A 72,089-nucleotide genomic window follows, 5' to 3' on the forward strand; every position below is an offset into this window, starting at 1 on the left:
GCGAGAATGGGGGTTGGGGGGAGAGTACCAAGCAGGCTCTGTACCACCAGCACAGAGCCCCATAATGACCTGAGCTGAAACCTAGAGTCAGAAGCCTAACCAACTGAGCCACCCAGGTGGCCCGCCTTTTTTTTTTCTTTAGTTTTCTTACAACAAAAAAAGATGACCTTAAAGTCTTCATAATCTTCTCATCAATGAAGTCATTAAACAAGCCACATTAATAATAAAGACATCAATATGTGCTCAAGTACAGTAACAGAGACTAAATCTCAGTAGTTGTGAAATATTTATTTACAAAGCAGGGACAAAAAGCTATTTTAACACTACCAGCAGGTTTTCTATTAGTGGTCATATATAGCTCTTCTATAGAGGGGGGGAGAAAAATTGGCCCTTCAGTGAAACGTTGGATTATGCGAAGGCAAAACCTTCCTGGAGTGGCCGGGTGTTAATCTGAGAGCAAGAGAATTTAGTTGCTCTGTGTAACACGGCAAAAGACTATCTTCACTCTGTGTTGAGTTTTCCCTGTAAAGTTTTTTTGAATTGAGAAGTGAGCACAGAATATGGAGGAGGGGACGGAGAGGGAGCAAAGTTGGTTTCTCTTTCCTATGGGGCTGGACCAGGGGTGGTAGGGTAGTTGTCTCAGAGGCTGGGGGACACCTAGATGCTAAGTTTGCAGAACCCAAACAAAAGCAGGATCAGTCAGCAAGACGACCAGAAACTTTCTTGTAAAGCCTTGACTTTCCCCCTTCCAGAGCTTCCGAATCATTCTGAAAATTAAGCAACATAATAACCACAAACCAGGATGCGCTCCTTGTCAGGGAATATTAATGAGCTAAGGTTGATGATACAGAAATAACTTGGAGGATTAATATTCACTTGGAGTTAGAGGGCAGGACAGGAAATGTTTGTGTCTGTCTCTTTCATCATCTGACATTATGTCCTCTATCAGGAATGCAGTTGGCTCCAAGTAATAAATAGAAAATCCAACTAAGTGTGACTTAGCCAGTACAGACATGTATTATTCCATGGAATGACAGGGAAGTTGCTGTCACTGGTTTAGCGATTCAGTGAGGTCACCAGAGACTCAGTCTCTCCTTTCTTCCCTTTCTGTCATTCACAGCACACTGGGTTTTGTCCTTGCGTTTGCTGTCTCATGATTAGAAGGTGGCTGCCAGATCATGACATTATCTTTGCATTCCAAGACAGAAGAAAAGGAAAAGAGCTAAAATGGTGAAAAACGTCCCCAGAACTTCCATCCTCACCACCAGCAACTTTCTATTGTATTTGTCACCTGGATACTTCTGGCTGAAAGAATGGCTGAGAAAGTGACTATTTCATTTCTTCCCAGCCCTTGAGGGAGGTGGCTCAGGGACAGTGGGCATAGATGTGACTCTCCAGGCAGACAAGGTCTCTCTCCCACTCCTCCTTGTGGTTCTCACATTTACAGGACAGTTTTTCTATCATTTCTCGTTGCTCCTTTGGCTGCTCCCCCACAATTGTGGCAGAACGTCTCTATTTTTCCATTTTGTTTGATGTGTCCATAAATATAAACAAATAACAACAAAATTTGGTGAACGTGGAATCTTAAACACAATGAGAAACTTACGGATGGTTTTGTACTGTACACACGGGCAACAAAAGCTCTCAAAAATCAGTTCCTTCTGCCATGATGGAGGGAAGATGGTCCGTTAGACCCTGCCCGATTCCAAGAGAGTGGCCAACATTACCTCTTCTCCGCTTCTCTTGTCTTATGTACCTCAGGACACCAAGAGGGGACAGCTGCCAGGGACATGAATCTGGCTACCGCACACCTTGAATACTCAAAGAGTAGTTTCTATCAGTGTTTTCCAACTTTTTTTTGCTTTGTTGTTCCTCTCAGAGCCTTTTTTGGTATGTGTTTCCTAATTGCCTCCCTCATAAAATCTTGGTGGATAGATACACTAAATACCTGTTCATGTATCATGTGCCTAACTGTATTTTATATATAAAAAGAGTAAGATTTGGGGGCACCGGGTAACCCCGTTGGCTTAGCATCTGGCTCTTGATTTCAGCTCAGATCATGATGTCATGGTTTGTGAGATCAATCCCCGTGTTGGGCTCTGTGCTGACCATGCAGAGCCTGCTGGGGATTCTTTCTCCCTCTCTCTCTGCCCCTCCCCTACACACTCTCTCTCTCTCTCAAAATAAATAAACTTTAAAAAAAAAAGACTAAGATTTTTATACTTCCTTCCAACCACAAACCAAGTTTTGCTACCTTGGGATAATATTGCTACTACTGAGAATGCATGTCTGTATCATCAACTCTTCTTCTTAGGGAGGGGCGAATGGCGGTGGGGGGATTAAGGAAAGTATCTTAATGGACTGCTGGAGGACAGGACCAATCTTACATGCAGAGACAGAAGGAAAAGCATTGGATGTTGTGGGAATGCAGGAATAGAGCTGAAGAGGTAGGGGACTGTTAGGCATGTAGGGGGCATGAAGAATGTGCAACTCAGCTGGTGTCACAGGTATAGATGGGCAATAAAGAGATAATCCTCAAAGATATATTACCTTTCAGATGCTACAGCCAAGGGTCTCCATGCTGATACAGAGTATCACCTGTAACAAATGGGGGAACTCACTGAAGGGAAGTGAATTCATCAGCCATGGTGGTTTGGATGATGATTTCCAATTTGACTAGTCTCCACACCTTTATTTTTTAACTTTTCAAAACAACTGCTTCGAAATTATTATAAGAATGAGTCTACCTTAATAATCTTTACTAGTGCCGATAAGAACTCCTCAAGTTCCCACTGGACAAGAACAACTCTTTGTTCGGATAAACTATAATGGATACCTACCAAAGCAGCATTTGAGACTGTAAGAGAGTAGTAAAAAATGACTTAGGAAGAAATTGCACGAATTCTCAAATGATAAGCTCTCCCTTGAGCTTCTTACTGCAAAGAAAACACCTAGAAGCTTCAGCATGAATAAAAGTTGCTTTGTGTTCTACTTTTCTGCCAAAATGGTCATAATTAATTTTGTTGACACAAATACACAAGAGTTTAAAGAGAGACGGCCCATTGTTGATGAGACCAGCCCATTCTCGTCCTAATACACTGGAGAAATACGCCTGACCATTCACCCATGTGAAAGCAATCTTTCTAATGTCTCCAAGGTCAGTGAGACCTCTGTTAAAAACAAACCAAAAAGCTGTTGCTTGAATGCAAATGCACCAGGATCAGAGCATGCATTTAATTTAATCAGCATTTCGATGAAATTATGTAATAAAAGTAATTGTGAAACTTACAAAGACTTCTTTTGTGTGCTCTCTCTAGTATTATTGTATCCCCCTTAGAATAACTCTCACTTTGAGACACACACACACACACAGAATGGGATAATTTCAAGAGGTATGCATTAAAACTAAAAGAGAAATCTGTCTTGTGAGGGGTCAATTAGATGAACACATTACAACTGTAAATTCTTCATCTTTGAGATACTAGGTCAATAAATCAAAAAAAAAAAAAAAAAAGGAAATGCAGGCAGATTTTTCCCACTGAATTTATAACTCTTCTGCTCTCTTCAAGAAATTTAGAAGTTATCCTATAGGATTGATTGTTCCTTTTTTTCAGTCTGGGAAACAAATCTCTGTAAGGACCATGCCATTCAAAGCTCAGAGGCCTTCTTTCCAAACTGATCAAAGAAGCCAATAATTAGTAATTAGCACTATCTTTTTACCCAATGGTCAGAATGCAATACCTAAATAGTGACAGAAGTTAAAATTTCTAAAGTTTAAAGGCATTTCCTAAATAAAATTTGGTATCCTGAAAAGGATCCCTGATAAAGAATATTAGTGGAAAAACTGGTAAAACCCAAATCAAGTCTGTAGTTTAGTTAGTAATAACGTATCAGTATTAGTGTCTTAGTTTTAATAAATATACTTCCATTAGGTAAAACATTACTATTTTAGGGAAAGCTGGAGGAAAGCTATGTGGGAATGGTTGCACTAGCCTTACGATGTTTTTCTATAAATCTAAAATTATTCCCCAAAAAAGTTTATTTAAAATTTTTTTTCTCTCCAGTTTACCAGTCCTAGAGAATATCCTTAGCATTTCTTGGGAAGAACCATGTTTTCTGGTCACTCTAACACACCAAGAATTATTTTGCTCTTTTTGTAGATAGAATCAGTTAATAACGGTTTCCTGCATTAAATTCTACGAACAGTATAGCAAAACCGTTAGCTCTGGGGACTAAAGCTAACTTTGCTGGTAGCTTCCCCAAATGCTGGGGATCTTGCATTTGGATACATAGCCAGTAGTGAGATCTGTCCCTGTGGACAGCTCAATCTCTCCATTTACACCCCATCAGGACAGGACCCAATTACACTCATCTCTTCAGCTTGAGTAACAATTCTGCAAGGATTTCGATCAGCAGGAGGTTTCACAGTTAAGACCAGTTTAAACCTCCAGGTCCCCCGCTAACAGGCATGTTACTTTGGGCAAAATCTTTAGCCACTTCTGAGTCCCCTTTCCTCATCTATAAAACGTACTGCTAAGAAGATTCAGTGAGGTGACACAGGTAGAGCACCCAACAGTATGTGGAACACTGTGGAAGGTCAGCACACCTCCTCCATAGGACAGCACCATTCACGCGGGATGCTATTTATTTTTATTTTATTATTTTTTTTTAATTTTTTTTTTAACGTTTATTTATTTTTGGGACAGAGAGAGACAGAGCATGAACGGGGGAGGGTCAGAGAGAGAGGGAGACACAGAATCGGAAACAGGCTCCAGGCTCTGAGCCATCAGCCCAGAGCCCGACGCGGGGCTCGAACTCACGGACCGCGAGATCGTGACCTGGCTGAAGTCGGACGCTTAACTGACTGCGCCACCCAGGCGCCCCTTATTTTTAATTTTGAAACACTCTCCTAGTACTTATTATGTGTGAGACTCCACTCTAAATGTTTTTCACATAGTAACGTTTTATTGTCCACCTTATGAGGTAGGCATTATTATTACTCTCCTATTTTACAGATGAGGAAAATGGAGGCTCATAAGGTATCATAGAACATATTCTACTAAAGACACACTTGGGATCAGATATTGTGCTTGCCTTCTCGGCAGTACTCCTCACGGTGCCCAGTACTCAGTAGGTACTCAAACACGTGCGTGACCACATGCACTCCTATCTGCCACCCAGCATCCCCAGCATTGTAGAAAGGGACTAACGTTTGCCAAGGGCCTCCAACAATCTAGTCTACCAAGTTTCAAATGTTCGACTCTCATTCAAGTCTCAACACCGCCTTATAAAGGTGCACTGGAATATTTCTATTTCCACCTGGGGAAGTCAGAATACACAGACAGGTACTTAACTTCCGCACGTCCTACAATTAATTAGAAGCACAGCCAAGATCATAGTCTCAGGATTCCTTTCAAAGATCAGGCTCTTTCCAATGTACTCGGTAGCCTCCCAATTGAGATCATTACTGGGGATATATTTTGCCATAAAGATGGCTCTTGATCCAAGTCCCTGCTCAGCCACCATGTCAGAGAGACTTTCCCTTACCACCCCCATGTAAACTGTACACATTTCCCTTGTTATCCTTTTATTGTGCTTCTTTCCTCAATGTATTCATCATTATTTGACAGCATCTAGCTTTTGTTTACCTTCTGCCCCCGAGCTAATGGGTACATTCCAGGACAGGCAAGGAATTGTCTGCCTTGGTTACATTGTATCCCAAGACCCGGAACAATACCCGATACAGAGTAGGTATTCAACCAAATATTATGGGTGGGAATAAATGAACAGACATGTAGGAGATTCTAGCCACCGGTTGTTCTTAACCTTATTAATGTTACTCATGCCTTTTATCAGTTAGGTAAGTCATTTGGGACAAAGCTTTATTTACTAAGATAATACTGATAAGAAAACTGAATAAAGAATGTTGGTTTCAACTAGATCACAGCACAAAGACCAAGCAACACGGCCACCAACCAGGAGACCCCACAGGTGCGGTGAGGACCGCCTCCCAGCAGGCTGCACAGCTGACACCACTCTTAACCAAACAGAGCCCCACTTTTCCTGCCTGCTAAATCCTTGGGAGCTCAAAAATATCCCTCCACCCGCTGGTCATAAATTGTCTTAATTCACCTCGCATTTTCCCATCAGGAAACAATTGGCCTTGGTTTATTTTTTATCACTTTATTTACATGTCTCCTGCAAGACTGAAGCATCGATTTCCCCCAAGATAATGTTAACAGGATCAATTAACCACAAGGAGCACGCATGAAAGTGCTGTTGTTTCGCTCCTAACCCCGGGGAAAGAAAGAGGCGCTGTAAGCAGCCAGTCTCTGCTGAAATCCGCCCAGCTCCGGTGATTTTGAAGGTGGCAGGAAGGCACCTTTGCTGATAAATTACAAGTGAGCTCAAGCACTTGGATGACCCAGATAACATACCAAATACAGCACAACTGAGAACCCCGTGGGGAGTCCGGAAGCCTGAAGTCATATTTGAAAGCTATCTTTCAATACAGTCTATATGAGGGACAGAAGATGCGGAAGAGGTAGCTAGGGGCAAGGGTCACGCAAAGGATTAGCTCTTCCTCGGAATCCTAGTTGGAGCGTGGCGGGGGGGGAGGGGGGGGCTGGTAAACTGGAACAAGGTAGTCTTACCTTTCATGGGCTTTCAGAAGTTTCTAGTTCTAGCGTGTCCAATGCAGACCAAGAAAGGGAGCTGGAGGCTTCCTGCTTAGTGGCCGCGCTGGCTGGGCCTTGCAGGCGGGTTTATGTGAAGACACAAAGGCAGCCTCAATCCCGCCTGTGTCTAGATTCCGCTCCCACCCAGGCAACCAGGCTTGCAGTCCTGAAAACACACAGGCCAGAGTAGAGCCTCCCACTTCAAACACCAAGTGGTGTCGCCGCGGGACAGCAGAAAGCACTGAGTCTTCAGCTCTCTGGCAGAATCAAGCAGGGACTCTCCCAAAAGCACGCACCTTGGAGCAAGAGAGACCCCTCCCCCGCCACCACTAAGCCGATAATTACTCCACTCACCTGTGGTTCCAGAGTTTCCGTGGTCTCAGCTGGACAGCTTCTGGACCTGGTAGATTCTCCCTTCCCACTTCAGACCTGCCGGGGAAAAGGCTGGGGACGGGAAGGGTGTTCATTAGGGAATGAGAATGCATATTTTAATTTTTGTTTATTTATTTTTTTGTTTGAGAGAGTGACAGAGAGAACACGAGCAGAGCGAGAGGGAGCAGGGGAGGGGCAGAGAGAGAGGGAGAATGCCAAGCAGGCTCTGGCCGTCAACGCAGAGACTGACACAGGGCTCGAACTCATGACCTGTGAGGTCATGATTTGAGCTGAAATCCAGAGTCAGACACTTAACCGACTCAGTCACCCAGGTGCTCCAAGAATCCATGTTTTTTAAATACTCTCAAGGGATTTTATAGGACCCTTCAACGAATGTATCTCTGAGAACCAATTCTCCAAAATTTCAAAGGTTCTCAATCATGGTTGCGGATTATGTGAGTTACTTAAGAAGCTTTTAAATAATACTGATGCCTGTGTCTCACTCTAAACCAGGGTTTCTGTGTTGGGGCTGGGGGAGTCCCTGGTCCCTACCCAAAGAGATGGCCTAGCACTTTTCCCTCCCAAACAAAAATGTCTGCAGGCATTCCCTGAAAGGGCGAGCCTACGCAGGCGGACTCCATCTTGTTCCGTGTCCTTCACCTTGAGCACGCCTCCTCCCCTTGAGTAACGCCTGGCGACCTGCATAACAGGACTCCGACCCTTCCCCAGCCAATCGGCTGAGGCCACAGCCATTACCTCACCAACTGCCCCTAGACCCCAATAAAACTTTTGTGCTTTTGAAACTCGCTCTCTCTCCCCGGTATCTCACCGCTGCGTCGGTGCAGGTAGGGGATTGAGCTCGAGCTAGCTCGAATAAAGGCTCTTTTGCTTTTGCATCGGACTCGGCTCCCTGGTGGTCTTTGGGGATCACGAATTCTGGGCAGAACACCCAAAGGCATCTTGGGAGACAAAATCCTCTGCTCTTCCTCCCCCTGGTGGTAGTGATTAGTCATCTCATGTTTTCAAGCTCATTTGGATGTGCAACCTTTTCTTCCTTCTTTTCCACTGCATCCATCCGTGGCCTCATAATCCCTGGTCACTTTGATTAATATGCATATCTTCAATATTCACAGGCACATGTGTTTCAGGAAGATAACAAGCCCACATTCTGAGCTACGGTCCAGCTAGCGTGTATATCTGAAGTTACATGTTCATGGCCAGATTTGCATTTGGATTGACTTAAACAGTTCACAAAAGGGATCTGACAACTAACAGTAAATTACTAATGATGTTAGCAACTTTTTAAAAGGCAAATTAAAAAGGCCAAGAATATTGGTTTTTCCCCCACCGGTTTGGCAAAATGGATTCACACATTAAATGTCTCATGAGTGTCTACAATGCGCCAGCCAGGAAGCACCACACGCGAGGTGGTTGCCATTATGGAGCCTATCCTTTGAATGAGAGAGACCAATAACATGTGAGATTACACACCAAGTAAGGCAATTATAGAAGTCTTCAGTGTCATAAACCAAGGGAAGGAGAATCTGGGGTGGCACTACTTTAGGGCACCAGAAGAGGACATAGTAGAAATGACATCTGAGCATAAAACTGGTGGTGTCACCTGCTGGGGGTGACGTGAAAACAGGTGCAGTCTTTTCGGAAGACAATCAGTAAACCACAATGAGCGTGCAATTGTCAATTGTCAGTAAACGTCAGGGTGAAAATAATGTGCATCTTATGCAATCATTTAGCAAATATAAGACATCTCTGAAAATATGCCCTGTCAACACCACAACTGAAACAGTATGCCAAGGAAATTTCCAACACACTGTAAAATATCTCAATACTGCAAAAACTTCATAACATTTTGTAAAACTACAAGCTACTGAACTGCCAACAAAAGGAAGTAGTTGGATAAATTGTGATGGATCCACTGAAGTGTGGAGAATGCTTAAGACATCGTGTAAAAATTTATGTGAGATCACAGAACATGTGCATATTGGTCTCTGCTCTGGTTCTTGGCACAGTGCTTCTAAAATCTTCATAATTTCCAAAGTGGTAAGAGCACTAAAGAGCACTAAAAGCTCTTCTAACGTTTGTCTTGCATCCTCAACCTCTTATAAACTCCTGCTTACAGCACCAGGAGCATATTTTGTTCCACTGAGGTGACTCTCGGTGGCCTCCTCGGGGCTCTTGGATGGGGACTGGTCACCAGAAAGACCAAGCCATGGTTAGGAGCTTGGAACGTTCAGCCTCTCCCCTCTCCGTCCTCCAGTGAGGGGAGCAGGGCTGAAAATCAACTTGGTTATCCATCATGCCTACGTGAGGAAGCCTCCATAGAATTCCAGGAGCTCGGTGAGCTTCCAGGTGGGCAAATATACCCACATGGGGAGGATGATGCATCCCCATTCCCCTGGGTCAGAAGCTCCAGTTGGGACTGTCCCAGATCCCACCCTATGTATCTCTTCATCTGGCTGTTCATCTGTATCCTTTACCATATCCTGTAATAAACTAGTAATAATGATTGTAGTTAGGATTACTGTATTATAAACTTAAAATTTGCTAAGAGAAGAGATCTTAAACATTCTCTTCACACAAAAAAAGAAAGTAGTGATGTGACATGATGTCATTTTGCAACATACGTCTATCAAGTCAACACACTGCCTCGAACTTACACAATTTTTTGATAATTATATTTCACTAATGCTGGGGGAAAAAGAATTTTAAAGGAGCCGAAAGACTACGCGAGAAAAAAGTCTGCTTGGAGGGGAAACTTGAAGGTATGTGACAAGGAAACAAAACAACCACAAATGATCAGTTGGTAGAGATTCTCTACAGTTTATTAGTATAATCAGTAGTTATTTCTACTCCAAAATAAGCACATGTCATATACTTCAAAAATGAGGTCGCTGTGCGGTCCATTAAAAGTTTTGTATCGAGTTTTGGGAGTATCAAATTCTCTTTTCAATGTTCTGTATTCACACATAATAGATGCACTTTCAAAGGGATAATTTGGCAAATAATCTGCTCTACTTTCCATCTGTACAAAACTCACTTTGGAATATGTTCTAACTTCAGACATGAAGCTTCATTTACTATGTACACCTTTGTATTTTCCGAGCTCAATCCCAGTAATGGTATCTTTCAGATCAGTATTTTAAAATATTCTAAATCCTTGCATTTCAAAGTTTTGTCCATGAATCAAAAGTTTTGTCATCACTTGGACGTTTGTTAGAAATGCAGAATTTCAGTCCCTACCCTGACCTGCTGAATCATGATTTGCTTTTTAAGGAGATCTCCACGTGATAGCTATGCTCATTATAATCTGAGAAGCCCTATTCTAGAATATGGGCTCTCAAGATTAAATGGCTTGTTCATCCATTCCATCTTTTCTGTTTATCTGAAGGGATGAAAGTATTAGAATTTTCCATAGTTAGAACCAACGCTATTGTAAACTTATGGTCTTTGTTTTGTTGTTTTTTTTTTTTTTTTAATTTTTTTTTTTTCAACGTTTATTTATTTTTGGGACAGAGAGAGACAGAGCATGAACGGGGGAGGGGCAGAGAGAGAGGGAGACACAGAATCGGAAACAGGCTCCAGGCTCTGAGCCATCAGCCCAGAGCCCGACGCGGGGCTCGAACTCACGGACCGCGAGATCGTGACCTGGCTGAAGTCGGACGCTTAACCGACTGCGCCACCCAGGCGCCCCAACTTTGTTTTGTTTTTTAAGCAAATGGAAGGACAACCAGGCACAGCCAATTTGAATGTAGGCAGTACATCTAGTTTAGTTTTTCTGGATTGGACTGTAACTTGGAGACAGTGTCCTAGATAAGGGGATGAATGGTGTAAAAAATCCAGTGTTCTTTAAATAAATCACAAAGTCAATGAAGAAATGGATGAAGGTAGAAATAAAAAACTCTTCAGAATCTCCCTGAAATGACTTAAAGCCAACCTAAATATGACAGTCCAATTTTAAAACAATAGAAAAGTCCTGAGTTTCAAGGGTAACAACGAAGGTGATTACCAGAAGTCATTTTTTTTTCTTTAACCTGAGATTAGTCAAATGCCCTCAAAAAAGAGTTTGTACTCTATTAATAATTGCAAATAAATATTCAAATATATAGGAACAAACATCTCTATGATACATCAAGACCAAATATTGACTCTTCCTCTTCCCTACCTCCAGGCACTGATTTCACAGAAGAATTCAATTGTATTTATGGCTCACGAACAAACATGATGGTAGAAATGCTTTGTGGATATAAACACGTTTCTTCCCAGGGGCTCAAACTGCATTCTAGACATTATCTCATTAATTGCTCCCTTAAATCTTTCTCATTGATTTTTATATTTTTTTTGAGCCAACAAGTTCACTATTGTTTGCATATGAAGGAAAGAGTTAGCTTCAGTTAGAATTTGAGATCTTAAGCATTTTAAAAACTATGATATTATATCTCAACTGACAAGGGGTTACTGGAGTGGCTTCAAAAAAACACAAAGTGGCCTAACAGCATCATTTATTTATTTATGTATGAACTAGCCAAAAGCTTGGAGGATGTCTTGGGAAGATTGTATCAGGAATATAAATATTTGACTAATGTACCTTGGCTGTGTCAACCAGAAAAGATATGTCTGAATATGAGGGATGTGTCACAGTCTCATTTTGGAAAGGGAAAAACAAAATGCTAGTATACATTATTCAATAAGCTGTCTGACAGAATGATGTGGTGATCACAGGGACCCGTAGGGATTCGCCAAGAACAAGGTTATTCCAAACCAGCCACATACCTGATTGGGACGGTCACCAGTTTGGTAAAAGGGAATGCATAGATGCTACAAATTTCAACACATAATGATAACTGTTTTTCACCAAGTGCTTCCCATGTGCTGGAAACTATGGGGAACACTTTATATACAACATATTTCATTGCTTGGAATGCATGAGAAAGTATTATTACTGACAGTCAGTATATGAAGAAAAGTAACTAGTCCAGGGTGACAAGGCTGTTCCTGAAGATTATATTCCTGTGCAGCGCACGGTACTATTTTCAGGAAACTAAATTTGCTTGTGACAATTATATGGTCAATTGGTCTCCATCTGACTGATCTAACACTTTGTCCACAATTTCTGTTATAGTATTTCTCTGTGCAAGAAAAGATACTCAAACAAGGTAAGAAAAGAGTAAGAAGCAACCACAGCGAGATACCACCTCATACCCATTAGGATCAAAAAAGCAGAAATCAACAAGCGTTGACAAGGTTGTGGAGGAAAGGAAACACTTGTGCACGGTTGGTGAAGATGTAAAATGGCGCAGCCACAATGGAAAACAATGTGATGGTTCCTCAAAAAATTAAAAAGAGAATGACTATATGATCCAAAAATCCTATTTCTGGGTATATATCCAAAAGAATTGAAAGCATGGTCTCAAAGAGAGTGTGCACTTAAAAATGATTAAAATGGTCTTTTATGAGGATTCTACATTATGTGTGATTTTTTTAAAATCACAATGAAAAAAAAAAGACTAAGGAGCGTAAGAATGAAGAATTATGGCTAGAACATCTGAAAATAGTTCTTGTTGGTCTCCAGCAAGGTGAATGCAATATAAGAGAAGAATAAAGAGATGAAGGGTAATAGGTCTGTCGCTTAGTAGCTATAATTTATATATTATTTTTTGATATTACCGAGGTTCAACTTTCTCATCTTTAAAACAGGTTAATAATATCTCTCTTTGCTCCCTTGTAGGCTGTCATGAGGGTCCAAGCAGCTAGAAGTGCTTTGTAAACTTTAAAATCCTCTCGGAGCTGCCTTGTCCCCTTCCATTTCTTTTATTACAGTCTGTGTGCACTTCTGTCCCTTTAATCTAGAATTCAGCTCGTGTGCCTCTCACAGATCCATGCATTCAACGGCCTCTATTTGGATGTCTCTGGGTTACCTCAAATTTGAAATGTTCCAAACTGGACTCTGTATTCTCCTTTCAACCCCATTGCCCCTCTAAGTATCCTTATTTAATGACTGGCACCAGTCTCTATCAAGCTGGACTTCCTCCATCCCTCCGAACGATGCTCACATCTAATCAAAGATAAAGTCCTGTCCATTCTCTCACTCTCCTTTAAACTTATTATGTCTTGGGATCTTTTCCTAGCCAACTCCTATTCATCCTGCAGGGCTCAGCTCATAGTCCACCATCTCTAAGAAGCCTTCTTTGATACTCCAAACCTACATCAGGTAGGCCTGCCGCGTGCTCCCATTTCTATCCCTGTATCTCCCCCGATCACTGCGCTTATCACAATGTGTGGAAATTACCTGCTTGTCAGAATTCCCCACTGGCCCGAAAGCCCAGAGGGTAGCATATAGACTGTGTCAATTTCACCGCTCTGTCACATAAGCCTTCTGTTGTCCAATAATGGCCAGTCATTGAACAGTCATTGGAATCCCTGCCCTCATGGAGCCTGCTGCTTCGATGGGGAGACATACAATAGAAAGTTGAACCAAAAAGAAATTTTTTTAAATAGACAAATGCTACAGTGATAATGATCAGGGTCTGGATTAGACCACATTGGAGGAAAGAGACCTAATTTAGCTGGACCACCAGCAAAGGCCTCTCTGTAAAATGTCATGTGGCTAGGACCTAGTAGTTAAGAAGGAACCAACCATGTCTTGGACCAAAAGAAGCGTCCATACAGAAGGAACAGTTCGTGTTTACATGTAGAGGAAGGAAAGAGCTTGAGGAGTCTAGAGAACTGAAAGAAACCCAGTGTGGTTACTATGCAAAAGAAGGGAGGCTCTGATGAGGCAACACAGATAGGCAACGGGCCACGCGATTCATCTTGAACTTGATCTGCAGAACAATGGAGATCTCTGAAGGGTTTTAAGCAAGGATAGGATAGTCAAGACCCAACTTAACTTTTAAAAAAAGATCAGGCTGACCAACACCTGACTCTGAAAACCACCAATTAATTAAGGGGAAATATTCAAGCATTCATCTTGCTTTTCCTGCACAAACTATATTTTAGGGTAACCAAGTACCCCAAGTTTTTGAGGGAAAAACAGTTTTTCAATTATGAAATGTAGATGAGTGGAGATTTATAAAGAGCACCCTTTTACAACCCCTGCATGAAATAACTCATTCAGGTAACAATCATCAAGGGACAAAACTACTGAATGAAAGGTTGTGTGGGACCTTTACCAATGCAAGGATAATAAAGCAGCTACTTTCTGAACCCACAAATCAACCTTAGCAACAATGATCTGAGATAGTACGAAGCACAGAGAAACTACAAAAGAAAGCTTTTTGCCAAAAAATTGAATTAGAAATTATTCAAACTTTCAGAGTTAGCTTATGCTTGATATAGAAGGCAGAAGCAGAAGTTAAATACCACCATGTGAACGCAAACAGAAAAATACAGAAAACCATGTTGTTTCTAGGATATTATAGGACAACTGATCCAGCTTCTTCAGTAAGTCAATAGTATGGAAAAACAAATAAAAGGAGAGAGTACTCAACTGTTAGAGACCTAAGAAATACAACACAATGTGATTTGCAGAGCCTGTCTATGAATTTGAACAAGTCAACAATAACATTTCCTAAACAAGTGGGAAAATTTGAATATGGATAAGGTATTAGATGTTACCACACAGTGATTGTTAATTATGTAGGAGGCATAATAGCATTATACATATATAAAAAATAAAAATTAAAAATGCAAAATAAAAAACATACATGTGAAATAATATCTGGGATTTGTATTTAAATACTTCAAAGATTGAGGAGGGAAGTAGGGTAGGCAGATACACGAAGGCTTGATAAGTTCAGAATTTTAAAAGATCACCTAGCATGTGTGAGGAGAATGGTATAGGAAGGTATAATGGTGTACCTTGTCTGCATGGGAAGTGATGGCAGTCTGGACTGAGAGGGGCAGCACATAGTAGGGCCTCAAGGAAGATCTCAACTAAATCCATGGTGGTAAGTTTTACACACATGCACACAAACACAATTTAAAACAAAAATGTAAGAAAGTAGAATATGTTCTTTTTGAAGATCACATTAACTTCACAACAAAATTTATGGTCAGTATCTGCTCAAAGAAATCTCCTATCAGCTCGTCATGCCCAGAACTCAAACATTACGCATATTTGGGTTTTTTGATAAAAATTGTTATGGCTAAGAGTCCTTGGTTTGTAATGACTGTGGTGATTGTTTTCTCAAATTCTTAGGTGGGAGAAAAGTCAGTCATGTACATCACTGACCCTATTCTTACATGCTTTACCCGCCAAGGCATTCTCCTTGGAATACACAAGAGTAGAGCTGGTTCAGTGTGTGGAGGTACATATGTTTCTAGGCCTCTTATACAAAGCTTCAACATTTTCTTAAGACTTTGTGATTTGACTTAAATTAATATTTAATATTCTAGGTTTGTCCTTTGTGCACTTCACTCAGTGGGAATTCAGCTGAGTACTTTCAGCCTAATTTGGCCAAATTCTTGTGTAATGGTAACCACATTGTGAAACAAACCCAAGCACCATGGCCAGACGGAAAGGCACTGCCTCTCTCCTTCGTGAGAGATTTCCACTCATGTCAGACTCATCTCATGAAAGCAAATCTGGCCACTCTCTCAGAGGTCGGGTTTGATATTTTTACTTTATTGAACTGTTGATTCTGGGAAAAGTCTCCCTCCTTGTATCATGCTGTATTTTTTTTAAATTTTTTTTTCTTAATGTTTTTATTTATTTTTGAGACAGAGAGAGACAGAGCATGAGCAGGGAAGGGGCAGAGAGAGAGGGAGACACAGAATCGGAAGCAGGCTCCAGGCTCTGAGCCATCAGCACAGAGCTCGATATGGGGCTCGAACTCACAGACTGTAAGATCATGACCTGAGCCGAAGTCGGACGCTCAACTGACTGAGCCACCCAGGTGCCCCTATAATGCTGTATTTTTAAAAACCAGTTAAAGACCAAGTGGGAGAATCAGAAAAATATCATTTTTCAGTCCCCAAATGAAGTAACTGATTCAGGCAACAATCATCCTTAGACATAAAACTACTGAATGAAAGGTACGGGATCAAACTACTAGATGAACAAGGCTCAGGTTCCAGAAACTCTGTGACGAGAAGGTGATGTGAGGACTGAGGAGGCGCAGGTATACAAGATGGCATAAGGCAACTGCTAATCCCCAGGGAGTGGGGACAGAATGGTCGTCTGAGTCTCGCAGATTTTGAAGATGAAAGACTAACATTTATGGTTAATCACAGCGACTACAATGCCATCCCTTAGGAATTCATTCTGGCTGAATAAAGTTGGAGATATTCAATCACAGGGGACTGGCTTCAAAATGACTTTAGATCCATAACATGGATCACATTAAAAAGAAGATACAGAACTATATTTACTGACTTTAAATGATTTCATTATTTAAAAAAAAAAAAAAAAGGCAGGCTAACCAGCAGTATGCATGCTGAAATCCTATTTTTATGTGTTTTATATAAAATGCCGTATTTTCACATGGAACATTCTGAGAAAATTTATATTAAAAGGCCATAGGGGTTGCCAAGGGATAGTGTTGTTTGTGTTTCTTGTGTTTTATATTCTTTGCTTATTCAATTTTCTACTTGCCCAAATTTTTCCTAAAATTTCTTTCTACTTTAGGAAAAGTGCACACTTGACAATGTGTGACAAATCTACATATTTACAAAAGCAATAGGAGATCAGAGGGGCAACATAAAAGCCAGCCTTTGGGAAGTAAAGGAAAAAGTGGGTGGTAAAGTCTATTTTTTCTGTGTGTGTGTCTCTCTCTGCTCCTCCCCAGCTCAGACTCTGTCTCTCTTTTTCTCTCTCTCAACGATAAATAAACATTTTAAAAAAAGCAAGTTCTGTGATATAGCCCATCACTGTTCTCCAGACACACCATGCTGCCTGATCTCTTTGCCCTTCTTCCTCTCTTTTGTTTATCAAACCCTAAGCGTCCTTCAATCCAACTCAAATTCTCCCCTAAGAAATATTCATGGATTACCCAGTCCAAAGTGATTGTTTCCTTTTATGAATTCCTGAAGCGTGTACTCTTGCCACGGGTCATTTGTCACTTAACAGATACCATCCTTGGGTTGGGTTTCTTTTTTTCATTAAAAAAACATATTTACATATACATGTTTAATACATGCAATTGATTCTGGACATACGCCTAGTATTTGGGTCCTAGCAGTGAGAGTATCATTGTGGAAACACTATCAGTACCATCAAGGTAACAAACATATTCATCACCTCTAAAAGTTTCCTTGTGCCTTTGTGTGTGGGCGTGCATGTTAAGAACACTTAACCGTGTTAACTCTCTTAGCAAAATTTAAAGTGCACAGTACCATGTTGTTGGCTATAGGCACAATGCGCGACAGCAGATCTCCAGGAAATATTCGTGGCGCACAACTGAAGGCTATAGCTCACAATTCCCTTTGGCTCACAATTCCCCATTTCCCCCTCTCCCCCCCAGTCCCTGACAACCACCATGCCATTCTCTGCTTTTATGAGTTTGGCTATTTTAATTTTTTTTTTTCAACGTTTATTTATTTTGGGGACAGAGAGAGACAGAGCATGAACGGGGGAGGGGCAGAGAGAGAGGGAGACACAGAATCGGAAACAGGCTCCAGGCTCTGAGCCATCAGCCCAGAGCCTGACGCGGGGCTCGAACTCACGGACCGCGAGATCGTGACCTGGCTGAAGTCGGACGCTTAACCGACTGCGCCACCCAGGCGCCCCGAGTTTGGCTATTTTAGATATCACATATAAATGCAGTCATACAGTATTTGTCTTTCTGAGACTGGCTTTTTTCCCTTTGGCCTAATGTCTTCCAGATCCATCCACGTTGTCACAAACTGTATAGTTTCCTTCTCTTTGAAGGCTAAATAATACCCCACATTTTCCTCATCCACTTATGTGTCCATGAACATTTGAGTTGTTTCTATATTTTGGCTATTGTGAGTAATGCTCCAATGAACATGGGAGTGACCTATGGTTTTTACTGATAATGTCTTATCTTTAAGCTCTTAGAACACAGTGACAATCACTTTTATAATTGCATTCTTAAGATCTAGCGTATTGCCTGTGTCGTATGGTTGTTTCCTCAATAATTATTTTTTGGAAAGACACCTGGGTGGATGAATGGGCCACCCAAACTAACAAGATTGTAAAGGCCATGATTAAAAATAAATACAGAGTGATCGGGATGGTTACATTTACGTGTCAGCTTGAGTGAGCGAAGGGATACACAGAGGGCTGGGGAAACATTATTTCTGGGTGTGTCTGTGAGTGCTTCTGGAAGAGAGTAGCATTTGAACTCAGTAGACTGAGGAAAGAGATCTGCCCTGTCCACTTTAGGCATGCATCATCCAATCTGATGAGGGCCTGAATGGAACAAAAAGGTGAACAAATGGCAAATTCCTTCTCTCCTTGATCTTGGAGTCTCCGTCTTCTACATCTGCTCCCACCCTCAGATGTTAGAACTCTTGGTTCTTGGGCTTTCAGACTCTGGGATTCACACCAGACCACTCCTTGGTTCTCAGGCTGTTAGTCTCATACCGAGAGCTACACCATCAGCTCCCTTGATTCTCAGGCCCAGAGACTCAGACTGAAATATACCATCAGCTTTCCTTGTCCTCCAGTTTACAGGGGACTGATTGTGGGATTTCTTGGTCTCCATAACCACATGAGCCATTTTCTGTAATAAATCTATGTATCTAGAGATCTACCTATCATATTGGTTTGATTCTCTGAAGAACCCTAACTAATAGTGATTTAGTTGAGTTTTGGGCTTCTTAAATGATAGATGTTATGACTTTATATTCTAAAAACAAGTTTAAGACGTACACAAGGAATATCAATGAAAGGAGTATTCCAAATGAAAATTCCATCATTAGGGGTGGCTGGCTGGGCTGGCTCAGTTGGTGGAACATGTGACTCTTGATCTCAGGGTTGTAAGTTCAAGCCCCAGACAATTCCAACCTTTAGATAACTCACACTAAAAAAACTAACACTATGGAATAAGAATTTAAACAACTGATATTTATCCTAACACTTTAATTTCATAGAACACTAGAACCCTTCCAGTATAAAATTGTTAAAGATAGTGAAATTACACTACACAAAGTTTTGTGAGGATAATTATTAAAATTGGTTTAAAACTTTCAAATCTATGAATGAAAATCAACTGGAGGAGGTAAGCAGCTGTCCAGGTAACCTAGGTAAGAAAAGTTGCTGTCAAGGAGGAATTATGGGCAGTGACGGGGAGGATGGCAGGGGTGAGGATAGCGAAGGCTGCTGTGACCAATGGTGCACACCAGACAAGAATCACACTGCTTTCTATTTTATTTTCACCTCATCAGTATTCCAAAGTTGTCACCTGGATGAATTTGGTGGGGGGAAAACTGTACTTAGAAATACAACCTTGTAGCATAGGATTTTCCTTCTCCTAAAGGATGTATTTTTTAACCACAAGAAATTAAATTCAGTTCCTAGGCTTTCATTTAGTTTTACAATTGACCAGAGAGTTTTTCAGCACATTTCCATTTTTGTTCCTTATCAAAATGGATTAGAGACTTGGAGACAAGTTTTATCCTGCACCGAAATAACTTGCCATGCACGGGTTTTGCTTTTTGCTGAAGCCTTTCAAAGAACTACACCATCGTGTTATGGTTGAACGTATGCATCAGATGTTTTGTATGACCATAAACCACCACATTTGCTCAACTACTCATTTCAGTAGAGAGTTCTCCTGTGCTGCAAAAATGCACACATAAAAATAAAAGCAGCTAATTACAACATGAATACAAATGGAAGGATGGCAATCTTACAGGTAAGACTGTAGAGATCACCTTAAATTGGAGACACGTGTGTTGCTATTCAGAGGCTATATAATAAATAGACAAGACATATGTCCCTGTTTCTGAAAAAAAAAATCAAAATGAGAACCCTCAGAAATCGCACAGACTGAGGTGGGAAATACATGCTTGAGTCCACTGCCCTTCTCCATCAGGAGAGAAAGGCAAAAAAAAAAAAATAATAAATAAATAAATAAAAAATAAGGGAGAGAGAGAGAGAGAGAGAGAGAGACAAATGGAGTTTTTAAACAATTTTCTCCTTCCTAAACGAAAGGAAGTGCAGGATGGGCCAGAAACAACTATATGCTGTTTAATTTGCAAGCAACAGGCGAGCTCTGCCTGTCTCTCCATCTTGATGTCCTTTCCCCCAAAGATCCAAAAGCAAGTTAAAACATTGAAAAGGACAATGCAGTTGGAAACAGGCAGGCTGGCACAGTGATAATTAATAATTGAGTAATTTAAGCACGCTTTCCAAAGCTGAGTGCCTGACAGGGGGCCCGCGCTTCATTGGCATGGAGGGAGGTTAGAGCGAAGGAAGACATTCTGAGAAGTTGACAGAGTCCCTCTGGGAAAATTCTGATCAAAGGAATGATTGAGGGGGGTTGCCAAGGGTCAAACCAAAGCCTTTTATTCTTTGTACTTTAAAAAAATCACCCAATTTGGACATTTTTGTTGGAGTATGTGTTAGCAATTAAATATGTATTTGCCTAGCTGAATAGAGACTATAAGTCTCTCTTAACCTTCTAAACTCAGCTTTCTGGAAGGTTTAAATCATAGGATGTCACTAAATATAGGTGTAAGTTCCACAGAAGTGTCATGAATGAGTCTGCCCACATTGTCACGTCTTCCCCTAAGAGCTGATACAGGTCTTGGCATAGAATATGTCCTCATGTTGAATAGACACATTCATACATTCAAATACACTCATAAATAAGCCTTTAAAACTTGAGGCAACATTAGATGAAAATAATTAGGTCTAATTCCCCATAGTTTGCAAAATTGAGAAACTGAAGAGCATACTCATAAAAACTTGTGCAATATCAAACATGGATACGAGGAAAGGGAAAAATCAAAGTCAGGTTTTCTACTGCCAGGATTAGCGTTTTTCTACGATTTTATACTTCACAGTGACAAGGGTTTGAAAACGTCACTTTCGGTACCAAATGCCTATGTATGAAGCCTTCTGAAAAGCCCATATTCTCAAATAGGTGATATCCTTCACAAATAGTCAATGGGTTCGGGTTTCATGTCACGCCTTACCTCTCCAAAAGCAAGGTCAGATGATGAAGGTCAAAGACTCTCCAGCTTCACACGTGGACTTTTGAGTCTCCAGTCCAGACTCTGCCACTGTTAACGCCTGATCTTGCCCAATTCACTTCATTAGCTTATTTGAAGGAATGGAAAAGGATTCTCATCCTTAGTGTCACTATCAGAGTGCCAGGGGTAGTAATTTGTGGTTTTAGATGATGAGTTTTATATTTTATTTATTTATTTACTTATTTATTTATTTAATTCATCTATTCCCCTTCTCTTGTATATCTGGCACTAGATGTAGTAAGAAAGGCAAATACAAAACGCATACATAATAAAAAATTACAATCAAGTGATAGAAGTCTTTAGAGTCCAGTGAGAGTTTCAGGGAGGTGGCGTCCCTAAGGGCCAGGACTTTCAGCATGAAGGACTCATGGGAAGGTAACAAGCATATTCGGGCACATGTAGGTTATGGAGTCTAAGAGCTCCCCCAGAAGATGAACATGCCAAGGGAACTGCACCCTGCTCACGCTGGCTAGAAGAGGGATTAGGGCTGGTACAAGGGGCTAGATGGTACAGAATCTCCCATAACACACCAAGAAGTTAGGCTTTTTCCCTTTAACAGTCAACATAAAGCCACTGAATGTGGAAGCAAGGCCCTAGAGAGCTCATTCTGGCAACTGCTTGGAAGTTAAGATGGGACAGGAACAACCAGACAAAAAATTCAGGCCAAAAATGTCACCAAAATATGTTTATCCAACAAGACAGGAAGCACCTTGATGCCAGGGCTAATGTAATAATCAATCAATGTACCAAACATCTGACATATAGTCGGTGGTCTCTAAATATTTTATTAAATGACTGAGCACAGAACTATATTTTGGGTGACTCTAGAAGGAATATATTCCTTAATTAGGTCACACAGGTCCAATATTTTAACACATTCTTTTGAACTATAAATAATTAGACTTTTAATCATTAAAAAGGAAAAAAAAAAAAAAAAACAAGGGCCAAAATGAAAACACAAAGTGGATTTATTTTTCTAATGAAGCATAGCTGTTAGCAATAGTCCCTTAAATATGGTGCGTGAAATGGGGTGTCGAATTCTTCCAGCAAGGAAAGGGGCAACTAACTGGTTTTAGTCAGACAGGAAGGACAGTCCTACAAAGACTTAAATTACAAAGGTACTTAGACAATGAAGACCGTCGACTGGGTGACTCCAGTACAGGTGAGACTTTGCTCTCATGATGATTACAGCAAACCAGCCATTGCTCCTTGTCACTCTGGCCATCAAGACAGCCCGTGGGGGTCTCTGTCAATTCCCAGGCAGGCTACTCCACTGTCTAGAGATGTAATCAAAGGGGCTGTGGCCCATCAGCTGCTCAGAGACGGGTTTGGGAAACTCTAGCTCTTGTTTGTTTTTTTTTTTTTAAGTGTTTGTTTATTTTTGAGAGAGTGCAAGCAGGGAGTGGCAGAAAGAGGGGGGCAGAGGATCCAAGTGGGCTCTGTGCTGACAGGCTGATGCCCGAGATCAAGATGTGAGCAAGCCCAAGTCAGACGCTCAACCGGCTGAGCCACTCAGGTGCCCCTAGCTCTTGTTTTTTTTATTTTAATTTTTTTTAACGTTTATTTATTTTTGAGACAGAGAGAGACAGAGCATGAACAGGGGAGGGGCAGAGAGAGAGAGGGAGACACAGAATCTGAAACGGGCTCCAGGCTCTGAGCTGTCAGCACAGAGCCCGACGCGGGGCTCAAACTCACGGACCGTGAGATCACGACCTCAGCCGAAGTCGGACGCTCAACAGACCGAGCCACCCAGGCGCCCCTAGCTCTTGGTTTTTTTAAACCAGAGCCTAGCCACCACTTGGAGAGAACGAACTCATAGGGTCGGGAAAATAATACTAATAGAAGTTACTCATGCCTGAATGCTGCCCATGTCCAAGGCCCTGTGCTTACCACTATACTGGCATTATCTCATTTAAGCCTCAAAAAACCCCTATGAGGTAGGGACCATTATTATCCCCAGTTTACAAATGGGGTAAGTGAGGCTGAGGGAAGCTTAAGAATTTGCCCAAGGTCACATAGCTAGGAAGTGGCAGGACTAACACTTGAATCCATGCCCAGACATCTGCTCCGGAAGCCTACCCTCATTAACCATGATTATAGGCTGGATTTAGGAAGCTGCCCTTCCCCCTGACAGCACTTCGCTTCTTGCTTTCAGCCACACTCCTTCTTCTGTTGAACCTAGAAGTGCCCTTGTGAGGTGGGTAAGGCATGGATTATGGTCACCCATCGACACATGATGGGACCTGTGCTAGACAATATGGCATACTCTTGAAGAGGGCTAACAAAAGAATTGCCTGGGTCCAAATCACAGTTGTGTTACTTCCTGGCTATCTGACCCTGAAAAAAAAAAAATCGCTTAGCCTCTTCTGAGCCTCACTTTCCTTATTTACGAAATGGAAAAACACCGCACTGCCTGTCTCACAGTGGCTAAGGAGATTAAAAGGGACAATGCACACGCAAACCTAAACACATTTGCTGCATACTGACTACTCAGTTCAACGCCCCCCCCCCATCAAATTTATTTCAGCTACTGATTATTGGGTGTTCAGCAGGTGACGGTATTCTAGGTCCACGTATCTTGATTCCTAGTCCTGTGTGTTACTCATGACACTTGAATTTCTCCATCGCTGAAACCCATGGTCTTGTGCTGAGGTGAGGGGCTCCTGACATGAACACCTTATGTATCTCTGGAGAGCATGTACTATTCTCCAAATACATGTCTTCCTTCCTGTTGCTTCTCTCCACCACTGTATTCTTCTGGAACAGTATGGAACTTCTCATCCTTTCTCTGTCCTTTTGTCTTTGGAATCTATGTCTTGGGCACCAATGGCACTCAGGAGCCCATGGGGCATTGCCAAGTCCTGCTTGTAGCCCCTAAGTCAAGAAAGTGGTGAACCTAGTAATTTTCATTTCAAGGAAAGCAGTCATTTGAAAGTTCCATGATGAAATAAAGCTGAAATATGGCCATGTGCATATGAATAGGAGTGGATCACAGCCAGCACTCTGCCTGACGTGAGTGATGAAATACAACATTTGGAAACCATCGCAGAGATCCATAACTGGGCTCTCTTGTGGCCTCCTTCTGGATAAAAGGCTTCCACTGGAGTGCTTGGGTTCATGCAAGTTTGTTTAAGATGCATAATTCATAAAAAGTACATAGCACCACCCCTGGATAACTGTGTACTCCCCACTGGTTTAGGATTAGATGGACTGGCTGCCTCTCATGAGAGGCTCACTCTTGAAATCTGGCATGATCATTCTTCATGGCCCGGGATGGGCCACTGGCTACTCATTTCTGTATTCTCCTTACTCCTTGGTTGTCCCCATCAGCATCTACGCTACAGCATAGATTCTTGGGCAGGCGAAGTTCTTACCTCCCTGCATGTAGTTTCAAATAGAATCTAAAACAATGACAAGCATCTCTCTATCAGGCACCCACCTTGTCATCCACCACCATTATACCAGGACACAGGAACTAACTTTCCCTGACTGTTTATTGCATTAAAAAAAAAAATAAAAAAGAGGAGAGTGATTCAAAAGATGGGCATAAATTCAGCACTGCTCCTAAGTACTTTTGTTTGAGTTGACACGAGCCAGAAAACCATCTCCCTGGAATCCATGAGGTTGCCCAGATTATCTGTCATCCGATGCCCGATGATGACATAATAGTCAATTTAGAGGTGATTTATGGTGCTCCTGGCAGGACGGATAAGGAGTAGCTGCACAATAAGGGTTATGTGGGGGAGGCATTGCTTGTGCTCTAACCTGCCCCAAATATCCTTTTCTTAGCACACTCTGATGATTTTTTTTCCCCAGTGTGACAATACCAACCCCTTTAACACAATCCATCAAATTAAGCTAGAAGGCAAAGATAACTTTATGCCCTGAAAAACTTTATGTTCTGGCTCAGCCAACAGCCATTACTATTCACGAGGGCCCTGATAGTGGGAGTTTTCCACCTGATCCTTGTATTTCAACCTAGATACGGGCCCTGTCCTTTGTCCATTTGTCCAGGGCCAAATGTGTAAAAAATGGTATCAATGAGAAGGTCATATTAGCTATTGTTTACAATCGACGTTCCTTTAAGGAGCTCAACACAGTGCCCATCTAGAGAGTTCTTCAGAGTAACTGTAAATAGCGGATCTTATTATTATCCCCATTTTACCCATTTCTGCGTCTGTAAGAAAATCTAAATTGCATGGCAGCAGTAGCAGAAATAGCAATACCAATTAAAATACTAACAACGGTTGCCTTTTACAAAGTGTTTGCGAAGAGGTAGGCACTGTGAGAAATCTCCTATTTCTCGTTTTATTACTTCCGACAAGCCTGAGGGAGGGGCCATTATCACGATCTTCATTTTTGTGACAATAAAATTATGAGGGGAAGGTCAAGCGTCATGCCGCAGGGCACACAGCCAGTAAGTTGCCGATAGGACTTGAACACAGGTCTGAGAATTCCTTCCTTGTAAACACCAGACACTGGCTTGCCGAGAGGGCTCTAGAGAAAAACTCCCAACCGCAGTGTAGACAGCAGAAACCGCACCGAAGGGGATGCCGCAGCAAATGTGGATTTGGTTACTAAAAAAGACGAAACCTCCTGAATGGTTGTAATTCATTTAATTTATTTCATTAAACCCACTAAAATCTCAGGATCCCACCATTAAGGTGAGTGTCCTGGCACTTTTAATACCCTGCTGGTCAGCCCTTGAGTTAATGGCAGTCTGACCTCCATAAAACGGTGGGGACAGGCACCAGGGATTGCCCTGCAATCATACAGGGACACATAATGCATGCTGACTTTGCCTGTTTAAAAGAATTCCATCTGCTCAAGGAGAATGAAATAAGCTTTTTCTGAGAGACAAGGATATTTTTCTCTGGCTGCTCTGAACTGCTTTCTTCTACGGATAGCTACACATATTGACTCCTTACTAATTGCCAGTCACTGTACTTAGACACACTCTGGATACATTATCTCATTTAATCCTCAAGGGGGCTCTAGGAGACAGAGTCCCCTATTACTCCCATGTTTGCTTGTCTTTCGGGCCCCTCACCTGTTTTTCTAAGAGGTTTCAAAGGTTAGAGGAGAAACTTGAAAAATTATATTGCTGTGTGAGCCGAGCACAGGGACTCTTTATTGCTCTCAGGCTCCCAGGTGCACTGTGGCTCTCGGAAGGGGTTCACTGAGCAGCGGCTGGTGGGGACAAGAATTACATAAGAAGCAATGCTTTAAGCCAGACTCCTCTTTCGGCAGGTTCCCAAGTCAACAGTTGTTTTCACTGAATCAAATCACTTAGAAAATTCTTGAAAACTGAACTTAGCCATTCTTCTGGAGGTATGTCCCTCGTCTCCACCCTTCCTGATACAGCTTGCTCAATTTTCAAAGACTGTGGCATCATGAATCCTCACTTAAACCTCACTTCTGTCAATAGAACCTTCTTGACCAATCATCCCCTGATCTCCGTTTTCTCATTTGTGAATGGGAAGATTCTAGTTATTCAAATAGATGCTTTTTGAGTATCAATTATGATTATGTCCAAGATACTGTCTTTTTTTTTTTTTTTTTTTTGAGAGAGAGAGAGAGAGTAATAGAAGGACAGAGAGAGAATCTTAAGCAGACTCTATGCCCATCATGGAGCCCCCATCACAGGGCTTGATCTTAGGACCCTGGGATCATGACCTGAGCTAAAATCAGGAGTTGGATGCTTAACCAACTAAGCCACCCAGGCACCCTGAAGATACTGTTCTAAGTGCTTCACATTTATTATCTCATTTAAATGTCACAAGAATCTGATGAAAAGGAACTATTATTGTCCCTGTTTTATAAATGAAGGCGCAAAGACATGGTGTTCACACAGTTAATGAATGATAGCATTGGGATTCAAAACCTACTGGACTGACTCTCAAGTTCACCCCATTGTCCATTATCCCTGGGGTTCTCGCACCTGAGTGAGCATCAGAATCACCCAGACGGCAGATGCCCCAGAAACTACACGCTGCCCTGCCCGGGGCTCTGCCCCCAGTGTCAGGATCAGAATCAGAATCATAAAAATAAATGTGAATTCAATTCACAACAGGCAGACAGGCTAGTAATTAAAGTTATGGCTTGCTTAATGCATGAAAATAGACATCTCTGAATGAGTGATTCTCATACCACCTCTGACCAGTAAACCTGGGCTGAAATATATATTCATGAATATGTTCACCTGAAATATTTTATACTGAAGTAGCAAATTTGGCCTAGGCCCAGTGGCCTCATATTCAGAGCAGGCTTATTTTTGCCTTGAGGAAGAAATACGATTTGTGACACTAAGCTTCACTACTAACAACTGGAATGTTTATCAAATTCTATTGGGATATCCTTGTGGCTGAGATAGGGCCAGGGTCACATCACATGTGAATCAAAAGCAACTATATGCATTTCTATAAAGATCACCATCTCACCTGCAGCCCAGAGAGCAGATTTCCCACAAGCACATTGCCCACAACTGTGAGTACTGATCATACTAACATAAACGCTGGCTCTTGTGTGCTGAGTTCTGCTTCCTTTGTGCCAGGCATTGTCCTGAACTCTTCTCATCTAATCCTAACTATAAGAGATAGCGAATGTGATGACTGATTCCCATTTTACAGATCAGAAAATTGAGGCAGAGAGAAGCTGACACACAGCTAATAAATGTCTGAACTAGAATCTGACCCAGTCACTGAAACTCTAGAACTCATGATTTTAACCACTTTACTTACCCCCATCTGGGTTTGCACTGATTGTAGCTAATGAGAAACGGGCCACGGATAGTGAATTAATAACAACAACAACATCGGAAGTTAACATGTGCTGCACCCATATTATAACCCCCCTTCCAATGTGCTGGGCCTTTTTCCATTAACGCTTTATCAATTTATATCTATATGTATAACAATTTATATCTATATGTATAACAATTTATATCTATATCTATATCTATATCTATATCTATATCTATATCTATATCTAAGGTTTTCAGAGGTTAAATAGCTAGCAAGTAGCAGAGTTGGCATTCTACCCAGGTTGCTTGAAGTAAAAAATAATACATATTATAAATTCAACCCCCAAGGTCATCCAAAGTGGGGCAGCATTCCTGCCCTCTATACACAGGCACTGGGCATTGGAGATGGAATGTTTGCGGGTCCAATGACAGGCAACAGATAAATCCCACATTTTTGCTTTTTTCTCCAGATAAAAGCCCTTTAGAAAACATGATATTTTTTTCCAACTCAATGGCTGTAAAAATCATTGGTTAGCTGAGTGAACATTGACTTGCTATTAATGAGAAGGGGCATTTGGCACACTACATAGTATATACAGAAACTTGCTGTCTTGGAATTAGGTAGCATTTCTGAAATGTCCAATCAGGCCATCCCCAAAGGAAGAGAAACCATGTTTTTTAATTAAAAAAAGAGAAAACAAAAACATTTCTTACGTTTCTCTGCTTTCAAACTTATGTAATTGCCAACTCTTTGCGGGTATCTCCAGGCATCGGCTCTCTTCTTTGATTTCCCTAGAAGCACATAGTCCAGCAGGTGGGTGTTAGCAGACCTAGCCTTCGTACAGCTGCTGCTTGGGTCAGAAAAGACATCTGACGCAAGGTGGGCCAATCAGGGCTCTCTCCCTGAAGTTCTGAATTGGGTCTATGGTAGAACCGAAAATTTGAAACTCAAAGGTTATCCTGTGACCATGTTATCCATTCATATGAAGTGGGGGGAAAAGTCACTCAATAGAGAAGAAGCAATGTACAAAATGAAGTAAAAAGAAGAGAACTTATGGCCACAGAAGAAAAGGAAGATGGCTGTCCACTTCTTGGTTCCAGTGCCTCTCTTGCCCAAAGTGCATTCCTGGCCTTGAGAGACACTTCAGTGTCCTCATGATAAGGGCCCTCATCCCTCCTTTCAAAAACTTAATCTCGCTTAGGTGGGTTTATATTACTTAAAACTAAAAGGGCCTTGACTTGGTAACAATTTAAACACATTTATGGGCAATTAGCTCCGAATTAAAGCAAGCAGAATTCCCCAACAGTTGCTCAAAGGGAAAACAGTTTCCTTGCTTTCTCTCCTGTTTAAAAGGATCTTCTTGAGGTTGGAACGCCTTTGTTCTTTAGCATAAAAAAGGTGAAGAAAGGTTCCAGGTTTGGGATCCCCAAACTAGACCCTGAGACAAGGCTCTGAGTGAGAACAATGTACTTGGGGAGGTAATTTAGGAAGAGGAGGAGGGAAGGAAGGGAATAAAGTGAGTGTTATTCAAACTGTGACTGCCATGAGGAAGGGAGGCCTAATTCCTCTGGGGGAGCTCTGGAGTTAACTTAGACTGTGTGTCTCAGAGCCATCCCCCGTGGGGACACAGAGCTGGGGTATTCATTTATCACCAACTCCCACCAGAAACTGTTGAGGGTTAGTGGGGGGGACGGTGCATTTCCAGCCTGCTGCTTGGAGGCCACCCTGCTTTGAGGACTAGAGAAATCCCCAGGGTTGGGGGGGGGGAGCGGGAGTCATGAGGTACTGGGAGTTGGAAGGCGTGGAGGGATGTGGTGAATATGGAGGGATGTGGATATGTGTGGGACCTATAGCTTCTGGTGCTGACGCATAGGAGAATTACACAGATAAGAAAGACTTTAAAGCATATACTTAACGAAAAGATTGTTCTAGTCTATTTACTAGAAGGGAGTGATTAGGTATGGTTAAAAGGGAGCAGTTTGTTCCTCTCGAATTCTTTGTTCTTAGAGTCATTTTTCCATTAACAGGTTGGACTGCACAAGTGATGTGGGCCGTGGGTTCTTCTGGGCCAATTACAGGGGCCCAGATAAAAACAGTTTTGACTCACAGCTAAAACTGGAGGAAATAATTCTTTTTTTTTTTTTTAAATATGTATTTATTTTGAGAGAGACAGAGAGAGAGAAAGAGAGAGAGAGAAGGGGAAGGGTAGAAGGAGGAGAGAAAGAATCCCAAGCAGGCTCTGTATGGTCAGCGTGGGAGCCTGACATGGGACGTGAACCCATGAACCATGAGATCATGACCTGAGCTGAAACCAAGAGAGGGACACTTAACTGACTGAGCCACAGGTGCCCCCTGGAGGAAATAATTCTAAGTACAGGTTTCCCCTGCTGTCCCGAAGTAGAGTGTTCCTATGAAAACTTTCATGAGCAGAAATGGAGTAAAGCAAAGAAGCAATCACCGTTAATTTACATGGAAAATTTTTGAGCACTCCCAGACCCAAACAATAACCTCTCTTAGGATTTTCTGATAGTTTAGCACATATCCCTTAGGACATATCTTGCAAAGGGATGCACAAAATAAATCGAGATAAAGCACAGATGCTCACAGACACTGTTCGAAGCTAGACAGTTTGATGCCAAGGTGCTGAGGGTAGTTCCTGGGGAAGGAACTCCGCGGGGCCACTCTCCGTGTGCTGGGTGAGTGCTGGCTCCATAAGAGCTCACCACGAAGCAAATGCTGAATGCTATTTTTGCGTTTCACTGTTTTTCGTAAAAGCCTGTGCCATCTTTGCATTGTCTTCGGGCAGCCAAAACAATTACTAACCTAGGTCTTTCGCAGAGGGAAGTGGTGGAATAGGAACTTTCAAGAAGTGCCTGTATTCCTCTGCATTTACCTCCTCTTGCAGCCTGCAGAGCTGGAAGAGAGGGGACCAGCTGAAGAATCTCCCACTCACAGAATGGTGACATGTTTATTCAAAAGGGTCACAGAAAGGGCTGCAACCTTGGTAAGGCTGTGTATATATGCGGAGTCACAGAGCGTGGAAGAGGTCTGTGGTAGAAGCCAATGGTTCAAGGCCCAAGGGATGACAGCTTTTCTTCCCTAACGACCCCCTTAAGGAAATACGGGAAACAATCCCTTCTGGGAACTCACAGGGGCTAAAGAAGCAGGGGAGACATTCAGGGTTCTGCTACTATCTTGGAGAACAGAAGTGGAGGCTGACAGGAGTTCTACCAGCTGAGTGGAGCTTGGGTCAGCATTCACAACAGGCACCATCCAGGGGGTGCTGGGCCATCTGGAAGTGCTGATGTGCCCTCTCTGCTAAGCAGCTTCCTCCTTGCTTTTCTCTGCTGCTCCTTATATCCCTACCTCCTTTCAAACTCCCTAAGCCCCATCCATCCAGATTCTCCAGCCTCCCCACCCTGATTTCTGCTGTCTGGTGATTCTTTCCACGTGGGTGCCCACCAACATTCGACCTGAATCTTGTTCTATTAGTAGGTTTTTTCTTATGCACATGCCTAGTCCCTCTATCAGTTCACAACTAGCTCGGGGAAGGGATGGAGATAAACAAAGATAAAAGAGAATAACGAACGCCTTATTTTTTATCCATGTTTCTCACTGGCTGTGGTCCAATATTCTACAATAACAGCATGGTGGCCAAACGTGGATCCGAAGCCAGACTGCCTGGATCTACATCTCTGCTCTGCCTGTAATGCTTCTAGCTGTTTCCTACGTAAACTACCTGGGTCCAAGGGACTGGTACAGTTAGCGCTCAATAAATATTTGCCGGATGGATGAAGGAATGAACCATAGAACAAACAAATAAAGGGAATAGAATGTCTCCTACATGTTGAGAGTTCAAGGAGCAGGCCTGCCTGTACCATCTGTGGGACCTGGGACCGGAGAAGAAGGGAAGCCCCCAGCACGGCTCCATCCACAGGGAGGGGATCTTGCGTCATCTTGCTGGGTGTATGGACACCCAGCCTGTATGTCTAAGCTCTGCCCTCCACTACAGGGAAGTCACCACTAGACCTCCAGCAGGGCTTAGGGATTGCGGTCTTGGGAAAGCGACCTGGAGAGGAGCCCCAGGCAGGGCCTGGCAGTAGTCTTGCGGCCATTTGGGCAGAACGCTGGGGACTCCAAGTACTCACAAGCGGCCTGAGCACTCAATGTGCCTATCCCTTCATCCTGTAGATTCCCGTCCTGGGCAGAGAATATATCCAGAGGAGGGTCAGGTGCGTTCACTTTGTGAACTTCACCAGTCTGTGTACACGTATACTTCATGAATTTTTCTGTAAATGCTATACTTTGATAAAATTTTAATGAAAGATAAATAGGTGTACAGATACTAAAGCGGATTCTAAATGTTAACGATCGTTGAATCTAGGTAGCACGAGTGTGTCCGTTGTACCGTTCTCTCGATTTTTCCATGTACTTGATTTTTCAAATAGTAACGAGTTGGAAAAATTACAAGAGTGGCAAATACTCTAAAGGCCAAGCCCACGATGTGATAAGACCTCATCACAGGAGAATGAACGTAGCCAGGGAGGTGTGATCGCTGCCAGGCCATTTGGAGCCTTGTGAACAAGTAAAAGGTTCCGGCTCCGGTGTCTTAGCTCTGTGGACTCCCAGGCTCACAGGGAAACTTGTAAGAAGTAGAAAAAGGCATGCCTTCTGTCAGCCACACCAGTCCACACCAGTGCACCTGGACTGGGAAGCAGCCACTCTAGCATTGTGAATGGATTACATCAAAATAAACAGCCTGTTTGGGGAAGAAGTTACTTAGGTAAAGAGGTGGAAAAGAAAATTCCCAGGTAAAGGGATCAGCATGGACCAAGGTCCTGAGGCAGGACTAAGCACGATCAGGGACTGACAGGGGCCTGCTGTAGCGTAGGTGCAGAGAACTTGCAAGAGCTTGATGTGACCTAAGGCTGGAAAGATCAGCGGGGAAGAGAAAATTTGTGACGCGGAAGCATGGCAACTACCCAGTAATCGCAGACATGCTGAAAAACTGGATTCTGCCATTGGCTAACTATGATGTGGGACTTAACCTGTCTAAACCTCAGCGTCCTCACCTGTAAAACGGGAAGAGTTTTATATTAGAAGATCTAATGAGCTCTGGCCAGTAACTCCAGGAAATATTTAATATTTAATACAATATTTAAAACACAATACTTAATAAATGTTCACAGCATTTCTTCTTCTTACTGCATTCCCTTCTAGCATTTACCCTCCACCGCCGTGGCGGCACGGCAGCTAAAACTTAAAGCCCATACAATGTGCCAGGTGCTCATCTAAGCCCTTTATATGTATTAACTCATTCAATCTTCACAATAAACTTTTATGATACGGGTACTACTTTGTCCCCATTTTAAAGACGAGGAAACTGAGGCATGTTCACTGATTTGGCCAAGATCACACAGAAAGTGGCTGAGCCAGCATTTAGCTAAGGAGCCAGGCTCTAGAGACTGTGTGTTTCACCACTGTGGAGTATTGCTTCTTTCGCAAATAGGCAAGAAGGAGGGATCTACACATTTAAAAGGCTGCATACCTGCAAACTGTCCCTTCTGCATCACACCAGGTCCACGGAACAGCTCGGGGGCGAGCAGCGCCACCACACCACTAACTTTATTAGGAGCGCTTTTCTGTGTCCAAGCCCCAGGGGCTAAGACGCTGCTCTGGATCCCCTCCTATCCATCCCAACAAATGCCTCAACCTTGAAGCAAACCTGAGCTGGGAGAAAAATGAAATCAGCTCTTTGGAATGGCAGCATCAGTTTTTATCCACTACTGTCACTGAGTGTCAGTGGTGCAAAGCCTGGGGAAATGTTGACTCGTCGTGGGCTCCTTGTACGACGTGGGGCTGTGAGATTATTCCGGGGCTTCAGGAAGTGAGCCAATCTTTCCACCCCCCGTCCCTTTTCTTTCCATTTTGAAGGAGCCATCCAATATATCTCTCTGCTTGGGCAGACTGAACTGAACAAATGGGACTGAACTGTTTTCATAACTCTGGGCTAGCTCAAGCAGGGACCAGTGGGAAGATAGAAACATCACTGGCTAATTGAACAGAGAAATTTTAACATAAATAACTGTGAACTAGAAGAAGGTGGCTGATCCCAAGTGAAATCCCAAGCAAAAGAACAACTCCTCCCTGTAGGCTGAAGACGGGGCATGGGGCACAAAGGACCCAAGTCTCCTCCTGTGAGGCAGGCTTCAGATCTCTGAAGAGGGTGCGGCTACTACAGAGCCCGGAGAAACTTGCCAGACGGCACACTGCTAGAAGTCTCTAGAAGTGGCCTGCCATGGTCATGTTTGGGCCAGGAGTGGTGAGATCAGGGCCTGAGGGCACCAGTGGAGCTGGCCCCTTCCAGAGGACTCAGCTTTCACATTGAATAACAAATAGAATACCGAACCCTGAAGGGAAGCATCCTCCTGCCTCTAGAGCCTTGCAGGATCATTTCAGTGTCGTCTTTTGACAAAAACCGGCATTCTGTCAGCCAGCAAAGGGTCCAGTACTGGTTGAGTCAAAGCAGTGCAAAGAAAGTGAGGATTAGAAGCTGAGAGAAAATAAATTGATAACTAGGATGCGGATGCATATGACGCAGTCAGAAAATGGGATGTTGGAACTGGCATGCCATTATACTTAATCCTTTTGAGAGCACCTATATCTAGTTCAGTCTCTTAAAGGTAGTAAAGGAACCCAACAGTTATATAGAGAGTGTGTGCAAATGTCTTCCTCTGGCAACAATGCATTTAAATCTTACAGCTCTGTGTGTGTGTGTGTGTGTGTGTGTGTGTGTGTGTGTTTAACTGATGCTCTAGGGAGGTGCTCTATCAAATCCATGAAGCAAAGACTGTGTTTCATTCATCATTATATCCCTAAGGCTTAGTATACTACTCTGCATACAGAAAACACTCCACAAATATTTATTAAATGAATAAATGAGGGGTGCCTGGGTGGCTCAGTCAGGTGAGCATCTGACTCTTGGTTTTGGCTCAGGTCATGATTTCACGGTTTGTGAGTTTGTGCCCCTTGCTGGGCTCTACACTACCAGTGCAGAGTCTGCTTGGGATTCTCTCTGTCTCCCTCTCTCTCTGTCCCTCCTCAGCATGCACTCTCTCTCTCTCTCTCTCAAAATAAATAAACTTTAAAAAAATGAATGAATGAGTGAATGAATGCTTGGCTTATCCTGTGGTATAGCCTGTGCTATACCCTTGAGTAACTAAAGGAAGCTTACACCTACCCTGATGTGAAAATCAATGGGGGAATGAAGTGTTGGCTGATTGCAGAGGGTGGTACTTAAGGCTCCAAGGGCCGGGACCTCCTACATTAGAATGGCCACCCAACTTCCCTTAGCCAGACTGCAAACATACCCAGCCTAGCCTGGCAAAGTGCCTCCTGGATGACAGCTCATGTGTACTCTTTCCCCAACTCGTCTCATAACTGATTTTTCCTCATCTTTTGAATAAAAGGCCTTCCCCTGACCACCTTATCAAAAGTGGCCTCCTCACCCCATCCCTCCAATTATTCCTTATCATAATGATACCCAAACTTTGCTTCCCACTAGAGTTACCTGGGGACCTTTTAGAAACCCAAATTACAATAAAATCCCAAGGCAGTGTGGCTCTGGGTAGGTAGATAGATACAAAGAACGGAATTGAGAGTCTAGAAGTAAACTGTTACATGTATGCTCAACTGACTTTAGACAAAGGTAGAGAGATAAACCAATGGGAAAAGAATATTTTTTTCAACAAATCTTGCTGGGATAATTGGATATCCACATGCAAAAGGATGGATTTTGATGCCTACCTCACACCATACACAAAAGTTTACTCAAATGGATCACAAACTTCAATGCAAGAGGACTACAGAACTTTTAGAAGAAAATTTCTGTGATCTTGGGTTAGTCAAAGAGTTTTTAGAAATGACACCCAAAGCATAACTTATTTTTTAAAAACCTGACAAAACAGACTTCATTAAAATGAAAAACTTTTGTGCTGCAAAAGATATTGTTAAGAAAAATGAAAAGACAAACCACAGACTGGGAGGAGGTATTTCCAGAACTATATGTCTGATACAGGAGTGTCTAGAATGTATAAGGAATTCTTACAACTCAGTGAGAAGAAGACAAACAGCCAAGTTAAAAATGGGCAAAAGATGGGAATAGACATTTCACCAAATAAGGTGCATAAATGGCTGATAAACCCTTGAAAAGATGCTCAACATCATTAGGCCTCGGGAAAATGCACATGAAAACCACAATGTGATACCACTTCACACCCACAATAACGGCTATAATCACAGAGACAATAACTAATGTTGGTGGGAATGTAGAGAAGCCAGAATTGCAGAGAGCACTAGTGGGAATGTAGAAGAGTACAGCCACTTTGGAAAACAGTTTTGAAGGGGTTTAGAAGGAGCTTCCTTAAAATGTGGCACTTTGGCATGTGGATTATTTTGAACTGAAATCGACCAAGGCCCAAAAGACTCAGAGCATTTTACCTCCTCCTTCATTGCCTAAAAGAAATTTAGATAGAGGGTCTGGTCCAGGAAAATAGCTATCACCAGGCATAGCTGCAAAGAGTATGGGACAGATGTGGTAAACTGGGGGAAGTCTGGCAGGGCTTTCAGATAAAATTCCTCTCTGTGTCCCCCTGTCTCTGCATGGCATGACAACCATTTGTTTATCAAACATCTGCTCTTCCCATCTTCCTGTAAATTGTCTTCCTCCCCTTTGAAATACCAGACCCCTGCTTCCTTTTCCATAGCTCAGGATGCATATAAGCCCCAAGTGCCTGACTGTGTGTCTTATACTCTAATAGGGCTCCCATATGCCTCTAATTAAATTTGTTTTCTTCCTGTTAATCTGTCTTTAATTTTATTAATAGACCAGCCAGAAGAACCTAGAAGGGTAAAGAAAAAAATCTTCCTCCCCTGAAATTTGATAGTTCCTTAAAAAGCTAAACATAGAGTTACTGTACGATCTAGCAAATACACTTCTAGATGTCCCAAAGGAAATGAAAATATATGTCCGTGTAAAGACTTGTAGGTGAGCATTTAAAAAAAAATTATTTACCAAAAACTGGAGACAATTCTAATGCCAGTCATCCGGTAAAACACACAGTATATCCATACAACGGAACCAATTAAGCAATAAAAAAGAATAAAGTCCTGATGCATGTACAACATCGATGAGCCTCAAAAAGATTATGCTAACTGAAAAAGACCAGGCACCAAAGACTATATATTGAATAATTTCACTTCTATGAAATAGCCAGACAAAAGAAATGTATAGAGAAAGAAAGTAGAACAATGGTTGCTTAGGGGCAGAGGGCGAGAACAAGGATTGACTGCAAAAGTATACAATGGATGTTCTGGGAGATGGAAAGTGTTATAAAACTGGATGGCGGTGATGGTGGTGAAACTGTAGACATACTAACAATCGTTTAATTGTACTCAAAATGTAGAATAAAATGGATGAATTTTATGGTATATAAATTACTCCTCAACAAAGCTGTTTTTAAAAAATTCCCAATATCCGGGCTCCTGTCAGTAAAATTCAATGAAAATTGCTGGAGTGAGTTTAGGCATTTTTAAACCTCCTCAAGGAGCTCTACTGGGCAGACAGGGATGAGAACCAGTGGGCTGTGGGCTATCACCATGCTGCTCAGTGTAGCCTGAGGACCAGCAGCATCAGTATCATCTGGAAGCTGGTTAGAGATGTTGAATCTCAAGCTTGACTCCAGACCTGATTCAGTATCCACATTTAACTAAGATCCCCACATGATGTAGATGCGTATCGAAGTCTGAGAGTCACTGCCCTGTGACCACGCTTTAATGATTTGTTTCAGATATTTTCTTATTTCTTTGCTGTCTACCTCCAGGACAGTTAGTACAACTCCACGTTGAATGCAGTGTGGATAGAGCTTCAACCAAACTTTTGAGAAGGCAGGATCCTTGTCTGCCTTGCTCACTGCTACTTCTCCATGCCAAGCAGAATCCCTGCCACATAGCTGATACTAAAGTACACACTTCTGGAATGCAGAAGTAATTATCAGCCTTGACCTCACTCCTCTTTTCTAACTATTGGAATCCTACTAATATTCAAGACCTAGATGAAAGACTAGCTCTCCAGAAAAAGTCAGTTTCCCTCCTCTGTGACCCCACTGGTCCTGTATTCGCCTATCAGGAAGCAGTGGGAGCACCCCGCCCCATAGAAAGGGCATCAACCAATGGAGCTACACCATCGAAATGGTTGGAGCTTCTTTGCACAAATTAACCAGTTAATACATAGAAAGTATTCTACTATTATGAGAGTTCTACTTAATGTTATTATGTGTCTACCTTATGGGCACCCACTGGTGAACAAGAACAATTATGGCCCCTTGTCTTCTTTGGAAGTTACACTTCACCGTGAGAAATACAGGCATAAAGATGCTGGCCATCTTTAAATGTTAACAAATACTAACCTCCTTTCCTATGTTCACCTTCCTTGCTGCATGGAGGCTCACTCTCCTAGCTTGGATTCTCCTAAAGCAGAGTCTGAGTGGAGGATTCTGGTGTAAATAATGTCTTTGGGAGGTATGGAAACATCAAGGGGGGAATAAGTGAGATAGGAAAGGAAAGAAGCACATAAAACAATGTGTTATCATGTCAGATACCACTGTGGGCAAGTGGGACTAAATCTTAGTGGGGAAATATGGGAGGACTAATGAACTTCTTTGCCCAACTGAGGGGCAAAGAAGCTGGAGTATTTTCTGTTGGTGTCCTATCTGTTACTGGTTGAAGGCTGCTCCTGGAACCACTAAGTCCCCATAGCTTCAGATTTGCCAGGGATGCTCCATTAGCCAGAGGGGAGAAAAATAGAGATGTGCAGGTATTTAAAACAGGTAGAGTAAAAAAAAAAAAAAAAAAAAAAAGAAAGGTAGACTATATGCCAAGGAAATAGTCATGAAAAGCTCAGAAAATAATGTTGAGGTGGGGTGGGGGGCAGGGGTGTGGGGAGAACAGATACTTTGCCCTGGGAACTAGAATATGAATGGACAAGAGACAGTCCAATTTTCAGTTTAGTGCCTCAATGAGGCTAACCTGGAAGGACAGAAGTCTTCTGGTTCAGAGAGGTTCTGGTGAATCACAGAAAACAACAACAACAACAACAACAACCTTGTCTTAGAGGCCAAGTCAGTAGCTGGCAGCATGGAGAAAAAGCAGACTGAGTTAAATAGAAATGACATTTCATTTACCTTGCCATACACTCTGATGGCCACCTACAGGCCCTCTGATGAAATACCCAGTGACCATTGGCTCTGACCTCTGTTCTTGGGCCAATGTTACAACTTTGTAGGTGCAGCCCCCAGCGTTCTCTGGGGTGAGTGCTTGTGGATGTGTAGTGTTTGGGGAGGGAGACGTAAAACAGGCACTCTGGGGCTGTACTGGGAGTCCCGGACCCAGCCCACAGATAGGCAGTTACTAAGTAGAGCTGAAAGATCCCAGTCAGCCAAGCCGTCTCCTCATTTCAACGTGGCACTCTTCCCAGCCGGAGTCTTTGGTGGCAATTCAAATATTCTATCACATTATTTTCCAATTTCAGGCATTTCCCTAGCTGGACTCTCAAGGGGTCTATTTTCCAAGAGTTCAGAAACATTGTCCTGCTCACCATCTGCCTTGATGGCCTGACATATTGGACACTGACTCTGGGACCAAAACATGTGTGGCCCAAGGACACCATCCTGCCCTCAGCTTGTGCCACCTGGGAGATGGCACAAACACAAACCTCTGAACCCAGCTGAACCAAACACCAGGCCTCCAGGCAAATGGCCTCTCCAGCCTTGCTGGCATTTATTCAGCCCTTGCTAGGTGAATGCAGATTACATTCACCCCCAAACCTTCACAATGTCCCATTTGCCAATGAGTAATATGACAATTTGGCTTTTTCCAATATGGTCATGCAGCATCTGTAAGATATCGAAGGCACTTAAATACGGCGTTTTAGTACCAATTCGACCTTATTAGGTATATCAACAACTGGACCTTGGCCCCTAGGCGGGTGGTTAGTCTTTTGACTTTTGCTGCCTCTCCAGCTCTCCTGTGAATCACCCTCTACATTTCAGGGGACTGCATCTAAGAATAATTCATGTTCTTTGAAGGGAGCGGAGAGGCAGGGGCACAGCTGGAGCCGGAACTCTGCAGCTCTCGCAGGAGCCAGCCTGGAATAGCTGCAAAGGACTTGAGCCAAAAATTGCACACCCATTAGTCAGTGTGATGAAAAGTGATTAGCATTTAGCACAACCATGGCAACCTTCGAATTCAGACAAGCCCTTGCCCCCAGCTCACTGCTCGATTCTGGCTCTCGGTGATACCGATGTCACTAATTGGTGACACAACTCATTTTCTTGAGTTCCCCCGCCCCCACTCCCTACAACTCTGTTGTTTGACCCTGGAGGGGTGTGTGTGTGGGGGGGGGGTTGGGGGGGTGTGGGGGGGTGGAGGGGTGTGTGTGTGTGGGGGGTGGCTGGGCGGGTGGCTGAGGGCGTGCACGCGCATGCACACACGCACCTAGACAGAACCCCATGTAAGCGACAAAGGGGAGGGACAAAAGTGGAATGAAGACGTAGGTTAGCTAATCACCTTGGCCCGTGTGAGATGGAATCCCGAGGACGCCTCTGTACCACACAGGCCCGGGAATTCTGTGGCTGAGACAGTGCTCCTTCTGATGGACTGGTTGGGTTCAAAGAAATTGCTCATGGGTTGGCTGAAACCAAACAAGTGCTGTTTTCACTCTGATGAACGAGGTATGGTTGCTCATCACTGCACCAAGGCCTCTCTCAAGAGTTGCAGTCTGGCCTATTCTCCTCCTCAATAGAGGAACCCCCTCTACCATACCCATTATAGGTGGTTAGCTCCCGCCTCTGCTTGCTTAAGCCAAGGGCGGCACGCTCAGCTACCTTCAGGTACCTGCTTCAGCGCCCAGCCTAAAACAACAGGAGAACCAGAAACACATGCCTCATTGAATGGGAGCAGTAGGTTCTGATCTCGGTTTGACTGTTAAACGCAGGATGGAGAGTAGTGTGTGTGTGTGTGTGTGTGTGTGTGTGTGTGTGTGTGTGTGTAGGAGAGAAAGGGAGAGGGCAAGAGCGAGAGCGCACCGTCATTTCAATTATTATTCTTTTTAAACATCAAACTTAAAGAAAACACTGAGTGGGCAAACAGTATCCATCCAAAAGTAAGTGATGCTTCACGGGCCACCAGTTTACAGCCGTGGCTTAAGCAGATAACAGGAAGCACAGCTCATAAAGCAACCCATCGCACATAAAAGCTTCTGTAATGTACTCATCGCTTTACGAAGATCTTGTTGCATGGGTCCCGTTCATTTTTTTTTAAACTCATTCAAAAAAATTTTAGTAAGTATTTATTTATTATGCTCTAGGTCTTCTTAACTGAGGAATCCCTCCAGAAACCCCAGGGAAAAGACGGGGCTTTCTCCTGGAGAGTTCACTGTACCTACCGGAGGATAATTACCACCCCCCCCTTACCATCCCGTTCTTACCATCTTCTGTTTCTAGACCAAACAGCCCAACCCTTCCTAAAATTTCAGGGTTTCTCCTTTCGTTTTTTAGTTTGTTAATATCCTTCCTAAAATGTGGCACTAGGGTAAAGTACTAGTTACGGAGACCCATCCTGAATGTGTTATGATTCAGAAATTTTCTCAAATACTTTGCGGCACACATGTTAGTGCACTGCTGTTCAATATACCTACCACCCTTTTATGGGGTATCTGGGTTTCGGTGAGGGCACATATCTTCATTTCTAAGAATCCCGACACATAAACTGCTCCACAGAGATCTCTGCACGCAGCAAGTAAAATCTGTTTTCATATCCTTTGTAACTTAATGGAACACGGTACACGCACAGCCAAGCTTGTTTGCTCTCTTGTGCCTCTATTTCCAAAAGGTCACAGATTTCATGAAGTGCCACGTGACATAAGCGTTTCCGGGAGCACTTGAGGAAAATAACATTAATTGCCTGCGACTCCAATTGGCTTTATGACAGTAGCCAGGCCGGTGGCTGGGAAAAGACACCCCAGAACAGCTGTCAAATACAAAACACGGCAGAGAGGCATCAAATGCCAACAGCCCTTCCTGCATAGAACTGGCATTCGAGAGGCCCACACAAACCTAGCAATCAGAAACATCTCCCTCCACGTGAAGATTTTCAAATCTGCTTAATTTAAAATGGTTTCTGTGGAGCGTGAGGAACATGCCACATTTCAGCTCTGGCTGGCAGTCAGCTACACTTGGAAGAACAAAACCCCAAACCCACTCATCATTAGCAGAGTGTTTAGGAATGTACACAATGATTAGGCCACAATTACATTATTTATCCAGCCTTTGCTAGGCGCGTATTTTTGTAATTAGAGATGATCTGGGGAGGACCACATGGAAATGAACAACCTCGATCTGCCAAGAATAACGTGCTTGAGCAATCATTCAAGTATCCTCAAATGATCGTCCTGTTTCTCTCCTCTCTAAACATTCATCAGAAATTGGGCATGAGCTCTGGATAAGTGTTTTTTGTTTTTGTTTTTGTTTTTGTATTTTTTTTTTTTTTTTTTTTTTTTTACCTCTTGATGACATACGAGATGTAAAAACTGAGGCCTGTGATGAGCTGGGAATGTTGGACTCGGTCGTCCCCCTCAGGGTTTGTGTTGCTATAGGAAAACCGGCTTGAGAATTGGAGATCAGGGTCTGATCCTGAATCCTACTGCTTAATACCGACCAGGTAATTGAACCGTCAAAATGATTTTCGAGGAGATCCCAATGCATCTATAGACCCGAGCTGAAAAATATGAACATATTGAGCTACTATCATTATTGCTGTTCTATTTCCCCGAGACACCTATGCTGAAATCTTAACAAGTAGTTACAACTACTTGTCATGGTTTGCTTGTTTGTTTTAGCCAGAACTGCAGGATCAGTTACCCAAAGCCACTGCTACTCCTGTGTCTCCCACAGGCTGCGGACTACAGACCCCTGGCTAGATGGAGCCCACAGAGATATTTTATTGGACTTGCCATGCTTTGTTGATTTCTGTTTTTTTTTTTTAATTGACTTGCTTGCCAACATTTTACATACGGGATTTTTCACACTGATATTTTCGTTTGGCGTTTTCACAGGCAGGGTTCAGATTTCCTACATCTATTGAAAGAAGATTTGGCAACGTGGGCTTGGATTCCCTACAGCTGCAATTGCCGGAGCTGAGTAGCGGCTGCCCCGAGGGCATGTACCCCCCACCGACTGTGGTCCCCACCTGGCCTCCCTCACTTGTGTCTTCTGTCGAAACCCCATCAGCATCTGGATGTCAACTCCTGCTCTTCCCTTTTTTGTTGTTGTTGTTGCAGAGACAAATAGCTCTCTAAAACATCAAAAAGGATAGGATCAAGAATAATAAAGAGAAGCAACGAGGCTGAATAACCAGCTTATTGGACATTAATAAAGAAGAACAGAGATGCCAAACATTATTCGTGAGAAGCAGTAGGGTAATGTGGTTAAAAATATGAACAAAATACTAAAGCAGTGTCAAGTCACGGCTTCAGTCCTGAATCGTGTAGGAAACTTACTAAAGCTCTCTGGGCCTCGGTTTCCTGGTCTGCCATATGAGAATAATAATAGGTTTTTTAGAATTCATTTCAATAACAAGGATTTACTAAGCACCCACTGCATACCTGAGACTCTTCCGAAGCACTGGTAATGCAACTATAATCCAAAGCAAGTCTGGACTCATGTGGTTTGTATTAAACAAATGAGTTCACGTTAGATACCTAGGACAATCTCTGGCACATAATAAATACTCACTTATTATCATTTTATTCAAAGTATGCTGTCTACTCAAAAGTAGTTACTTAAATCAGAAATGGTTAAGCTAGGGGGGGGCGCCTGGGCGGCTCAGGTCATGAAGCCTCTGACTCTTGTTCTCTGCTCAGGTCATGATCTCACGGTTCGTGGGTCTGTGCCCCTCGTCAGGCTCTGTGCTGACAGTGTGGAACCTGCTTGGGATTCTCTCTCTCCTCTCTGCCCCTCCCCCACCCACGGGCACTCTCTCTCCCTCTCTCTCTAATAAATAAACTTCAAAAAAAACCAGAAATGGTAAATGTGTTTAAGCTTATATTTTGTTTCCTGAGAGTAGCCACCAGAAATACGGTGTTAAGAATGAGGCCGAGGCCTCATCCAGGCTCAGCAGGAAGAAACGCAGTGATTGATTATTGATGCCAACACAGGCTTGAGTTACGTGTGCAGAAATTTATTTTGTTGGGTTTTGTATCCAGGTTTAAAGAATCCCTAAGTTCCGTAAATTAAGTTTCTGCAAATGTAAATGTCTGCCTCGCTTGTCAGTGCCGACAGTCTCTCTGAGACTCCTTGTTCGGGGAGAGACAAAAATCATCATCTTTGAGTTTGGTCTTTTTAGCAGACAGCTCAGAAGAACAAGGCCATGCTCTGGCGCTGCAGATGTGCTGAGAACACGCAAAGCTCGAAGGGCTACAGTCTGTGATGAGGAAGGGTTTGAAGACGTCTATTCCAATAAGTGGCTCTAACGACGATCCTCTCAGCGCTACAAATCCAACTCAAGGGAACGGAAATGCCTGCTCAGTAAGGATAAATTTCTCTTCAATAAAATATTGAGAAAGAAAGAAAGAAAAGAACATTCTAACAAACCATACCACAAAACCCCAGAGTTAGCCCCTGGCAGGTCTAGAGGCTACAATGCTCAGTGGGGGTGCCTGTGCCCTCACTGATGTCTCAGGCTTGATTCCCCCTTAAGTCTGTTCTGCAATTCCGGACGAGGCAAAGGTGGAAAGTCATCGCGAGTTTCCTCCCTCACAGACAAATCCAAATGTTCACTCTTTGCAAACTCCTCCGGGGCAAAAATGAAATAAAACCTTTCCCAACAATATTAAATGTAAACCTACCGTGCTCCCTGGAAGCTTGCACCTGCTGCCCCAGCCCAGGGCTTCTTGCCGTCTTCCGTCAGAATCACACATGGCAGCCACGTTCACAGGGATAAAGAATTCACAGCCACAGGCTGCTGATGGGAGAGGTCACTGGATAATGAAATAGAGGAAGCATGTCTGGGCCTCCAGCTTAAAGGTGAACAGTCCAGGTGACATCCCGTTATTAAGCAGACAAGAGCAATAATGGTGGGGTGGGGGAGACTCTGCACAATGGCTCAAATGTACTCTTCCTGCTTAGCTCTTCTCGCCCCTTGGATGCTGGATGTTTGAAAATGGTCCTCCCCAGGCTGCTCACCCATACATTCTGTTACAGTCCCAGAGGATCCATATTGTGCCTATCCAGGAGAGACAAAACCTGTGTTATGCCCAAGTAGGGGGACTTTCTGACAAATGTGATGGCACAAGCGGATGGCCTCCTGTTCCCTACATGGCACTGAGGTCTAAGCACCTTTCACGTATATCATTTATTATTTATTTGTACAGCTACTTGTTACGGTCAGTCTCCCCTACCAGTCTGTAGGCATTTTAGCGACACAGACCGGGTCAGGTTTTTTGTTTGTTTGTTTGTTTGTTTACCATGCTGTTCCTATACTCTAGCACAAGGGCCAGAAACTTTTTCTGTATAGTATAGTATAAAAGTATATATAGTATATATATAGTATATATATATAGTATATATAGTATATATATAGTATATATATACTATATATATACTATATATATACTATATATATACTATATATATAGTATATATAGTATATATAGTGTATATAGTATATATAATATATAGTATATATAGTATAAAAGTATATACAGAATATACAGAATATACAGTATATACAGTATATACAGTATATACAGAAAAGTATATACTATAGTATATACAGAAAAGTATATACTATAGTATATACAGAAAAAGTTTCTGGTCCTTGTGCTAGAGTATAGGAACAGCATGGTAAACTGTGCTATATATATATATATATACATATATAGTATATATATGTATATATATAGTATATAGTATATAGTATATAGTATATAGTATATATATAGTATATAGTATATATATATATAGTATATAGTATATATATAGTATATAGTATATATATATATAGTATATAGTATATAGTATATACTATAAAAGTATAGTAAATACTTTTGGCTTTGGGGACGATAAGGCCTGTTTTGGGGTTATTCAACTCTACTGCTATAGCTTGAAAGCGGCCAAAGATAATATGTAAACAAATGGGCATGGCCGTGTTCTACTACAAATTTATTTACAAAAATAGATGGTGGGCTGTATTTGGTCTATGGGCCATTTGCTGCCACCTGACCCAGTGCAAGAAATCATTAATAAACCTACATTAAATAAAAAATAAGAATTTTTATCTCCTTGTTGAGTCCCATCGAGGACTAAAGACGAGAGTACCATATGATGGTTTGAAAGCAGTGTGGTAGGGACAGAGGACTAGGTACCAGGGGAATGGACAGGGCCCTTAGGATGGGGAATGTCCTGTTTCCTGGTCTGGGTACTGGTTATACAGTGAATTACTTTGTGAAAATCTTCAGGCCATGCGCTTAAATTTGAGTACTTTTCTGCAAGCACGTTATACTCTGAAAAAAGTCTACAAGCTAAGAAATAAATATGTAAATAAAACAAGTAAGGGCTAAAGAGAGACAGCACAGCCTCACTGCCTGCTCAGTTTGAGCTTCCCTAATGACAGCTGATGAAAGGAAGTGTCTCTCAGCAAATAGAGGGTAGGCCTGGAAGATCAGCCATATCACCTCTTTGCAAACACACGTGAAAATACTGCTGTCGGTTCCACAAGTAAAGTTGGCGTCCTGATTATGAAATGACCTTGGAAATAGAGAGCGTGGAACCTCTCTGAGCCTCTGATTTTTCACCTCTAAAATAATCGCGTCTAACCCACAGCTCTGTCGTGAGGATTCAACCGGATCATATATATATATGATGTATATAAAACTCCTAGAACAGTTCTGGTATCGGTGAATGTCTATGATCAGTACCCAGGGAATGTCAGGTAAGAAGAAAAAAGAGCCTAATGGAAAGAAGGTGTGCTGGGCATCTTCCATTTGCTCCCTCATGCATTATCCAATCTCCTCTGCTCCCTGCCCTGAGATTAGCCAGCATGGGCCCCATCAGACGGCTCCCCTGCCTTTCCTGGTTCCCGGTGTGAACAATGAGGCACGAGAAAGAGCCGGGTCAGGGCACTGATTTCCCCCGGCTCCTCCCTGTGGCATTCATCAATGAAATGGAGGTGAACATCCCTTTCCACCTAGCTGCTTTATCTTCATGTCCCCATAAATGATCCTCCCCATGCTTACTCAGGACACTGGGTGGGACCTGTTCCCTGCTAACAAGAACTATGGGGTATGGGAGTATTCCTGTGGTTTCCCCTGTGCACATCTTTGTCCTGGGTTTCCAGGACTCTGATGAATGCATCAACAACACATTAGGAAGGTGAACTCAAATGTGAGCGAGGCAGGAAAATTTCTGAAAATAACGTCTTGTTGTCTCTTTTGCCTCGATTATGGGATGTGGAAAAACAAGGGTTATTTTTCTCTAGGTCTGGCACAAAAAGGTTATAAGGCTTTGTCAAATCTGGGCTTTCTTGCTTCAGGAGCTAAGCCTAAGTCGGTTTTTCAGAGGTGAAGACAGCAGTTAAAGGCCAACCTAAATGCATGGGCTTTATTTGAGCATGGATGCTCAGGGAGACAAGGTGATGGGGGGTTTTAAGAGGGATCGCGGGGGGGCACACCTTCACTCCCAAGAACAAGCCTTCGGGTGGAGCCGCTGTGCATTTTTAGAACTGCGGCAAAGAGCTCCCACCCGAGCCTTTCACAAAAGTATCTGCCCTCTTGGAAGGTACACATGGGCCCGGCCAGCGAGTCCTACAGCAGTGACCATGATGTGCTGGCAGTTAGAGGCCTTTCTAGTTAATTGTTGGGACCATGCAAAGCCCTCGGGATTTCTCCATAATCTCAAGGGACAACCTTGCTAAACCAGAGCTGGAGACACTCAGGTTCTATCACAATGATTCTGATTTTGTGTGACATGAGTTGGGCCTCTAAACTGCATCTTTAGGAGGTACCCCACGGACACCACTGTGAGTCGTCCATAAAGTGCAGGGAGGTACTGTAATTATCTCCATTTCCCAAAGGAGAAGAGTAGAGCCTCTGAGTGCTTAACTCTCTTCAGCTCAAGGTGCTTGGGGTCTAGGCTAATATTGGTTGAACAAGAAAAACTAAACAAATTGCCCTTTCTTGTGCATGTAGCACATTTATACCCCTTTGAGAAGCACAATTCTTATTTTATTCTGGGGAATCCTGCGCAAATCCAGATGTTTGCAAAATTCCAAGAGCTAAGCAGTGTTTTACTTCTTCCTTCCCAATCAAGGAAGCTGGAATGCTGTCGCTAGCAAAAACTCTCCCCCAACGCTTTTTCGGTAAGACTGGTCCGGGATACTTAGTCTATGAAGGTGCAGGGCAAAACCAAGAAATGTCTGCCATCTTGCTATTAGGCACCAAGCTTAGAAAATCAAGTGAAACAACCAACTTGGCTGCTCACAAAGTCAGCAAAAAATGTTTACGTAATTAATCTTCATCATGGTAGTTCACTCACAACATTAGTGTCAAATATACCCCGAGAATAAATGTAAATTGTAGGTACAAATCAATTTACTTTATGCATTCAGCAGCAATTCTATTTGCCTCCACATGCCCACTTAATAGCTGTTTGAGGCTTATAAATAAACAGTTACTGGTCTTCAGAAAGATGCAAGTCTGCAAACTGAGATCCCATATAAAACAACAACAAAACCGTAGCGCCACAAGACCACAGGCATTAGGAGATGCCCGAAGAAGTACCAGGAGCAATTGTGTTAGCCCTTCCCGGGGAGCCGGAAAAGGGCCACTCAGTTATTCATTTTCTCTTTTTCACCTTTTTCTGTTGCTAACAGTCTCCTTGCCATCAAACCTCAGCGTTGTTGGAAGGGACGGTTACGGAGGTTCCCAGATAAAGAATGAGGCCAGACTTGCTTCCATTCCGAATTGCAGTGGAAATGGCATCTCTCTATCCTGTGAAATGTGACATGTCCTAGGAATTTCCTTTCTGATACCCTGGAGAAAAGAGAAACATTTTTAAAGGACCAGGAAGTGCAAAGATCTTATGGTCAGGTAAAAGGTCTCAAAAAACTTGAACTAGGAATGGAGACTTGAGTGAAACTTTGCGATGTAGGTACCTTTCCCCCAAATTCAACTTTCAGTTTTCTTTGTCTCTTTGGCTGCTCTTGGATGGGTGGAGGTAATAGACTTTCTCTACTTTGCAAAATGTTTATCTTAATATTGACAGCCATCTCCTTTGAACCTTTCATAAATCATAGGTATTGATTGGGTTTTGTCTTTCTACCTTCTCTTTTCCACCTGAACATATTTTCCCGTTTTCTCCCAAAGGTTATCTTTAAGTATAATTATTATACTAACAGTATTATTAAATAAAATGTCTGGATTAGGGGAACTCTGGTTAATTGAGTGCTAATGAATAAAGATTAAAAACAAAAATTATGTTTAGGGGTGCCCGGGTGGTGCAGTCAATTAAGCGCCGACTTGGGCTCAGGTCATGAACTCTCGGTTTGTGAGTTCAAGCCCCATGCTGGACTCTGTGCTGATGGCTCAGAGCCTAGACACTGCTACGGATTCTGTGTCTCCCTCTCTCTTTCTCTCTGCTCCTCACCCACTCATTCGCGATCTCTCTCTCTCTCTCTCTCTTTCTCTCTCTCAAAAATACAATAAATATTAAAAAAAAACTTTAAAAAAATTTATGTTTATTTCTTTTTGAGAGAGAGAGAGAGAGGAGCAGAGAGAGAGGGAGAGAGAATCCCAAACAGGCTCTGCACTGTCAGAGCAGGGCCCAACATGGGGCTTGAACTCACTTACCATGAGATCATGACCCGAGCTGAAATCAAGAGTTGGATGTTCAACCAACTGAGCCACCCAGGCGCCCTTAATGAAGAAAGATTTTTTAATTTTCCAGTGCTCATTGTAGAAAACTGTTCTCTTAAATGCTTTCCTTCATTTCATCCTAATTTCTAAGAGACATGCAAAAAAGGACATAAATATCAGCATAGGAAGGAATACCCAAATTTATATAGAGAGAAATTAATACCAGCAATCATGGCTACAAAGGAGGTGAGACTCATCAAATTTCAGATACATGAAATCATGACTATGATTCAGCACTAAGTTTAGCCCTAAGCTCTAAGCTCCCTAGCAGGCAAAGCAAAATGAGAAATAGATCCCATTTTCTAATTAAAAGCAGCAAAGTAGTTCATATGGTAAGATAAGTTTTTTGGGGAAATATGGGGTACTAAAATCAAGTGATAGTGACCTAATGGAAAGGATTATGTGGCTTTTCATTTATCAAGTTGGATCAGCCTGGGCACATTACTGGACTGTGGTGATTTGGGCAGAATGAAATGTTTTCCCTTCTTCTTACACACTCCTCCACACAAGTGTTTTACTTAGTTTTCTTAACTCTTTTGACCAGAAGTTGAACTTATGATGAGATTGTCTTCGTTTGATCAATTGCAAATCAGTGAGATTATGATCCTACACCCACCCTCTGTTATTTCCACTTAAAAAAAAGAAATAAAACATTTTGATAAGTTTGTCATAGAGCCTTGACACCATCCCCTAAAATATTCTTTAAAGATCACCCAATTATTTCAGTGTTAGTCAGAGACCCAAAGATGACTCAAGAATGATAGCATCATGAGGGCCCACGGACCAACCGGGCTAATACACCAACTGCATTTTTAGGAAACATTAAACGCCAAAGCAGGATTTTTCTGAATTTCAGATTATGGATGGCTGAAGGAGATCATACATTGGGCTAAAATAAGGACCAATAATTTCTCTTTAACTCAAATCCAGATCTCAATAATGAGTTTGATTTTCCCTATAACTATCCAACTCTCGTAGAAATTCAGTATTTCAACACCTAGAATTTCCTCTTGCATGTGACAAAAGTATAAAGATCTTGTTCAGATTACATGTACTGATTTCTAGTTTATAACCTAGCAAATGTATTTATACCCCATGTGTGTTCATTCGTCTACAATACTAGTCCAGGGACTTTATTACTTAAAAGGCCCTGAGTTACTTGCTTTGCTTAAATTTCATCCACTGTAATGTCTTTAATTTCTAACTTCTATTTTTAATCTTGGGTTTAAGTTATATGCCCTTTGAAAGGCAAACCTTTTCAGCTACTAGAAGTAGACAGGTTTCATATTTTAATTTGGAACCACAGAAAAACCAAATATATTAGGAAGAAAAAGCACAAGATCTGATGTGAAAAGACACATATTTGATTCTGGTTCTCCCCTTTAATGCCCATTCATGAAGTATACTCAGATTTCTTGGCCTCTCTTTCCTAATCAGTAAAATGGATATAACAATAATGCCTATTTATTAAGATTGATTTGAAGATTAGGTAGGCTTATATGGGAAAGTCTGTCAACCATAAGATTATATACTTCATATTTATTGTTATTATTAAACCAAAGTTATTTTCAGAGATACAAAGAGAAAAGTCAACAGTGATAACAGGAAACATCATGAAATTCTTGCCATATGTCAGGGATTCTACTAAGCACTTTAAATATATGAACTTATTTGAACCTCACAGCAAACAAATGCAGTATTATCACTATTCCCATTTTTCAGGTGAGGAATCTGAGGAACAAAGAGGATAATAACCTTGCCCAAGGTCACACAGTCAATGGATGTCACTGCTGGGATTCAAACCCAAACATTAAATATGTAGGCTCTTAATCATTTGACCGTATGTCCCGAGCACATGGCTATGGGGATGTTAACAAATGTCACACACCTACAGAAAGGATTCCATCATTAAAAGTGTTTAGGAAATAGTTTAAAAAAAAGTTGAACAGGTTTCTTGACTGCAGGACCTCTCATATTCCTTAACATGCACTGTGAACCTCTGAGATTGAGGTATGGCGGGTGGCATTGCTCAAGACCAAATGGAACCAAATCTGTTTCTTCATGAGCCTTTCAAAGGACCAGTGTTCCATGGAACACATGTTGACAAATGCTGATGGATGAGGTATGATAAATAAGTAGCAATGACATACCACTTGAGGGCTTGTCAAACAATCCTTTGAGGTAGGGGAGACAAGTATACATCAACTCCATCTATACATGATCTCCATGTTACACACTATGTAACACATTAAGTGTGTTGCCCAAAATAAATTAAAAAAACATAAGCATTGCAATTCTCTTTTAAAAATGCATGGGTAAAAAAAAAATGCTTTTGTTGTAAAGGAGCTACAGGAGATAATTTTTTTTCTTCTCCAGGATAATTCTCTGAGGTTGACATTTGGAGAAGAAAGATGCCCAAGGAGGACCTGAGCTTTCACACACCTTGTTGCCAGGAGATACTGTAGATCACGTCAGGGCAGGACCGAGGGAAATCTAGGAAACAGTGTGCAAGTGATTAATGTCAGCAACATGACCCATTCACCCCTCCCAGACACTTCTCTACCTGGGCATCTGGAATTACCTTTAGGACATATGGAGAGCGAAGGGAATGACGCTGCTTTTCAACCACTTAAAGTGTATGATCACCTTCACAGAGACTTTCCCACTCCCCTGAGGTAAGTGAAGTTTTGCCTGTGAAATTTTTCCCTTTACATGACAGATACCAACTTACCATCCCTGATCCCCACCCCCACCTCCTGCCCATGTGGAAGCTGTCACTCGCTTACACAGAAACTAAAATAAAAGAACTTAAAGATGTGTGGTTCTGGTCAATCTCCCTGAGTTGTGAAGCAAAGGAAATGGTTGTTATAATATATTATAATATTTGCATAAATATTTGGCCCACTTTTTAGAACCCCATGAGGCCTTATAAACCACATTGGATGTGGTCCACCTGGCCATAGGCACTAACTCTATACCATCACTGAACCCCATCCCATTGCATATGCTTACCCTGTACACTCATGGTAAATCCACAATTGTGTTAGGACACTATCACTGGGGTGAGTCTAGAATTTCAAAGTCTGGAAATTCATGAGAAACAGACGGTGAGAACATCCTCATCTTCACTTTGACCACATGATGCCACTCCTCTGGATGGTTCAAGTAATTAAAGAACAGAGTTTACTGTTATCTGCTTTTCTCCCTCCCGTCTTCTTAGCAACGGAGGTATCTCTTGCCTGGAATTCACTTCACTTTCCTCTTTGACCCCCTTCCTGCCCAAACACAACTTACTAAACTCCCTCTCGTATTCTAATCATTTTTTTTAAAGAACAGTAAAGGTATAGATGAAGACCAAACTCTTGAAACAAACACTTCGCAGTTAGAATTGAAATTGTCAAAAAAACTGCATCTCCCTGCATGGTCTCTCCTCACACAGATGCAGATTGGCGTCCATGGATGGAATCAATGCATCTGTTCCTTGCAGTACCTTGTAGGAGATCAATGACATCTGTAACGTAACATTTGTACCTCAATGTTATTGAATTTGCTCTGGCAAAATACTTTAAGGCTGAGCAAGAGTCAGAAGAGTACTATGAACTAATGGTTTCCTGAACGTATTGATGAATCTGTTGCACACGTTACTGCACTGGTTGAAATAAAAACTGATTCCAACATTGAAATAAAATCTTTAATCTTTCTAGGAGGATTATAAAGGCAGCATGGAGAGAAAATCAAAGAACTGGATTGGAATGAACATTTTTGGTTAACTCTGGTGCCAGTTGGATCCTCTGGGAAGTTGATGCTAAGAATGAGTTAGGAGTGCATCAAGTTTCTTGAAAAGTAACATTTGTAAAAAGACAGGGGACGAAGTTGAATTGGGCAGGGAGCCTGACAGGACTCTGCGGAGCACAGCCTGCCCTTTGGAGGAGTCTTCCACTGGGTAGAAAGGGCTCAGCCCTTGTACCACTGTATTATTGCTCAGTCATTAGTTGGGTCTTCCCAGGGAAGACTGTGACCCTGGCTCAAAAGCTAGGGTCCACTGAAGGAGGAACAGCCAGAGGCTTTCAGCTAACCATACATCTTACAGTTGAGCAAGGACTTCTTTCTTAAAGGGGGATCTGAATTACATATGTCTGCTATGACTCCCAACATGCATTTCATCCCTTCCTCATTGTGGAGCAGATATATGATTTAAGTTGATACAGAAGAACCTCTAATTATGCATTCTCAACATTGGGGCTCTCATTGATGCAAGCTGCTATAAATATGAGGAAAGAAACACACTACATCAAAAAGCCCATTAAATACCACCACAAAAGGCATTAGTGGTCTCTTTGACTTACAAGTAGAATCTTTCAGAACTAAAGCAAATAGAGAGGCTTTCTAGATATGGTCTATGGATTCAAACAACATATTAATTTACTACGAATCAATAATGATTTAGAGTAAATTAACTGAAAGAAAACTGTCACCTTGGACAACCAAGATCAGGAAATGGGATCCATGACGGATAAGCTATACTGATGAAGAAAAAAGATTCCAAGCCGAAACTGACAAACACAGTCATGATGAGAAATTTTATCACATCTCCTTTAGTCACTAGTGAATCAAACATACAACATGATTGAAGATATATAAAATATTTAAGCATTAAAAGTTAATGGTCATTAATTAAAAGTTTAATCTATGTTCATGTCCCTTATTAGGATTAGCCTTAGAGAAACAGCTTCAAAAGCAAAGACCAAGAGAAAAAAAAAAAACTGTAGAGATCTTTGAATTGCTCATCTTTCTGCTTTATCTTTTGTTTCCATTAACACATCTCTTATCCTCACAGGCTTCAGGCAGCCATAGAACATATCTGCCTTGTGGTCCACACACCAGATACTGTCTTCATTTTTATGTCCCATACATATGCATTCCACGTGCATTCACACCAGGGCTCTCTGTCCTTGGGCACCTCAGATCATGCCTGCATCACAGCTGTTGGGTGCCTTGGCCAGTGACACAGGTGACTGGATTTGCAGGACACAGGTCACTCAGCATTCATGGATTCGGCACTTGCGGGTCTGATTACACGAGTGTTCCAAAGGTGTTTGGAACAGAGATACATGTGGTTTTCTTAACGCCTGAAATTCTGAGGGTCTGTCCCAGGTGGACTGAGCTTGTGGATGACCTTAGCAGACAGCCCAGCCTCCACTAGTCCCCTGGTCTTTTTTCTACTCATTATAAGCTTGTAATCTCTCTTTCTTGAGGGATGTGGGGGGTTGACTTACAATTTTCAGTCATATGTTATTATAATTTATGGGAGAAAGTTCATGTTTGAAGTTCTGTCTTATGACTTCTGGTGAGTCTGTTTTTTTGAAAGTGTGGTATAAAGAATCTATACATAACCTTGTCTTCCACATAAAGAATACGACTTTTTAAACATTCATGGACCATTCAGAAAAACGGACCACATTCTATCTCACAAGTCACTAAAACAAAATAAAGAAAACCATAAGGAATTACAATTTGTACTCCATGGACCACATGCTCTTAACAATAAAAACAGATCTCAATTACAAATATTTAATGAACCCCCTGCCCCCAACATTAGTAAGAGTATCAGTCATCATTCCAACAGGGAACACTTCATTCAAATTAGGAAAATCCAAGGAGGGCTTGGTGAAGGTGATATTTAAAAGATGTGGACAGATGTAGGAAATTACAATGAATAGTTGAGTACCCCAGGGTTAATAAGAGTGGAATGATTACTTACCCTAGGTCTAAAGAGGCAAGATTCAGGAAAGATAATCAGAGCTTAGAAGAAAAAAAGTCGTATGAGAGGGCAACTTTGAGAAGAGAAGTAACCTGAGGTTGAGGGTATAGCCAGTCTGAGGCCCCGAAGAGATGGCAATACAAACTCTATTCCTAGTGTATTTGCAGCCACTTCAACTGAGCTTCAATACACATAAACAATGCCAACCTTTCGGTAGGCTGGAAGGCAGTATGTCTCTTTATTGTTTTCTCCGGAGGCCCAAGTAGATAAGGTAGAGAGGACCTTATGTATTTTATCTCTTTCTTCTCAGCAGAAAGAAAGGCCCCTTCAATGCCAGCCATCTGGTGAGGTAGATAAGGGCAGTCCAAAAGAACAGTGTCTATATCAAGATGGCCACCATGTCTGTTAGCCTGCTGCCTTTGGGGCAGGCAGTCAGCCTCAAGTTTTAGGAAAAACGCTTGGCTTTGGATTATTTTCCACTGAGATTGGACAGTCCAAACTGAAATCTGAAAACTTTCCATTTTTACCCTAGAAAAATCTCTTCCAGCACTTTCCTATGGTATCACTAAATTCAAGCTATACCATCAAACTATCACCTCCATTTTCAAACTTTTAGATTCATCCAGGTTTGACTGAACATTGACTTTGAGGGCAGTAGTTCTTCATATAGGCCACCCAGATGTCTCTATTCACCTTCTCCAGGAACACAGAACTTACTTTAAAGTTACAAGAAACTTTTGTAACAAGTCACCTCCGAACATTCTTACAATGTTTGCACTCTTGCACTCTTGCAGTCATCAGTTACACCTGGCAACTACAGAGGTGGCCCCCTATAATTCCTGGAGTATGGCAGCTTGGAAATTTTCAGTACTAATTCATTTTGCATTAGTGCTTAGCAGCAAAAAAAATCTTGACTCCTGGCCCTGAGAAGTAAACGATTCTTGGAGTACTATTCTTAGATGCTTTGAGTTTAATTACCTTGTAATTTCCAGGTCATGTTATTACCATGAAGTTACATGATTTTGCAAATCTATTTACAGCCTATAAAAAGAAAATGACTTTGGAAATGAATGTTGCTAAATTGGTCCCTTGTAAATAGCTCTTCCCTTGCTGTTTAAAAAAAGAAACAAAAAGCTTTCCTACAGGAAAGTGTGGCCTGCTCAAATGCCTAATCTTTTAAAAATCAAGAATCAGAATCTTGAATTAAAGATGTGAAGTCACTCAAACAGGAGTTTGTAGGGATCTCTGAAAGGTCAGGCAGGCAGGTAGCATTCAGAAAGAAGACCAGTAAGATAAAAAGGGGTCAGATAGAAAAACAATGGTCATTATCAGGGTCAGGAATTTGGTCAAGGTCTGAAATATTGTACTATTTAGGATCCAAGGGCCAGAGGTTTATAAAAAATTGACAAGTTTTGTTCAATGGAAATTCACAAAGGTAGGGATTGACTTCAATATTACCCTTGGTAGACACTATTTTATTCTACCTACAGTGTATTTATGTAACCAAGAAAGTGAGGCACGATGGGTCTCTAGGGGGAGTCAAGACTGTTTCCTTCCTTTCTCAACCCTGCCTGACCTGATTTCTACCTTTCTAAGATCAGTAGCAAGAAATCTGGCCTCCCAAGAAGGGAAGAGTTGCTAAAATTTACAGATGTTGATGGGCCTACTTTCAGAGGAGATAAAGGTTATGTCATACTTGGGCCTGGCCTGTTTTCTCCTTCTTCCTTGATCCACCAGAGAGATAGTAAGAGCCTAGACCTGTTCCTGCAGGGCCTGGCATTTCTCAGTCCCTCCTGAGATGCCCTCTTTCCTTCCTGTTTGGTAGCTTTGGAAGGGAACCTTGGCAAGCTTGATCCAGCAAGATTGCCCATGGTTGGTAGTCATCGGACATCATTAACCTCATGGAGACTGAACCAGAGTCTGAGCATCTGGGGACATGATGGATAGAGTCAGAGCTATCTTTACTACCTGCTTTATCTGAGGCTGACGGGGCCTAACTGGCTTTGGAGAAAAGAGGCTTCCATTTGGTCAAGCTATGTTATTAAAACTCTGCCTTGTTATTAAAATTCTCCCTGTGTTATTAATAAAACTGTTACGGCTAGGTTACAACTAATACAACTCTGCATTTAGGTTCAGATATAATAATATTTAGTTAGCCTGTCACTGGTAACTGTCTATAGGCATGTATCTCTCAGGAGGACCTCATGGAGAAAATGGGTGGCTAGCCCAAGGCAGAATTTGTAGTTTCTTGGGCCATGGGAGTGACATGTAGAACATCAGACACATCCCAAAGTCCAGCAGGGTCAGTATGTGGGTGGATGGTCAATTTCTATGAAAATATGGCTTATTTTTCTCAATCTGTATTCTCTCTCTCTAGGGACCTTTTCCCCTTTCCTGTGCATTTCCCTTCTCTCTACTTAGTCCCTCAGCAACTTGTGTACTATGTTTTCCCCAAATATCTACTGGCTACTCCTCATTACTTCCTCTCTATCACTTCTTGACTTCTAGCCCGTATACCATTGCTAACTGTCCCCCAAGTTTCTTTCCTCCAAAGCAATATCAGGGAACACTCAAACAGAACATTTTACTGGAGAGCAAAGAAAAAGATTGTGCTAATCCAGGAGTAAAATGAGTAAAATCATCAACGAGCAATCGATTATTCTCTAACTGATATATCATGACCATTTTGACTGAAATGCCTAAAAGGGGTCCCTAGTTCATAAACTTTAGCATTTTCAAATTTTTAGTGGCCGTATAAGAGGGCAAATCTTACTTTTAAATGGCATTGCATGTTTTTTTAAAAACTTCCTAAATGTTTCAAAGCTGACATCATGGGATCCATATGTTGCCAAATAATAATTTGAAATAAATATTTTACACACATTGTTCCATCTACTTTTGGCCTGCATTCCAGAAATAGTAAGCACTCAATATACATATTAACTGCTGGAACCAAAAAGGCATGACATATTCAGCAGCTTGATGTTTTATTAAAGTTAAGCCAGCTGGTGGCAGTTTGATAACCGAAGTTATATCTCAACTCCCTAAAAAAGGCTGTTACATTGCACCGCACTGGAGGCAAAACAAACAAACAAACAAACAAACAAACAAACAACCCCAACCCAACCATCACGTGGGTTTTGGCTACAAACAGCACTTACCTAATTCTTAACTTTCAGGCTAGAATTGTATTTTGGGGCTACGTTTTATACACCACTGCCTATAGATTTTGCAATTACTGCACTTCTGAGAACAATTTTTTTCAATGTTTTACTTTTGAGAGAGTGCAAGCAGGGGTGGGACAGAGAAAGGAGGAGACAGAGGATCCGAAGTGGGCTCTGCACTGACAGCCATAAGCCCGACATGGGGCTTGAACTCATGAATCAGGAGATCATGACCTGAGCCAAAGTGGGACGCTCAACCGACTGAGCCATGCAGGCGCCCCTGAGAACTAATTTTTAATAAACATAAGATTGTGTTCTGCTAAAGAAAAGTGAAAATTCTTTGACTCTCTATTTTTTGGTAATTCTTGTTACTAAGAACCTCTGATATGATTGCTAAAGACAATCTAAATATTTAATGATAGAAATTATGAGTGGACAGTGTCCCTCAAGGACTTGAGGGGGTAGCAGTTCCTTGGCAAAAAAAGCTGTCATGGTAGTGAATAAACTAGGCTCTCTTCCATTAGATTGAGGCCCTTGTAATTTAATGAATACATGCAATCATTACATTATCTTGATTTGGTATGTTCATATAAGTACTACAGGATTACAGAGGAGAAGCAATTAACTCTGCCTAGTGGGTTGAAGGGAAGACCTGAGATGATGTTAATGGTTAATGAAAGACCTCACAGAGGAGGTGATACGTAGGCTGAGTCTTGAGAAATGGTTGAAGATTGCCAGGTGAAGAGCAGGGAAAAGAAACATGTACCACTTAGACGAAACAAGGGGATGGGAAAGGATCTGTACAAATGTTAGTACTCTACTAGAAAACTCTATAAACATCCCCTGTTCATGGTCTCTTCTAGAGAGCCTGTCCCCACCTCAGATCCTGATGGTTCTATATGCCTACAACCTGATCAGCTAATGCTAACTAGATCAAAGATGGATACCTTATCCAATACATGGGTGTTAAGTCAGATGGTCTTTAGAGAATCTGAAGTAACAGGCCAGAGATACTTAGGCTGAAAAGTTGAGACAAGGGTAGTCACATTCAGCTATCTGTGGTGAATATATCAGGCCATGTTCAGGCCAAGAAAGGAGAGGAAGCTGGTCCAGAGGAAGCAAGAACTGAACAGACTCATGGAAAAAGGCAACGATGAAAGAACTGCATAGATTTTGTTTCTGGCCTTTGTATTAGTCAAAACACACCAGGTTACCTTACAGCAGGGGATGGTAAACCACAGCCCTTGGGACAACCTAGCCTAGGGTCTCTTTTTAGATAGCCTAAAGTAAGAATTGTTTTTACGGTTTTAAGAATCATAAAGAAGCAGGAAGAGGAGCGTCAACTACTTATGTGGCTTGCAAAGCTTTTATAGAAAAGATCTGCCAACCCTGCACTATAGTAATAACTATCTCCAAAACTTAGAAGTTTATAACAAGAGGGACGCCTGAGGGGGGTGGGGGGAGGCTCGGTTGGTTAAGCTCCAACTCCTGATTTCAGCTCGGGTCATGATCTCACGGATGGTGAGTTTGAGCCCCACATTGGGCTCTGTGCTGACAGTGCAGAGCCTGCTTGGGATTCTCTGCCTCTCTCTCTCTGTCTCTCTCTCTCTCTCTAAAAATAAATAAATAAACTTAAAAAACAAACAAAAGGAAGCTTATAACAAGAAAGGTTTATTTCTCACTTATGTTGCCCATCACTTGGGAGCTTTGCTCCCAGTCTCCTTCCTCCAGGAAGGAAGCTGCCAGAGCAGCCACCATGCTGAACACTGTCAAACCCTGTGGCAGAAGGAAAGAGCTCCAGGAAGTCTTTCACCTGGAATGTTCCATTCTGGAAGTGAGCCACATCACAACCAGGCAAAACACATTGGCCAGAACTAGTCATACATACCCGTTCAAACCCAAGGGGAGGTACAATGCCACGAAGGTAGAGGACTGGAGATGTTTGACAAACAGCACTGAAGATTAAAACAGATGTTGAAAATTGCATCCACACCCAAACCATTTTCAGTAAAGTTCTGTTCTTTCAAATGAATATAGAGAAATTGCAGGAGAGGATCTATAAAGTCAGGTGGGAGTCAGAGAGGAAGGAATCAGATTAGGAAGATTATTATCAAGAGTTAATAGTTGTGTTTTTTTTTTTTTTCCTGTGTTCAATGTCAAGTCTTAATGGGCTTCTGTTAATAGGAATATTGGTTTTTACCAAGGAGTTACCTACTTAGACGAGCCTTTTAGAAATATCATTCTAGCTACCACATAGAAATAAAAATTGGAAAATTTATTAAATAAATTCATGAGTCAACATGGGGGCCCAGTTGGAAGCTACTGCAGTGAGCAAGGCGTAAGTAGATGTGGATGTGAAATAAAGTCGCATCCAGGAGAATGAGCGAGACACCTACACCGAAACAATGGCATAAGACGGGTTCACGAGATTTGTTGCCAAGAAAAGTGGCAAACAATAGGCAGTGGGCAAGCCTGAAGTTTGACTTTGGACAAATAAATGGGTGTTAAGACTAATAATTTAGATAAGAAGGTGGAAAACAAAATAGTTCATCGGCCCTGTCCATCATGCATGGTCTCTGAAGATTCTGAGGTTAACTTCTGACCTAATAATCTGACTATATTCCGTTCTCCTTGAACTTTTATTTCTGGATCCATAATAAATAAACTTCAAATCCTTTCTTCTTTCAAATTGTGACCCGCCAGTGGCGCTTCTCCTGTTTCTTGATTTCTTACGCACTGGTAGACAGCATTTCTAGACTTCTACACTGCAATCCACCATCTTGAAGTGAATCATGGCACATAGCCACATATATGTTTATTTATTTATTTAGTGCATCCTGACCACTAGGGCGTCAGTTGCTTGTCAGGAAATTGGGAATGTGAGAATGGAAAAAGTTTCCATGTGGCAGCTTAGCTCATATTTCTCTGTGGAATAAACTGGAGAAGAAGTTTGATGTTTAGCGGTAGCTAATTAAACAAGTTAATGTATAGGAGGCAGATGGAAACGTAGATGATTAAAAACAAACAAACAAAAAAACCCCCCAGATTGAACACAGTTCTTCTGGGATATGCTAAAGATGCAGGCTTATGCAATGGCAATCAGAGACACAATTCGTGGGAATCAACTGATCTCAGATGCCTGTACAGGAGTTGATGGAAATGCACTGATGCACCGTTCATGGCCATTTCCACAGTTCTGCGAACTATGTACTGCTAATGAGGGTCGAAACATTCAACATGTTATTTAATATCACTGAACATATGTAGCATAATGCAACATCAATAAGTCACGTATTCCATATATTCTTTTCTGTTTCCAAATTTTGTGGCCCCATTTGTCAGCTGTATTCGTGATGTAACTCAGATGTCATTTCCCTTTGGCGCCTGTGCTGATCATGTGCCCGGTGGCTCTCAGATTCATTCCTATACTTTCTCTGTTCTGCTTTGTACCAAAGGAAGTGGGTGGCTGAAACTATAATTCTCAGGGTCCTGTGCTGACGGGTTTCTGGCTAGGTTCTTCCAATGGGAGGCCATGTAGACAGATTGGAGGGCAGGTAGAAAGGAGCAGCCAGGATAGTTCTCCCCCTTTCTGCTTCAGGCAGCATCTTCTCAGCGGCTGTGAGTTCCTGCTAGACACACATTCCCTCTGTTTTCCTTACTTGTTCTGGAATAACCCTGTGTGAGCTCCAGCTCACGAGTAGTCCCTTCTCCAGACTCCACCTTTCACGTGACAGTCCCAGCCACATAGTCCCATAGGACAGCTCCTCCTCCAGCTTCTAGCTCCACCCAGGCACCCCTGACTCCAGAATTCTAACACCATCCCTTCTCTTGCTCTCACCATAGCCACCCCTTCCTGCAATTGTTAAATTCTGGGCTGGCCCCTCTCCTCCTGTCCACTCTCCGTTCCTTCAACACCTGCACAACTAGATCCCAACATGTTCTCTCCAGCTACTTTGAGGTATAATTGACAAATGAAATTGTCATATATTCAAATTGTAATATATGCAAATGAAATTGACATCTACTTAAAGTGTGCACGGTGATGATGTGGAAGGATTCCGAAAATAGAGTCCACTGACACTACACCCGTATATTGAACTCCCTCTGTTGAGTAGCTGGCAAGGGTTCTCTCTATGGTCCATGAAGATGGACCTCAGCAAGCACAGCAGCTTCCAGGGGACATCTAGAGTTACAGGGCTAAGTCACTGACATAGGCATAAAAGGACAGGATTCTGAGTCAAGCTGTGCTGGGAAGGAAAGACTGAACTCCCAAGGATCTCGTGCTGAATGGACACTTCAGAAGAAAGAAGAGCAAAGGCCCTGGAGGGGCTCTTTTTCCTCTTCCTGTCCCAGCACCTCCGCCAGCTTTTGATATTCTCAGGGTGCAAAATCTCAAGCGATAATGGAAAACCCATTAACAACCCTATACCCCGCATCCTCACACTAAAACACACCCTAGGAGAAAACTTGACTGCTTCCTCTGAGAATAAAATTGAAAAAAAAAATGGGGGGGGGTATTCATAGATTAATAAATTATTGAGAACTAAATCAGTGTGGAAGCAGCATCCTTTAAAAGCAATCTTATGGTGACTTTTGTAGGACTGGAAAATGAGCTTATCTAACCTCGGTTAGGTTGCCTGACTCTGGGTAGGTTTGGGATTTTTTCCCTCCTCCAGATGGGACAGAGCAATGTGTTTTGCTATAATCAAAGGGCTTATAACATCTAGGCAACATGAAAGCAGAAAATGTACAGAGAAGCAGTCGAGCCAAAAAGTTAAACATAGAGGCTCATGAGTTTGGATGATCCTGGGTTTGGACCCTAGCTCTTCTGCTTATAATAATTATGACTTTGGGCAAATTACTTACATGTCTGGGACTCAGTTTTCTTAAATGTGAAATGGAGGAAGTTTGTTAAAAATGTAGAAGGTTGGGCCCTGGCCCCAGAAATTCTGATTCAAAAGGTCTGAAGGTGAATCCTAAAAATGTGGACTTTTGTAGATTCATACCCAGGAAATTCGAATGTCTATGGGCCAAAGATCTCACTATGAGAAATACTCTCCTTTTCACTTCTTTCTCTGCCTATTTGTAACATTTACTTTGACTCTACTCTTTCCTTTACATGGGTGATTTATCTGAATCCTAAAGTTGTTTTCTTAACACATCATGTTAGTCAGGAGAACAGAAAGGAGATCAGAGAGCCTGGACACTAAAAATGGGTGAGTTACTTAGTGACCATGTAGCTTTGATGAAGTCACTTCATCACTTGAAACCTTAGTTTCCTCATCCAAGAAATAGGAAATAATACTTGTCCTATTTATCTCTCAGGGCTGTAAAAAGGAGCCACGGAGAAAAAGGATAATAAAAGCATTTTTTAAACTAGCACGCACTACACCAATATGAGTTATTATATGGAGCCAGTTTGATTACAGCCTCAATTTTCTGAGTTACAAACATGAAAGAGTTTCATTTTTTAAAATTTGCTACCGAGCTTTGTCAAAACTCACCTTTCTCACTATAGAGAAGCTTTTTTGATACTCTTATTTCAATTCCATAGCTTTTCAGTCATTTTTAATTCTGCAACCGGTCTCACGAAAGTTGAGATTCAGTCTTTCCTATCTTCAATCTAATATTCCATTCAGCTCAAAGGGTTTTCCAATCCCCCAGCACAGGTGTAGACTTTGGGACCAGGAATTTGGCGTGGAGTGGGTATGCGCTCCCACACCTTGCTTCCCATCCCAAACCCTGTCCTTGCTCATCTGGTCTGGGGCAGGATAGGAGATAAACTAATGTTCGCTTGCGTCCTTCTGTCACAGCACCATGATTAAGTGCTGTACTCTTTGTAGGCAGTAATGGCCACTTCTGAACGTGAGTGTCCCTATGCCATGTTGACCAGATTACTCTTGCCTTTCTCTGGCTCATGACAGCTAATAGTTCAAGGTCTGAAGAGTCAAGGTATGCTGTGCAGGCTCCAAAAGGCCAGACAGGTGAGACACTAAATCCCAGTACCTGCTTCCCTGCTAGGGATTATTTCCCACAGGATTTCCTCATGTTTTGTTGCTGGTACCATCAAGATACATACCTTTGACACAACCGTTTGCCCTACACATCGGTGGTTTCCAATAAATCTGAGGACCCCATTCTCATCACCTCAGTTCTGGTGGCCTGTTGGCACAGATTAGCTCCACCTTAGGGACAGACTACCTCCAGTAGGTCTCCAAGATTATTCTCTAGTAATGCCCTTGCACCCACACTGAGAGCACAAGCACAAGCAGTGAGTCTGACTGCTTGGGATACAGTCAAGGGGTAAATAGGACGTTTCTCTTCCTTCTTACAAAACTTAGAAACTAGTCTGAAAATGCTATAACTATTTGATTCCAATTATATGACATTTTGAAAAAGCCAAACTATAGAGACAATGAAAATATCAGGGGTTGCCAGGGGCTCTGGCATTGAGGGACAGGAATAAATAAATGGGGTAGGAGATATTTAGGTCAGTGAAACTATTCTATATGATACTATAATGGAGGGTATATGACATAATGCATCAGTCAAAATGTATGGAACTGTACAACACAGAACTCTAAAGTAAACTACGGTTTCTAATTAATGTGTCAATATTGGTTCATCAATTTTAACAAAAGTAGCACACTGATGCAAGACGTTAATAATATGGAAACTGGGCAGGAAAGGTATATGAGAATTCTCTGTACATTCTGGTCAATTTTCTGTAAACTTAAAACTTTCCTAGAGGGGCGCCTGGGTGGCTCAGTCAGCTGAGCATCCGACTTCGGCTCAGGTCATGATCTCGCAGTCCGTGAGTTCGAGCCCCGCGTCGGGCTCTGTGCTGGCAGCTCGGAGCCTGGAGCCTGTTTCTGATTCTGTGTCTCCCTCTCTCTCTGACCCTCCCCCGTTCATGCTCTGTCCCTCCCTGTCTCAAAAATAAATAAATGTTAAAAAATTAAAAAAAAATTAAAAAAAAACTTTCCTAGAAAATAACGTCTCTCTCTTTTTTTAAAAACAATAAGCCCATTATTATCAACTAGTCTTATTTTATAAAAGATTTATTTTATTTTTAGAGAGAGAGCATGCAAGAAGGGAAGAGAGGTAGAGAGAGATAGAGCAAGAGAATCTCAAGCAGGCTTCATGCTTAGCATGGAGTCCAACGCAAGGCTGCATCCCATGACCCTGGGATCGTGACCTGATTAGAAATCAAGAGTTGGATGCCCAACTGACTGAGCCACCCAGGTGCCCCAACTCGTCATTATTTTATATAGCAGTTCTCTAAAAGTTTTACTGGGTGTGTTTTGGGAGGAAAAAAGTCAACAGTGCTAGTGGTTGATTTGAAAAATAAATGAAGTATTTGGCATGTTATGAGAAATACTTTGGCATCAGGAAATCCTAGCTCTGCCATCTTGCAGGCTGTGAGACCTTGGATAGGTTAATTAATCATGCTGGGTTTATATTTACTACCTCTAGATTGGGGATAATAATAGGAGACTCAAAGAGTTGCCATGAAAATTAGATGAGAGAATACATGAAAAGTTTTAAGCACTGTGACTGGCTTAAAAAGTGGCAGAGATGATGGTCCTGAAGATGATGCCTAGGGAAAGGACAGGGAGAATAGAAGGAAAATATAACTGATCTGAGGGTAAATGAGCGCTTCAGAATATTGCAGATTTTTCATATTCAACTATGATCATTACTACCATCAGCAACCTGAAACTCTCAATTCGAGCTTAACCCTATAAGTTAGGAAAATGATAGGAAAATGTGGAGTCTTTCAAAGTAATTTCAAATTGTGCATGAGTCATATGGAAATTCCACCCCCGTATAGCAGAGAGGGGGGAAATCCACACAACTAAACCTTAAGTAAAAAATAAAAATAAATCTCTGGGTATTTTTCCAAATAAAATAGTAAGTTTGGGGGGAGAGTTGATATTTTGCCTCAGTTTCCACCTTTACGTTCACCTTAAATATCCTTGAAGAAGAGTTAAAATCTAATGAGGACATCATAGTTTATTTATTATTTTTTTAAAGAATTCTACTTGATTCTTCTACAACTTATTTTCCTCCCTGATCCAAATGATATGCCAAACAGGAGCACAGGAGCCAGGTGTAATGCCCCAGTTTCCACAGCAAGGGCTGAAAGCTTTAATTGTCTTAAATGAAGAGTCCTGTGCCCTGGATTTGCTGGAGAACCTCTATTTTAAGCGACTCCTCTTATTATTCTGTTTCAGGGACTCTATTTTTCAAAGCCCTGATTTTGCCTGGATGCCAAACTGTAGGAAGTCATATGATTTGGGGCTGCATCAGGTCTAGTATTTAAAATGCCAGAGAAGACTTGGCATTTTAATAGAGAAGGCTTGGAAACGCATTACCTCATTTGACTGGAGATAAAACTGAAGCCCAAAGTTGGTGGATAGCTCACCCCAAGTCTCACAGATTGTACTTGACAAGCCAAAACTTATACCCAGGTCTGTGTGACTTCAGAGATCATGCCTTTAATGACACACTTAATTTATGGGTTCTTAAACCCCAACACGCAGTGGTTCAGTTTTGGGGACGAATCCTATTCCCAAAGCACAAGTCAGTGGGAAAAATTAATTTAAAGAGAATCCCATTCTTTGCTTAAATCTATCAAGAACACTAAAGCATAGCAAATGCACAGTCCAAACACAGTCCCAAATCCTGTTTCCTCTCCTACTCTCACAGCTAACAACTGTCATGCAGGGACCTGTGAAACTAACACCCCCAACTCCTCCTTCATCCCAGGCCAAAGTGCTTCCTTTTCTTCTCCTCACTCACTTTGGTTAAGTAGATCAGCTCACCCATGCAAACCGAAATCTTTTATCTTTTCCTTCCTCCCATTTCCCTCTCCACTCCAACCCACCTGCATAGCCCTATTCTCCCAACTCTATCCTTGAAGCTCAAGGAGACGGTCTGCAAACTCAGAGCTTCCCTAAGCAAATATCATCTCAGAACCCCTTAATTTAAGCAAATGTGGGGAGGAGAAAAGAGTGGAACACTCTCAAACTGCAAGTGCTAATAGTTCGCCTTCTTCACCTCCCAAGTCAGGTCCTAAATCCCACTCATTTTTGAATTTTTCATGCAGTTTTTGTTGCTGTCCTAGATTACCATGCAAGGGACAACCCTACTTCTAACATTATGTATCCAGGCTTTTGTGGGAACGCTTTGTACTGCAGAAGTTTAGGAAACTCTTGTTTCCAACAATTACAACTCTGGGACATCCATTAAATGTTTAATCAGCCGTGACAGCAGATTATATTTTCTAAAACTGGCTGCAGTAGCTTATATCCCATCCCACATGCCCTTTTTACAATGTGACTTTGACACTCTTCCATCAGGAGGTAGGAGTGATGTTCTCTCCTCTAGAACCTGGGCAGAATTTTTAAAGTGCCTCAATCAACAGAATATGGGAAAAGTGGCAGTGATGTCCAAGACTAGAACAAAAAAGGAAATGCAACTTGGACCTTTCTTTGGATTATTTACCCTGGGAAAGCTAGCTGCCATGCATTGAGAATATTTAAGCAGCCCCGCTCAGAGAAAAATTGGAGCCCCTAGCCAAGAGTCAGCACAAATTGCCATGAATGTGAATGCAGCAACTTGGAAGTGAGTCCTTCAGCCCCAGACAAACCTTCAGATGACTGCAGCCCGACCAATATAAGACTGCAACTACCTGAGAGACTCAATTGAGAACAATACATCAGATCCCTTTCCAAGTATCTGAAGAACCAGAAATTGGGGGAGATCTACTTCAATATTGCTGATTAAGTCACTAGATTTTGGGTTGATTTTTATGCATCAATTAATAAATAAACAACCATTAATGCCTAATCTTAAATTTGTCCCAGTTTTAAGTCAATCCAGGATAATTTTAGTGTGGCTTTCAGGAAAGGAAGAATTTCCTAAAAATTAAGGCCAGAATTGGGGAGGAGGATTCTCTTATTACTCCAAGGATCAGAGAAAAGTGCTCTAAGAAGATGAGTGCGTTCAGAAAATATACTATTTCTCTGCCTTGTCTAAGAGGCTGCTGGATTGAAATACTTGCTGCAACCAAATCCTAATTCTCTGGAAGAAGAAGAGCATTTTATTAAGGGGGTAAGAACTGAAATCTTTCTCATTAGAGCCTTCAATGAATCCTGTCTCATTCAGAGATCATTATATCCACTGTCTGTGACTTCCTTCCTGGGTTGAAAGAAAAATTCAACCACCAGGTATGGGCAAAAAGGGACTTCTGAAAGCCTACTGATAAAGAATTCTGGGAGCCTTGCAATAATCTGATGGTAACTTTAAGGTCAGGGAGGCATTGATGTTTCTCTGGAGGAACACAGGCTGGTCTGACAACCATCGAAGGATGTATCAATGAAGTAGGGATATAATATCCTGTACAGAAGGTTCAGACAAGTTATGGGGAAATGCATGATTTTCCAAATAAGCCATTTATTTCCCTCCTTTGATCCGAAACAGCAAACAGCTGCTTGGGGAAGATTCATTTGGAAATATGTTTTTGAGTCAGCTTGGCCCTTTTTATATGCAAGGAATAAAGAGTTACTCAGACTTCCTTAAGACATGGGAGTTATTATAAGAATAAATGTGGGAATAAGCAAGACAGCTTAATACAGAAGACTTTGCTTCTTGACACGGAGATACATGAAACATCACATTCCTCAATTTTCCTAAAAATCAAAACAAATCTAGTACCACCTTCCCCCATGTCCCACGAGCACATGGGTGGAAAATCTTAGTCCTTTTGGAGAGATGGATGAATATGACCTCCAGAATCTATAGAAGCCCAGTAAGCTTGGGAAAGAGCCTCTAATATTCACAGTCCATTATGGGAAACAGCTAGGATTTTCATTGACTAAGTTCCTATATTTCACTCAGAGCTGCTCAGGCATCCATTTCCTTTAATATTTTAGCTCCCAGGTTCATAGCATATAGTGCCCACTCTCCAGGCATGCAAATGCCACCACTATAGCAGGTCTGCTTCTCCTAGGGGCTACATGGGAGGGGCTGCTCCCTTCCCTTTCATCCCAAGGAGGAGGAGTGTAGCTCTTGTTCAATGACGTCTGCTCTCAACCTCTGGAAGCATGTCCCTTTTTTATAAATGTTTATTTTTGAGAGAGAGAGAGAGAGCAAGTGGAGGAGGGGCAGAGAGAGAGAGGGAGACACAGAATCTGAAGCAGGCTCTGGGCTCTCCGTTGTCAGCACAGAGCCCATCACGGGGCTTGAACCCATGAGTCGTGAGATCATGACCTGAGCCAAAGTGGGACGCTTAACCGACTGAGCCACCCAGGCGCCCCTGGAAGCCTGTCCTTTTGACAATGGCATACCAAGGGTGGCTGGTGAATATACTTAGTCCCAAGACAGGTAATAAGATGCCTTGTCTATAAAAAATGTGAAAAAAAGAATAAAACCCACAAATTTGCTTTTTTATTGTCTTCCAGAAGGCAATTTAAAAACATTCATTCATCTCTGCCAGGAGGCAGACCATCCCCACTTCTCATCCTTGGAATGCCGCTGTGTTTTGAACAGTCAAGTGCTATGTTCCAGTGAGCCTAGGTTTGGAAAACAAGCCCTCTGAATTGTCTCCTACCACAACAGACATTTCAACGTTTTGAACATGAAAAGCCTTATAACCTGGTATTTGGGAAGAACAAGAACTATAATACACCTGGGCTCATGGGAATAAGAATCTGTGTAATCCAGTTAATCCTCATTATTCTTGTTGCATGGAACTTTCCCACTAGGTTGCCTTTGAGTCAGGTGCCCACTTCTGGCCCAATCATTGGTGGGGTAGGGCTATAAAATGCCCCAAAGTTGATTTATGTGGAAGGAACTCCAATTCAATTGTGATGTAGGCATGGTAGGTATTAGGAGATTTAGCCTATACAAACAAAAACAAAACCAAAACAAAACAACTCAATTTGTTCTTGGAAAAGTGATGGGGGCATGTTAGAATGATATACTACATGAGATCTCTGAATTGCCTTCATGTGTGGTCCACACAGTTGAAGAAGATGATGTGAGGTCAGAATATCATGTGAGGGCTAAATACTTGCCTTAAGAGGAAATCTTTTCCTGCCCCTTAATTTCCCTACCTGGAAAGGAACATTAACACCATCAAGATAAGTCCCCAGAGGATGTCTGAAGCGATAATAAAAAGGATTAAGTGACTTCAGGGTTAGAGGATACTTACCTATTTCATATTTTAAGGGGCATAGCCTATTTCATAGCTGTTACTAGCTTAAGTACCACTGAGTAAGAAGGAAAGTATGAATTTAAAGTAGTGTTGCTCAAAGTGTGGGCCATGAACCAGCATCATCGGCATCAACTGGGAACTTGTTAGAAACAATCTTTGTTGTAACTAAATGAGAATTTGGAGCTGTTTATTACTGAAGCATATCTAGGCTATCCTGACTGATACAACTATAAATCAAGAATTGTGGCATGGATCAAAACTAGTATTTAAAGAAAATGTGCAGCTCTGGATGATTATATAAGAAAAGAAGACAGGCTGAAAATTAACAGGCTAAGCAACATGTTAAAGTAATTAGAAAAAGAATAATCACACAGACTCAATTGAAGTGTAAGAAAAATAATTCTTTAAGTGAAATAAAAACACAACGCTCAATTAGATAATCCATTAAGCCAAAGTCATTTATTTGAAAACAGTAGTCAAGTCAACAAAGCTCTCCTAAGGCTGATCAAGAGAAAGAGATGGCACAAATCTGAAAAAAGGCATTTGGAATGGAAAGGGGCTAAATTGACCAGAAGAGTTACAACCAGCCACTTTAAAGAAACAACTCCAATCTCAGTGACCTAAAAAAATTCTAGTCACTGCCCAGTGAGGGTCAGTTCACTCCCTTTGGTGGCTCTTCTCCAAATGGTGACAAAGATTACATAATTGTCCCCACTGATATTCAGTAGGAGCAGGTGAATGCTCCCAGGAGCAGTCAGGACCAGGATGGGTGTGAACTGTGCATCTGGACTTTGAGATTTCCAGCCCACTAGCTTTTCAGGCTTCAATTTCAGGTTTAAATTTCATTAATCTAAAAGCAATGTGATCCCATATTTCATGTGCTTGAATTTTCTGGACCGCATGTATTGGTTATGATGGGGTTGTACTGTGTTAGTGGAAAAAAGTAA

General features: G+C 42.0%; 1 long non-coding RNA gene across 1 annotated transcript; it reads right to left on the reverse strand.

Moving 5' to 3' along the window:
* Positions 1-6,126: 6,126 nt before the first annotated feature.
* Positions 6,127-49,108, reverse strand: LOC123605837. Its single transcript, XR_006715924.1, has 4 exons — positions 48,934-49,108; positions 44,931-45,307; positions 7,032-7,121; positions 6,127-6,843 (listed from the first exon to the last, which is right to left on the reverse strand). It is a non-coding gene; the product is annotated as an uncharacterized LOC123605837 (long non-coding RNA).
* Between the last annotated feature and the right edge of the window lie 22,981 nt (positions 49,109-72,089).

This window comes from Leopardus geoffroyi, chromosome A2 (genome assembly GCF_018350155.1).
Source record: "Leopardus geoffroyi isolate Oge1 chromosome A2, O.geoffroyi_Oge1_pat1.0, whole genome shotgun sequence".
Taxonomy (NCBI): domain Eukaryota; kingdom Metazoa; phylum Chordata; class Mammalia; order Carnivora; family Felidae; genus Leopardus; species Leopardus geoffroyi.